The following is a 72,089-nucleotide window of genomic DNA, read 5'->3' as shown; positions in this document are numbered from 1 at the left end:
CACGGGGATTCATGGAGCTTGCACAGAGTCTGGATATTAAGCTCTATGTCCACCTTTATACTCACATTTGTTAGCAAAGGCCCTGACACCCGGCAAGGGCTAGAACCAGACAGTAAATAAGATGGGAGCTACAGCTTATTGAATACCTACTCTGTGCGGAGACTGGGAAGATACTGCAATTAATCTTCTCACTTAAAATACCCCTTCTATGTTGGTTTTATCATTCCCTTGTCAGAGACGAGGCTTATTAAATCAAGAAGCTAAGTTACTTCATCAAGGCCACACACCTAGAACACAGCAGACCTAGGATTAGGATGAAGTTATGCTGGTCTCCAAGTCTTAACACTTTGCATTTTAGGATCAAACACCGCCACCTAAAAATGCAGTGATTCCATTCTATCAAACTTAATAGAGCCACGCACCGTGCTCAGTTTGTTGTCATTTATGAAAAGCCACCTCGCAATCTAGTTTCTATGAAGGGAATCGATACCTGCACTTTAACTAGATTCACAGGGATAAAAACCCTTCATCTGATGAATCAATAATCAATTTTTAGTACTCTAGAAGGCTGAATGAAAAAATACAGTAAAACTATTGAGAATTAGCTTTTGTCAATCCAACGTGGTCTTGTTGCAAAGGGCAGGGTGACACTTGGTGTTGAAAAATGGACATATCAGCCTGGGGAATTGGGATGGGGGAGGGAGGCTGGCCAACTCTGCAAGGGTCATCTCCTGGCCCATTCTTCCCAAATAAATTCAAAGAAAGGGAGAGCAACACACCAAGAGCATGCTGGGGGAATTTCCACTGCTTCTTTTGGACCCAGCAAAACACAAGATCAATAAAGTTCTCCATCCATATTTAAGCCAAAAATTCAACACCAGGCAATTAATAGGCAGATTTTGACTGAGAAACCAGACCTTTAGAACTCTATTCTAGCCGACTGCATGGGATCTCTCCAGTCTACTTATTATCATTAAAATACTACTACTTTGATGGTTTAATTTTATGTGTCAACTTGCCTGAGTCATTAGGTGTCCAGATATTTGGTCAAACATTATTCTAGATGTTTCTGTGAGGTTGTTTAGGATTAGATTAACATTTAAATAAGTAGACTGAGTAAAGCATATTGTCACCTTAATGTAGGTGTCAATTTATATATATACACATATATATAAATATATATATAAAGCTTATATAGGTTTTTCCTGTTTTCAGACTCAAACTGAAACATTGGCTTTTCTTGAGTATCCTGGTTTTCAAGCTGATGCTACACCATTGGCTCTCCTGGGTCTCCAGCTTGCTGACTTACTGTGCAGATCTTGGGGCCTGTTGCTCTGGATAATTGTGTCAGCCAATTTCCTATAATAAATCTCTGTCTCTCTCTGTCTCTCCATACATATATATATATATAGTATATATATATATACACACTTGTATATGCATATACATACGTCATGTTGTTTCTGTTTCTCTGGAGAATCCTAACAAATACAGTTACCTTGCATTATTTTTATTATGTTTTCTGTGTCTTCATTATCATACTATTTCAAAGATTTACTGTATTTTCTTCAAAAACACTCATTAGTCCCACCCAAATAGCAAACAGAACCACCTTGAGCATCGCCACTCAAACTATGGTCTGTGCACTAGTAGCCATTACCTAGAAACTGGTGATAAATGCAGATTTTCAGGTCCTCTTCCAGACCTACTGGATGACAACGTGCATTGTAACAAGATAAAGGCAGTTTGTATAGACATTCACTTCTGAGAAACACTCCCGAAAGGCGCCCGAATTTAGCTCAGTTATGTACTCTGTGACGTGTCGGTTTAGCCATGGGACCTCATTTTCTTCATTTCTGAGGATTTGATCAATCAAATTCTCAGGACAGGGTGTGGCATGGCATAGAAAACCACTGCGATCTAGCTGCTAGTGATACAGAAGACGCAGTGTTAGTTGTATGAGAAGTGACAACAACAAAGAGCGAGATTAACAGCACACCGCAGAGTCCCTTAGTCTAACAAGGAAGGGTCCTACGTCTGGGTTCAAGCCCTACACTGGCTGGCTGAATGACTTTGTGTTAAGTCACTGTGGCTCTGAAACGCCACATTCCTCATCTCTAAATCCATGTTGCTGGACTAGTCCTCGTGTATTTCCTTTAGACTCTATTTAGGGAGCAGTGATACTCTCTTCATCACTGACTCATTGTATCCTTCCTAGGTTTAATTTTCCTGCTTTTGACAGCATTCCCTGGGCTAGCCTGTAAGCACTGGAAAATAATGAGGGACATTGCTTAGGCGTGATTGACATCGGTGGGAAGAAAAGCAGTCGTCCATGGGCTCCTTACCTTCCCATTCATTTCTAACCTGTGACGATGGACAAGTAAGGGATCCTCACTCATCGTAGCCAACGTGCTATAACATTGCACCATTTAAATACATTTTATCGGATACTTCATTGTCCAAATTCTATTATTGGAATACCCCTGAGGAATTGTCTTACTTGAAAAATGTTATTTCAATTAGTTGAATATCATTCTTTACAGGATTTAGGTCAAACGAGGGCCAGTGCTAGATCCAAACCAAACAATATGTGTCTGCAATAAATTCCTGTTCCTGAATTATTCATACATAATGGCATAGGTGACTCTTCAAGCATTCTGAATTAAGTAGAATTGATTTCCCACTTTTTTTATGCTCTGTTGTACAAGCCTTTTTTGTACTTTTACTTCTCCTTAACAAATAAAGTATTGATTCGTCTCCACCGAACATGTTTTATTTAAACTTTGGTCTTTGTCAGCAACTTCGTCCTTGGTACCTACAACTCTCTTCCCTCACTTCCCAATTGTCTTTTGATCTTGAAGGTGAAATCCTTCAACCTGGCTGCTTAGCATGAAACAACCGCAGAGGGGGTTAAGAACGCACCAAGAACAGTAACCCAATACCCTTTTGGCGTTCCTTGGGGGTTTTCACTCCATCGACACCCCCAAAGGTGGCCTATACATTTTTATTCCATATGAATGACTTCAAAATTGACACTGGATTTGAGTTGCATTGTCTCTGTGATTTTTATCCAAAAGTCATCACGACTCTTTCCACTAAATCCATGAACAAGCGCGTCTATCGGTAGATCGAGAGGGAACCTGGGCACAGAAGTGATCCTGGCATGAAGCACAGGGCCAGAGTCAAAGTTGAGTCTCAATAAGTATTTATTAAGTAAACGAGCGGATCAAACTTTTATCAAGATTTATTCTTACCTCTTCTTTTTTTAAAAAAATTTTTTTTAACGTTTATTTAGTTTTGAGACAGAGAGAGACAGAGCATGAACGGGGGAGGGGCAGAGAGAGAGGGAGACACAGAATCAGAAGCAGGCTCCAGGCTCTGAGCCATCAGCCCAGAGCCTGACGCGGGGCTCGAACTCACGCACCGCGAGATCGTGACCTGAGCCGAAGTTGGACGCTTAACCGACTGAGCTACCCAGGCGCCCCTATTCTTACCTCTTCTAAAAACAGTTGCCAGAAACAGAAAGCAGGGCATAGAACTTCGATTCCTAGCTCACTTGGTACCATCAAGTTTTCTAAAAGGATAATAACAAAATGAAGAATTGAAGGAATTAAGAAATAAATGAGTCACGTGACCAGATTTTGAAGCGCAGATCTGTCATTTAAGTTCTGGCTAAATTTCTCTACCTACATTAAGAGGAAATTCTTCTAGACCCTGTCTACTTTGCAGGGCTGGCACTGCTTATGATACAGATGTGGCCCAGCCGATTCGCTTGTGTGAACACAACTGTGCTTATTACCTACTCTGATTCCAATAGGTTCTGGAGCCTGGCCGTCTCTCCTCTCCTCCCCCATGTTCTGGGTGGTCTGCAGCACAGCCCCCAGCAGAGATGTCCACAAACTCTTGCCCGTATAGTCCCTTGCAAATCGCCCACAGTATGTGACCCTCACGGCACATCTCCTCTCCTTGTCGAATTGTCTGCCGCAGATGCCCTTTGAGACACACCCACAGTTACCTTGCACCTGTCGAAACTTCAGGCCATTCTTTGTTTTGCGAAGCCCGACCACCAAAATCAATGCTCTGTTCTTCTGTCCTGCTCCGAATATATTTAGCATGGAGCTATAACTTTTCCTGGTAAGCCAGATCCCTGGGTGTTGCACAAGCCTGTGGTTTTTTTTCCCCTGGCTCTTCCCTTCAGCAAAGGATTTGGTGCATATTTACGGAACCCATGCTCTGTGCTCTGTACTGTGATGAGTCTGAAGATGCAGAGAGGAACCGGGCACGGCTCCCACTCTGGAGCAGTTTTTAGTCTGGTGGGGAAGATGTATAAATGCAAACGATTTCCATGCAGACAACTGCTATTCCCATGAACGTCTCCCCCGCAAACAAGCCATTTCTCCAGGCATCTGCCTGCTATTAGCTTTAATGCCGAAAGCCAAGGTCCTCTTCTGCTGTGCGTTATGCTCTGAAAGAAATGTTACCGAGGACACATGGCCTTTGCCCGAATCCTTTTAAGGAAACAGCACACTCTTCTCTTCTCAGCTCCCTCCTTCTACGTGGATACCTTAGAGGCTAGACCGATTGTATGCCAAATGATAAGCTCTTTCACACGCCCTCCCTCTGGTCCCCAAGACCAGGCATCGAGAGGAGTCCAGTGGCCCTGATGCTTTCTCGTGGGATGTGTTCTCTCCCTGGTGGGCGCACAGTTTTCTTTCTTGGAAAAATCACTGACTCCTTTTCTTGTCAATGCCCTACTGAGGGATTCTTACAAAGATCCAGCTTTCCCTCTGAAGTTAATCTTGCCCCATCTATGCCCTTGTATATCTTACACTTGGATTACCCCTTTTGCCCATTAGGTTGAATACTTTGGACATGCTCTCTGCTTTTCAAAAATCAGTTTTTTCTCACCGAATAGCCTTTCTAGGGTGACATTCCTTGGTGTCCTCACTCAACCCCTCATGCCCACATACCACTTCTGCAAGACAGCGCTTTGGTTCCTGGTAGTCTCAGACCCTTTTTTACTACAGGGTTCACTACAGTTCTTGCTTCTTCCAAAGAAACGACAACAAAAACCAACACCAGCTGTAAAGGGATCTTCAAAACATGTGTTTTCATGATGCCTCCTAAAATCCAGGCAACATATCACCTACACGCAGATAATTCAAACCCCGTATCCAGTGCCATTCCAGAAGAAATGATGTTCAGGTCCACCGTGCTTGGACTTAAATTTTTTGTAGAATGCGTGTGCTAGTCAGGTTTTATGGACTTTCTGTGCATTCGTATTGTGATGCTGAGCATAGCCCTGAAAAAGCTGACCCCAGACTGCCGGAGACTGAGCTGTGGTCCGTGGGCAAATCAATTGCTCCCTCAAGAGGTGAGAGATGTGAATGGGAAAACCAATGAAATAAAGTAAAATAAAATAAAATAAAAATTGGCAGCCCTTCATGATTTACAGTCACTGTCTTTGGTGTAGTAAACCTAATCACATTGGTTACTATTTCACTGCATTCGCCGCCGGAGTCCATTAGAACAGTCTAATTTATACTGCAGTGTAATTCATCTGTTTTATTAAGGTTGTTCTTGTATTTATGTTAGAAGTAAAAGTGGCCTCTGGCTCAATGTTATACAGTCATTCTGAGAAAATGCCACAGGGCACAGCAGTTAATAAACCTGGGAACTAGATTAGAGCTCCCGTATTGTTGACATCTGACAAGTTTACTGTGAACATAGTTAGGCTGATGCAGAATCTTATAAAAATAGGCATTAGCGTCGCCATTACAGGCCCATTGCAAAATAATCGCAGATCCCATTTATGGAGGTAGTTAAAGGTTTTTGCATATACTTTACTGAAAATAATGTTGGCCTTTAATCTTTCCCCCATCTTCTTCCCAAGAAAGCCTACTCAGGGGTAGCTTGCAATGACGGTAAGAAAATTACCTTATCAAAGAATGATAAATTTGAGCCTGGGAGATGATTTGGTGAAGGCATGCCCTGATTCCACCAAGATTAGAATTTCCATAAAAATCAGCTTTAGGTACTGAGAAGGCTCTCTCTGTTGTGTGGAGGGCGGGATGGCCAGCTCTTGTCTGTAAATAACCAGCACTGACAGCTGACAAGGCACCGTCCATGTCACTCCCTTAGTGATGCTCACAGACATGATGCTCCTATAGTGAAGGATGCTAGTTACTCCCCAAGTGTCTGCTAGGAACTTTGCTTCCAAGAAGTCATTATTTGCACTGGTATATGGATAAAAAACATCCTCTTTTCTGGAAGGAAAAGAGAAGGAAGCGTGGTAGAGAATAACTTAATGCCAGCTATAATTCATAAGATATGGAAGAGGTGGAAGAAACAGGGGAGCAAGTAATGACTGCAAAAATAAACTGAAGACAGTTCTCAGCCTAATATTCTCTGCTTGGCAGAAAACACAGACTTTGGCTTAAAATTAACTTGAACTTGAATCCGAGTATTAAAACTCACACCCTATGAGAATAAATAGGGTTTTAAACAATACCTGCTAAGCAGTGGGTACTCGGTGAGAAATTTATCAATATTTTAGAGCCAAAGAGGACAATCCCGGGACCTAACATGATGCCTGCCATATTGGTGATAACCACCAGTATTGGCAGAATAAGTGAACAAATGTTCTCAGCTTTGTTTTATGAGGACATTCAAATGAACTTCAGGCGATGGCACCAAAGAACAGAAAGATGTCAGAAAAAATCTGGTGTATTCTGAAATGTGTAACGACTTAGGTTTCCTCCTAACGTAGGAACTAGGAGAGGATGACTCGGCTTTCAGCATTGATTCCACCCCCATCTGTTAAGTGACTTCACGTCACTCCCTCTGCCTACCTGGGTCTCTATCTATACATCTTCAAGGACAGAAAATGACAATATTCACATTATCCCTTCTAAAACTAAAATTCTAGGCCTTCGACATTTAGTGAAAAGTCCAGCATTTCAAGGTTCTCATGGTTTGAGAAGAATCAGGAAGAGAATGACATTTCCTCAATCTGCCAAATCTTTTTTAAAAACTCTTTATCATAATCCTTATCACTCGTGTCTTCTAAACCACCAACTCTTATAAGTTCTACCTCCTACACATTGCTCAAAGTCATTGTCTCCTGCCAACTCCTACAGCTGCTTCCTTAGATCAGTCCCACATCATTTCTTGCCAGAATTACTGCAAAGACTCCTTCAATTGATTCTCTGTCTCTAATTTTCCTTCCAACCCTTACTCTCCATTCCCTACTGTTTGGAGAACTGAACAGCTTGGGTTTTCCGTCATCTGTCTGTATTTTCATTCACTGACCAAATACTTTGTACCTGTCTAACCTTGAGACAAGTATTAATACTCTCTATGTCTCAGTTTAAACATATGTAAAATGAGACATCTATAGAATGAGAAAAACAATAAAAATACCCATTTCATTAGGTTATTGGGATTTTTAAAGGAGTTCATATATGAAAGAAGCTTAGAAAGGCCACGCTGAGTCCCATAGCCTTCTGTATTTGATGCTCTCTCTTTCTGGGCCTTCCTTTTCCCAGAGGTCTCCCTATCACTTTCTCTGGCTACATTAAGGTCTCTGTTCAGACAGCACCTCCCAAAAGGAATTCTTAAGTTTTGGGTTTTTTAATTTTTTTTCCCCGTGTGAAATGGCTTCCTTGTCACTCTCTGTCTTCTTTATCTAGTCTTACATTTCTTCCTGGCACTGACTGCTTAACTGAGATTATATTATGTGCTATCATTTCTCATTAATTATTTAGCTTCTGCCTTAGAATACACCTGCAGGGATCATGCTTGTTCATATCCATGTGCCCAGAACATAGAGAAACATCTGACACATAACAGGTACTCAAAATACACTGGACAAATCAATGAATGAATTGCTGAAGCACTCATTATGATTGTGATAAATGCCCTTAAAAAATAAAATAAGCCTCTAGCTTATAATAAAAGCAAAGGCCATGGAAACCTTCTCCTTTGTACTGGTGTCTACCTTCCCTCTACAAGCTGATTGTGTTGGCATCCTTCATAAATGCATTCAGAGAATCTTTACATCTTCCACAATGTGCTTCAAGTATTCCCCCATCTAGAATCTGAGATTCACAGGGGCTCTGCCTGAGTTACGATGTACTACATTTCCATATATACCCAGAAGAGTGTCTGAATTTATGAGAAATTTAACTTTGACCCCCTGGCCTTGTGTAACCTGCAGATTTAATAATTATTGGCTTTCAGTTTCTCCCAAGTTTGCATCTTCTCTATTCCTGGCATGCTTTGGCCTTAGAGCCACAACTACATTGTATATTTATTGAAGGTAGTGGCACAGTCTTCTCCTTATCATGAATCGTTCAAAAAAAAAAAAAAGGGAGCTAATCAAAGAGTCAAGGTTGACTTCAACATATTGTGTCTAAACAATTGTGAAGCAGGGTTTGCTTTTTGAAAATAAGAAAGTTTCATTTACAATAGTGTCTTTACCATCATTAAGAGTAAGTGATTAGCAAATAATAATGAAGAGATCATCTGCAATAGATGAGAATTACCGAATGCTTACCACATGCAACACTGAAATGTGATGTAGGGAAGGGGGCGCTGGTTTCGAAGTCTAGAGAACTGGGTTCTCTTCTGAGCTCTGTCACTATACAATTTATCTCACACTTGGACAACATATTTACTCTTTAAAAATTCTGTGTTCTTCGGGGGGCCTCTGTGGCTCAGTCAGTTAAGTGTCTGGCTCTTGATTTCAGCTCAGGTCATGATCTCATGGTTCACGAGTCTGAGCCGGCATCAGGCTCTGTGCTGACAGTGCAGAGCCTGCTGGAGATTCTCTCTCTCCTCTCTTTCTGCCCCTACACCACTTGCTCTCTCTCTCAAAATAAGTACACTTAAAAAAAAAAAAACTAAAAGAAGTTTCTATGTACTTATAGGAAAAACAAGGGACTGGACTAGATAAAATTTAAGATCCTTTCCCATTATAACCTTACATCATTAAATCATTAAAAATGATTAAATGGCAAAATCAACCAAAAGAATATTTTTTAGGTTTAACAAATCAAGATTTCCACATATTTAAGGAAAACACAGAGCTTACATCTCAGAGGGCATGAGGCCAACCCTGCTCCATGATGGTCTGCTTTTTTAAGGCAAATGCACCCTTTCTGGGATTCCCAGCTTGGCACACTGTATCTGAGTCTAATTAAATCCCTTTGTGTGAGCCTTAAATACACTTAATTAAAATAGGTAGACTCGGGATGATTAATTCCAAAAGTAAGTGGGTTAAAGTGCAGGCTTATTTCTTCTGCTAATTAGTTGAGGGATGATCTTCTTTGCCGAGAGGCCAAAAAAGACAGGAGATTCATTTTTTCCAACTCAACTCTGTTTTTAAACATCTTTTCAAAGCCTTTAGGCTTTGGAATTTGAGTTCTATAAAATGTGAATGTCTGGGATTATTTCTCCTTATTTTATACTTAGTTAAACCCAAAGCAGGGCTCACTAGAGATCCAAGGGTTATAGAGTAACCAATGGTGGGTGAATCCAGACACACGGTCAGCAAAACCAGCCACGTGGTAACTTTATTATCACTCCATCACTCTTGAGAGGCTGGCTTAACTTCATCTCTTGCGATAGGTTTTCAGAAACTGTGACTTACTCATTAAATATTTGATTCTTTGAAATACCCGCTTTGGCACGGAGAAGTCAGATTTCCCCAGTACCGCAGCACATCCAACCTTGTGTATTTAAAACTGCTCCCATTAAGTGTTAGCAGTGTGGCCGGGCTAAAATGGCTCAGGGAGGTACAGTCCCTTGATGCCTAGGGACAGGGACGAGAGACATTTTGTGCCAAATAACAGGGCCACTTTCCATGCAGCATTTTCTTACCAAATGAGCAAAGTCAAATGGCCTCACTTTCTTCCAATTTCCTAACTACTACCTTGGGGTGATTTTAATATATCTTCTATAGAAGTGTTTCTAGAACTGGAGTAGCAGGCAGGAATATATGAGGTCTAAAGTGATGTCGAATTTCGATGCACTGATAAGTTTTTAAAAATGCCCAATTCCTTCCTTCATTTCTCAGTTATTGAACACTAGGTGCCAATCACTGTTCCAGGTTCTGAGAAGACAAAGTATCCTAATGGATGCCTGACTTTCACGGATAGAGAAAGAGAGAATATACAAACAGGGTGATCACGGAAGAGAAAAAGCACAAACGACCAACAGCTCAGCAGGCACCCAGCCTGGCCACACATCAACGATGGTCATTCTAATCTCCCCAGTGAAACGTCACTGTTTCTTCCATGAGGAAAATCAAGGTGGAGTGTGGAGAGAGGGAACGTAAGCTTCCTCTCTTCCCAACAGAAGTATTGGGCCAGATTATCCCAGCTATGGAATCAACCATGTTATCAAAATTTAGCATTGCTAATAAGTGTGCAATCTGAGATTCCATAGAAAAGTCTGCCTTCCATCCACACTGCAAATCTTCTGCTGCCTATTTCCTAACTACATTGCCCCCTGCAGTGACGTATCTTCCAATATTTATTATTAATAACAATTTCAAATCTAGAAATGTTGATTTATAATTGATATCGCAAATACACTATCTGATACATGTCGCTTTAATGAGTTTCAATTTGGCATCCTCATGACTAATTTAGATTTCTGTACAGCAGTTGTTAACATAAGAGTAGACCTTCATGCACGTCCGTGTTGATTTGTGTGTTAGGTCTATAACTTAAGATGCTATGACTTGTCATTGAAAAATGATTATCCATAATTTTTGTAGTCTGGGTTCGATGAGAAAAAACAGACATAACTCTAGTTTTTTTTTGAGCAGCGAGACGTTTCGTACATAAATAAGAAGGGGTGGAGAGCCAAGTTCAGTGAAGCCTCCACTGGCCTCAAGACACCAGGAAATTAATTAATTGATTGCAGGACGCAATGGACTTAGTGCCTGGACACTGCATGGGTGACTCCCAGGGGCACATCTGGAGGCTGTTTAGGAAAGCACTGCCCACTGTCTGTCACTGTCCTCTTGTAGATGTGGCCAGAGAATAAGGATTTGCCTTCCTTTCTGCCATTCACGTCTCACTGAAGTACTTTTAGTTAGAAGAATCTAAGCCACACCTGTTTAGCAAAGAAGCCAGGAAAGTGTATTTTCTAAGATTTAGGTCTCCAAAAGAGAGATGTTGCATATAAATTATTCCGTTGTAATTGATCCTATATTTATTATAATTGAAAACTGTAAAAAATATATAAATACATATCTATATATAACATAAAACATAAAATATATGACATATATTAAGTATATGGATTATTAGATTATAATAGGATCCTATATATCACATATACATAAATGATATCAAAACATACAAATATTGCAAAGAAAAAAAACCCATAACACATCAATTCTTTTGTGTGGAGATCCAAAAAGAAAAAACACACTGAGCAAAATCTGTAACTAACCCGTGATAAAATTTCTAATGAAGTAGTAACATAAGCAGTTTCCTCAACTTGGTCAAGGGCATCTATGAAATCACACAGCTAGCACCATACTTAATGGTGAAAGCTTGAATGTCCCCCCCCCCCTAAGATCAGGAAAAAGAAAGGATGTTCAGTCTTATTAGTTTTATTCAGATTTGAGCTCTAGGTCTTGGCCAGTGCAGCAATACAGGACAAAAAGATAAAAGGCAGGAAGATAGGAGAGAAAGAAATGAAACTCGTTTCAATTTTAGATGGCATATTTGAGTACATGGAAATCTTAAGAGATCTAGCCTAGAATATTGCTACAAGGAACTAGTGGGTTTTAAAAGGTAGCAGGATACAAATCTGATTCTCCACTGTCAATGGACAACTGGAAAATAAAAATTGTTAAATATCATGTATAATGGCATAAAAATTACATAATAAGGACAATGGACCTACTATAATGTAGCTAACAAAAATAAGTTAAATACTTAAGGAATAAAATAACAAATGATTTTTGAGATCTCTAGCCTGAAATCTGTAAAACTTTGAGGAGACGGATTTGTAACACCTAAATAAGGAGATACACCATATTTATGGATCAGAAGCCACTGTGTTGTTAAAATGTCAATTTTCTCCAAATCTATCTATAAATTCCATACAATCCTTGATTGTAAAGTCCACGAGACAGAAGGGAATTAAAAGTATATCTACATGTGCTGGGTTAATAAATTTTTGAAAAAGTGGCCAAAGGAACTTATGGAGAAAGAAAAAAGAATTTCTTAAGAAACAGTGCTGAAAAAAAAAACATTATTCCCTATCCCATTTCATACACAAACATTAATTCAGATGGATCACAGATCTAAACATAAAAATGTATAAAATAGGGTTTCTCAACCTCTGTGTTTTGTAACTACATTTGGTTTTAAATTATATTAACTGTAATGATCTTCAACAATTAGATGGTCACTGTGTGAAACGGGGAAGAGAATGGGAAATGAGGTTATAAATATGGTTGGTGGTCTAGTCTGTGTGGGGGCGGGGTGGGTGGAGAATTATTAGTCATGTGAGATCAAGGCAGGGGAAGTTCCTGGGAAACCACTGTAAAAATTCTGAGAGAGAATGGTGGTGGCCGGGAGTAAGGGTGATGTCTCTAGGGAAGAGACTGAGGGACTCCGATTCAGTGCTGAAGATGTGGAAAGAGGGGTGTAGAGCGGGAGAGAAAAAAGTAAGATTGGGTTAAATAAAAGATAAAAATTAATTTCACCTAGTGCTTTTTACTTTTTTAAAGTGTGGCCACTAGAAAATTTGAAATTACATATGTGGCCTGCCTTGATTTTCTCTTAGCACTGATCTAGAATAGATTTGGGGTCTCGAAATCTTAATTTGTTTTGACTATATCTTAATCAACTACTCAGAGATGCATTTAGAAATCTATGCAAAAGCAGATTCATCATCATAGTATTCACAGGGGCAAATAATTATAAATAATATACATATTTAATGATTAGAAAAAGCTTTGTTTTATAGGCTTATCATTTTCTGAAAATAGGGCAATCATTAAAATTATAATATAACCAAAGACATGAGCAAATGATTAATGTTAAGGGAAGAATAAGGCAGGATTAAAAATATACAATTTGTTCGTGTGTGTGTGTGTATACATAAAACATGTTGAATATATATCTTGATTATGTATAGATACATGAAACAAGATAAAAATAATACGTTCACTTGTTAAACATATAACACATACATTGAATATATGCTGCATATATACATATATTTTTTTGAAAAAATGCATGATGGTAATCTATTTTTCCTTATGTTTATCTATACTTTTTTTTTATGTTCTATGAGTGCGTATTTTCATACTCAATAAACCAGAATATGTTTTTCAGAAATTAAGAAACATTTGTGGTTTAATTCCACTATCGCTTTGCCAAAAGGGGAACTGAGGGCTTTGGAACAACCCATTAAAGGTAAAAAGCTCACCAGTGGCCGAACTGAGGCTCACACCTGTGCCTTCTGACCTGGTTCTCTTCCCCAGTACTGCGGTATCATCCATGTGAACTGATTGGGTGCTGAATCAATCAAATTGACTGAACGCAGCTGGGAAAGTGAAGGCACCTAAGAGTATTCAAGAGATTAGTTAAGGGGTACAGGACATTGGTATCGGAATTAGAAATTTTATTGATTGGTTGTGAAAAGAAGTCTACATACATTAGAGCCTGCCAGTAAATGGGGTGATAGTGCCATAAAATGGAGAAGACAGAGGATTAGGGAGGCAATGACCGCAAATTCAACTACAGACACGACATGTTGGAGGGGCCGGTTAAACAGCCAGGTGGTAAGGTTCATCAGGCAGTCAAAAGCACAGGATGAAAATCTTGGAGTGATCCTGAAGCGTAACACAGAGATGTGAGAGTCGGTTTCAGAGGCCAGCTCTGCCATCGCATCTCTGAGGTGGGCAGATCTGAGGGCTGTAATCTGCTCACCTGAGCACAAGACAGTTTTGGAGTGCTGCGGCTAAAATAGCTTCAACATCTTACCAAGCCATTTGTGTTCTGGAAGGAACCAGCGTCTCACCATAATCAGCGCGCGATGAGCAATGATGAAGGCCCCTCAGAAGGAAGGTATCGAGCAGAGCAAATGATTCCCAAAACAACTAATAAAAATGGCGTTTATTTTTCTACATATAGCATTTGCCTGCTGTAACATAACCTGCAGCACTAAGGTCCTCCTGCTGCTCCATTATAGCTAGGTAATTCCTCCCAAGTGAATAGCAAAATAAAGTGTAATGTTTTTCCATATGCTCTAATTAATACATCGTTAGTAGTATGCCACTTATGCTGAAATTCTTGATGTATATAAATTTATATATATGTACATGGCTCCAGATTTCCCTCTAGAGCTAAGCCGTTATTAAGCAAGCATTCACACACATACACTTACATGTGCGATATGTATGAATATTTCATGCAGTTATTTGCATGCACTGATATATATGTATTAGAAATGTGTGTGCATAAATATAAATATACTATAAAATAAATATATATAATGGGTTTATGTAGTTTTAAAAATATTTTAAATATTAAATATTTAAATATTCACAAAATATTTTAAATATCAATATCAATATTTTAAATATCAATATTTTTACATTTATTTCCCCCCAAATAATAGTTATTTTGAATGTTTTTTAATGTTTATTTATTATTGACACACAGAGACAGAGCATGAGTGGGGGAGGGGCAGAGAGACAGAGGGAGACACAGAATCTGAAACAGGCTCCAGGCTCTGAGCTGTCAGCACAGAGCCCGACGCGGGGCTCAAACTCACAAATGGCGAGATCATGACCTGAGCCGAAGTCGGATGCTCAACCGACTGAGCCACGCAGGCGCCCCCAAATAATACTTATTTTGAAAGAGAGAGAGTGCCTCCATGAGCAGGGGAGGGGCAGAGGGAGAGAGAATCTTTTTTCTTTAAAGTTTATTTATTTATCTTGAGAGAGAGAGAGAGAGAGGTCATGATTTCATGGTTCATGAATTTGAGCCCTGCATCAGGCTCTGCACTGACATCATGGAGTCTGTTTGGGATTCTCTCCCCCTCTCTGTGCCCCTCCCCCACTTGTATATTCTCTCTCTCTCTCAAAAATAAATAAACTTGTAAAAAATTGATGGTGTCTTGAGCTTCAATTTGTTCTAACATTACACATGAATTTCCTAACACGTACTTTCTCCACTTAACCCTATATTCCTGCCACTTTGGATACTTTGAAACAGGGGCCCTGGGTGACTCAAAGCTTCCAACTTCGGCTCAGGTCATGATCTCATGGTTTGCGGGTTTGAGCCCTGCATCACGCTCTGTGTTGACAGCTCAGAGCCAGGAGCCTGCTTCGGATTCTGTGTTTCCCTCTCTTTCTCTGCCCTTCCCTCGCTCATGCTCTCTCTCTCTCTCGAAATAAATAAACATTAAAATTAGAAAAAAACAAAACAGTGGACACAACATGCAGGCTTTGAACAATAAGAAAGTAGCCCACTACCACGATTCTGAAGAAAATGGGAACACATTAGATGAACCTCATGTTTTCCTATCTTTTTGCCTGAGGGTACTTTCTGGACAGTAATGTAATTAGGTGAAGCCCAAGCCAGTAATGACAGTTTCACTGAGCTGATGAAGCAGAAACAGTAGTTTAAGGTTCCTGAAGCAACTTTCATATGCTGCACTGAGTACTGGAGGGAAGAGAGCTCGGGTAAGGACAGGGCTTTTCCACAGGTGCTTGGCCAAGAGTTGGCCCGTGTTTCCATCATGTGAACTTTGCAGGGTCTAATAGAGCGCAGATGCTGCAGGGTGGAGCTCTGAACAAAGATGCTGAAGGCCTTGCAGAGCCAGGAGATACCAGATTTCTGGCCTGGCAGTCGAGCAAATTCTCAGTGGGCACCTCAGTGACAGGGCTGAGATTCTCGAAAAGTCAGACTGCGGAGGTAAAGACTACGTTCTAAATTTTTTTAATGTTTTTATTTCTTTTTTAGAGAGAGAGATAGAGCGAGTGGGAGGGGGGCAGAGAGAGAGAGGGAGACACAGAATGTGAAGCAGGCTCCAGGCTCCGAGCTGCCAGCACAGAGCCCGACGCAGGGCTGCAACTCACAAGCTGTGAGATCGCGACCTGAGCCAAAGTCGGACACTCAACCAACTGAGACACCCAGACACTCGGGTAAAGACTACATTCTAGAGTAAAAGTCACAATCTAGGACTAAGGACCACACTGACATAAAGAATTGTACCCAACCATATTCAAGAACAAACACCAGTAATTCAATAGCATGCCAGAGCAAAACATAATGCTCTTTAAGGGGAGACAACATAATCTAGAGCCCCTACAATTAGTCAATCACAGTGTTCAATATAAACATGGAAAAGACCTAGAAATGCTTGGAATCAGAGATGCTGGTCAAGAGAAACCATGAGTCAGCATACACAAACACAAAGACGACACAGATACTAGACTTCATAAGGCAAGGACTTCATAATAACTATCATAAATATGTTGAAGGACTTAAATGAGAGAATAAACACAAGGAGGAAGTTGTGAACCCTCTCCCCCAAAATACTATGAAAAAGATCCTAAAAAGAAGTCTTACAACTGAACAGGAGTGTATTTAAAATGAAATTAAAAAAAATAGTAATAAATAAAATGAAATTTAAAACGCCGAGTGTAAGCATCAGATTGAAGGCAATAGGAGAAAAAGTCAGTAGATCTGAGGGCAGATCAACACAGATTTTCAAATAGGAAAAATGGACAAAGAGATGACCTGTGGGATAACCTGAAAGTCAACATGCCTATAATTGGAGTTCTAGAAAGAGAAGACAGAAATAATAGGAAAGGAGAAAGATAATAAATCAATTACCAAAACCACACAACATTTGACTTAAAAACTCAATCTACAGGGGCGCCTGGATGGTTCAGTTGGTTAAGCATCCAACTCTAGGTTTCAACTCAGATCATGATGTCATGGGTCGTGAGTTTGAGTCCCGCAACAGGTTCTACGCTGACAGCGTGGCAACTGCCTGGGATTCTTTCTCTGTCCCTCTCTCTTTGCCCCTCCCACACCTCTCCCTCTCTCTTTCAAAATAAGTAAACTTAAAAAAAAAACTCAACCTAAAGATCTAGGAATAATCTAAATTACATAGCAACATGGAAGCACTGAAAACATATTTAGGCATATCCAAATAAAACTGCTGAAAACAATTGAAAAGATAAAAATTTTAAAGCAGTCAGGAAAAGAAAAGATACATAATGTACAAGAAATTATAAAACAAAAAAAGAATTCACATTTTATAAGGAAAAAAAAACCCTCACAATGGAATGGCATCCTTACAGTAATTATCACACACACACACACACACACACACACACGCACTCATGCGCACACACACACGCACACACACAACCCACCTAGACTTCATCACATGTCCAGAAAAAATATAATTCAAAAGGTAAAAGAATAATAAAGACACTTGTAACTAAACAAAATCTGAGAGAATTTACCATCAACTGAACAATATTGCATAAAACGATAAAGGAAGTTCTTCATGTTGAATGGAAATGACACTGGGGAGGTATGAAATGGACTACAGATAGATATGTGTATGTATATATAACAGCCCGAGGTATCAGAGGAACTCTCTGAACTATATTTATGACTTTTCTGTAAATCTAAAACTAAATTAAAATGTTTATTATTTTCAAAGCATTCATATGGACAGAGTAGTTCACACCTCTATGCCACTAAGTTACTGGATGTATGATTTTGAGCAATCACAATTGTCCTGAGACTCAATTGTCCCATGCAAAAATAGGAAAAATGACAAGATGAACTTGAGAGGTGCCCGTGTGTGAAAGGAGATGATCCGGGCTGAGTAATGCCAGACACGTATCAAGGAAACTATCTATTGTTTTTTGCTATTCATTTTATTGTCATGATTTTACTCTTATTTTTCTTGCCATCATCATTAATCTCTTTCAAAGTTACTTGGATCACTTGGAAGCAGCCGCCCAGAGCGCAGTTGTGACAAAAGCCCCAAGGTGACTTTGGGACTAAGTATTGTGATTGATTCAAGGTTCCTGCTTCATGGTGGTTTGAGGAATGATGGGCGACAGTCCCCACATCAAGGGTATTTCATTTCTGACTTAGAAGAAGTTGGCTGGTCTAAGAGGTGAGGTTTCAAAGAAATTTAAGACACTGCAGGAGCGCATTATCTCTGGGGAAAGCTCCTGATGGACAATGCAGGATTACATTCCTAGTGGTCATAAGCTTCTTGGTGAATCCATGCTTTCGACATCAAATGTCTCTTTCTGTCACAAGATTTGCTTCCAGGGTGAGATGTATGGAGCCTATCCTTCTAGTGATCGTGAGCATTGACTTCAGGATCGACCCTTAATGTGGCTCACAAATGCCCCCCTGACCATCCAACTGGTTTTTTTCCCCACTGCTGCTCCCTGCTGCAGGCAACATGGCCCTACTTCCTGTCCTGACATTTTCCGATACCCTCCAGGGCCGCCTATGCTTCTGCACGCAGTCCCGCCCACAGCTCACAAATGCAGATGCTCAGTCTGCAACCCTGGGAATTTTACCTCTGACCCAAATATGCCTGTTTATTCATATATCTATTTCTTATTCTTTTTCCAAACTCCCACTAACACTTCAAGGCTCATTACAGAGTTTCCTTCTCTGTGAATCCAGGGTTACTCCCTTGGACAATGAGTCACTCATGTTTCCCCCCACAGACACACCTTTGGTGGAATGGAACTCCTTGAGGGCAGGACTATGTCTTAGGGATAAGGAGGGGCTTAGCACTAAATACAATGTCAGGTTTAATCTTCTTTTAAATGAGGCAGACCTTACAGTGAAATGCTCCAGTCTTCATAAATTTCGATGAGTTTTAACAAATGCATGTGCTGATGGAACTAACATCCTGCACGATGTGTAGAGCATTCACTTACCGCAGAAATTTCCCTCATGGCTCCTTTCAGTTAATCTGAAAGCCGATAAGCCACACACAGTTTCTATTTCTATCAGTATAGTGTGACTTTCTCTGTTCTTATACTTCACATATGTGGAATCATACAGTATAGATGTTCATGCCTGGCTTCTTTTCTACTTTCTTTTTTTAAAAATTCATCCTTGTCATTGCAAGTATTGGTATTTCATTTCATTTCTTCTTGCGGAATAGAATTCTAGCGTACGAATATGTCACAGTCTGTTCATCTCCTGTTAATGAGTCTGGGGGTTGATTCCAACTCGGGTGTGTTATGAATAAAGCTGCCACAAACCTATGTTTTCATGACTCCTAGAGTGTATGGCTTGGGCAAGAGAGTAGGTAAATGGTATATGTTTAATTATATGTTTAATTATGTATGTGTATATTTAATTATAATATATGTTGAATTATACATTTATATATAGCCATTTTCATCACAGAATGTCTAGGATACATACTAATTACATGACTCATCACTTTGGATGTGAACCTTGATCGCCTGCCTGAGGCAACTTCTCCGTTTTCTCCACTGTCAGATCACGCATCCACGTGCCCTTTTCATGCGGAATTTTTTGGAGGAAATTTCTTCTGTGCAGCTCACACTGAATAGCCCACGATTTTATACCTACACACCTCCAGTGGTCTGCTGTCACGACACGCCAGTGAGTTCGGGCTGTCCTGAGAATTGCCAACTCTTGCGTGTTTCATTTTGTTTATCTTCTGTTGCCTTGATTACCTTATGCCTCCTCAAAACGCATTTCCATTTTCTCAACTAATGCTTCTGCCATTTGACAGACTCGTTGGAAGCATACTGACGTAGTTAATTTACTGACACCTTCAGAAAGGGAATCTGGGATCCAGTAGTTACTGGGACTCCTCCTTCCTACACCACAGCGCAAACACAGCACACTCCGTTCTAATTATGTATTCACATAACACTTCCTTATGCTAAATATAAGCGATTTTATTGAAAACCACCGTGGCCAAACGGAAGGGACATGACAGTTAACTTGAAGGATCTTTCGATGCCTTAAAATGATGAGTTGAGCATCAAATATATATATATTGACTGCAGTGAATTAAATCACAACCAATTACAATAAAACCTTGATTCACGAGCATAATTTGTTCCGGAAACATGCTTGTAATCCAAAGCACTTGTACATCGAGGCGAATTGCAAGAACCATTGACTCAGTTACGATGATGTGACATTTTGCGTCACCTACTACTCATATTGCAAGGCATCACTCATTCATCACATTAAAATTTATTAGGAATGTTTGCTTGTCTTGCAGAACACCCTCAGAACAAGTTCCTTGCAATTCAAGTATTACTGTAATTGTTAACCTATTGATTAATAATGGTACCCCAAAAATATCAGGTCAACTTTGGAAGTTGCTAGGGCACAAACTGTATCTTGTGAATTTGTAAAGAGAAAGAATAATAATTTTTGCAACAGAAGAGAGAGGTGTAAAATAAGATCAGCAAAATAGTCATGATCATTGAAGCTAGGTGGCAGCACATGGGATTCAATAAATATCCTTTCTAATTTTGCATTTTTGAAGTTTGTGCCACGATGTGTTCAATGCCGTACCCTTAAAGAATAAAATGGCATGCGTAAAGTGCTGGATAAATATTTAAAGAACTAAGTGAAACTACCACTGATGGATGTAACCATGTCAAACTCAGCTAATTTAATTCTTTCTCTTCACATGAATACAGCTGATTAAAAATAAATCTGTAGTCTCTACTATGTGCTACTGGTAAACAACCAAGGTACCAAGTATTAAAAATGAGAACCTGAACAGGAAAAGTATGACACTGGCTTTAAAATCAGGTTCTGGAATTTGGCACAAAAGTCCTAGTGATGAGTCCTGATTCTATCTTCCAGGGGATGTGTCATCTCTACTAGTTTAAATAAAGCCCCTCAGGGGCGCCGGGGGGGCTCAGTCAGTTGAGCGCCGGACTTGGGCTCAGGTCATGATCTTGTGGTTCATGAGTTTGAGCCCCGCGTCGGGCTCTGTGCTGATAGCTTAGAGCCTGGAGCCTGCTTTGGGTTCTGTGTTTCCCTCTCTCTCTGCCCCTCCTGTCCCCTCTCTCAAAAATAAATAAACACTAAAAAAATTAAATAAAGCCTTTCAGAGACTCTCGATTCCATCTTAACAATGTGGGAAGTAAACATCTAGGTTATAGTAGGAACGGAAGGGGATACATATGAAAAATAATCTGCAGAGTAGAGTGTTGTACAGAAGCTGTTCCTTTAAAAAGGTTACAAATGGGCACTGAGGAATGCCTGCACTGGACCAAATAGAACAACAAATCATGCCAGAAAATGATACAGAGCATTTGATAAGTGCATTTCAGATAATACCAGCAATAAACCTTATGATCTGATTTGATATCCTTCTGGAAAGAGAACTGGAACTCTAATCCCAGACTGACTGCCAATCATCATTGAGCTTGTTAGAGGGACTAACATCTTTGGTCGTCCTCCCCTTTTTGCCTATAACCCAACTTCAACTATATAATAAATCCAACTTCTTTTGACTTAGTATCTATCAATTACAGTAAAATTATATGTGTTAAAAATAAATGACCCAACTGATGAGAACGCCACTGAAATTTTCCGGAATAGTGTTCAGGGACTTAAAGGCTCTCAAATATTCAATAAGCGATCACAAATGATACGTAATTTATTATGTATAAGAGGAAAACACGCTTGAACTGTTGACAGTGTTGAACAGGGATCTGTGGTAGTCAGTTGCCAATTGTCCCCGTGATTCTGACCTCCTGGTATTTGTGCCTTTGGGCACTTGTCCTCCTCATCACTGGTAGTGCTGACCTGTATAACCAAGATTCTACTGTGGAAATGCTACATGTGACTTCTGAGGCTAGGACCCAGAAGACATTCTGGTTTCCACCTTCTGTCTTTTGGATCACTTGCTCGGAAAAAACAGTTGCCACGTCGTGATAACACTCAAGCATTCCTGTGGAGTGGTCCCTATGGCAGGAGCCTGATGTCCCCACAAATAACCAGAGCTAATGTCAGTATTTCTGGGTAAGTTACTGAACCGCCTAACGAGTGGATCCGTCTGCTCCGGTAGAGCCTTCTGTTGACTATAGTCCCAGCCAACCAGCCGACAGCAGCCTCGTGAGACCCTGATACCAAACCACGTGGCTAAGCTGGTCCCGGATTTTGGACCCAGAGACACTGTGTGAGGTAATAAATGCATATTGTTTCAAGCCACTCATTTCAGGGTTGTTTGTTTTACAGCAAAAGAGAAGCAATGCAAAGTCTAAAATACAGTGCACAGTTTTATTCTGTGGTAAAGCGTGTATCACAGTGCAATGCAGCACATTTTTATTAATCAACTTGGTTGATGTCTAATTTATATATAACAACAGGCACAGAGTTTAAGTGCACACTTTGATGAGTTGTGACAAATGTATACACCTGTGAAACTGTCACCCATGATCGAGATGCAGAACATTTCCATCACTCAATGATGTCGCCTCTGCCCAACCCCGGTGAATTCTTGCCCCAACATGGGCGTCAGGCTGATCTGCCTTCTCTCAGGAGTGAAAGCATTTGAGTCTTCTAGATTTTCATATAAATGGAATCATACAATCTTTTGTATCCAGTGCCCATTTACTGCAAATATTTTTGAGATTCACCCACGTTGCCATGGGCATCATTAGCTCATTCCTTTTATTGACATGTAGTATTCTATTACACGGACATAACATCACTTTATTTTTTTAATCTTTATTGAGGTATAATTGGCATATAAAATTGCAACATAATGAAATTGTACAAGTGTATGTTGTGGTGATTTGGTATACATGCATGTCCCACCTTATTTATGCAACCTCGTGGTCTGGACATTTGTGTTGCTTCCGGGTTTTGGCTAGTATGGATGAGGCTGCTATCACCAACCACACCCAATTCTACGAATTGCAGGATAGTATGGTTAGTGGGCATTTAACTTTTAAAGAAAGGCAAACTATTATTCAAAGTCATATCATTTTGCACCCACTCCCGCAATGTATGGGTCGCTCCACAGTGTCACCAACACTTCATATTGTGTGTGTGGTTTTTTAAGTTTGTTCATTCTACCGAGTGCGTAGTGATATTTCATTGTGGCTTTAATTTGCATTTCCTGGATGACTAACGAAGATACATACCTTCTCGTGGGCTCGTGGCCATTTGCTTTGCTGACACATAAACTCTCTTCAAATATGTTATATTTGTAGTGGGTTGTTTGTCTTTCTATTATAAAATTGTGAGAGTTCTTCATACAGCGTGGGCATAAGTCCTGTTTTGAGTATTATGTATTGTAAATAGCCTCTCAGTCTGTGACTTGCCAATTCATTTTCCCAATGATGCCTCCTGATAGGACCAAGGATGTGAATTTTGATGTAGTCTAATTTACCCTTGGTTTTTTTTATGTTGATTGCATCCTGTACCCCATCTAAAAATTCTTGCCTACTCCGACTGTGCAAAGATATTGTCCTAAATTTTTGTTCAAAAATTTTATAAGTTTATCCTTTATGCATAGATGACAGAAACTAATGAGTCCTAATAGCTAGGAAAAAAAAAAGTAGCTCGTGTATTAGCTGGATAGCCTGGGGGAAGTCATTTAATATTCTGAGAACAAGATACTTCATCTCTATAACTGAGATTATAATGTTATCCAGACCTGCTTTGAAGGGTTTTTGAGAAACTCAACACGATACCGGACCCACAAGTTTTGGTAACTCATACAGACTATATATGTGGATGATACTACATAAAGCAATATCAATACCCAGAAAATGTTATTGACTAATTACAAAATAAATACCATTTCTCCCTCATGGCATTTCTGTTTTCTCTTCTCTGTTTACTTATATGCATCGCATTCTTTAATGTTTGGGTCTTCACTAACCAAGCAAGGAGTATGACATAAAAAGCTTTTGGACCACAAGCATACTGTTCTAAGTACTACACCATATAAGAAAGCAGGAATCAATTTTTGAGTAACTCTTGTACATAAGACCCGTTGTTGGTGACATACATTAATGCTTTCTTTTAGTATGCTCTAGAGACAAGTGCACAAAATTATGACTTTACTTCAAACTGATGCAATAATAGACCATTTTAAGTGATACTCAATGTTATTGTTACTTAAAAATAAAAGAAAATGATTTCGTCTCTGAGTAAGACTGGACTTTAGAACTTGAGCTTTGTGACAACATCTTTCTACTCCAGGATTTAAGGCAGTGATTCTTAAACCCTTTCAATTTTCCAATTCTTTGAAAACCTGGAGCTCCTGCAATTGCAAGCAATGTTTCCATTCTCAGGACAAATTTCCCCTATTTTATGGAACGTCTTAAAAATTTTTTAATGTTTATTTATTTATTTTGAGACAGAAAGAGAAAGAGAGAGAGAGAGAGAGAGAGAGAGAGAGTAGGGCAGGGGAAGAGAGAAAGGGAGAGAGAGAATCCCAAGCAGGCTTCACGTTATTAGTGCAGAGCCCAATGTGGAACTCGTTCCCACGAACCATGGGATCATGACCTGAGCCGAAATCAAGAGCCAGACACTTAACTGACCGAGTCACTCTGGCACCCTTCACCTTATTAAATTTTATCAGATCTCATCAAGAAAATGAAATTATTCTCCAAAATCTTACCACGGCTTTGTGTTTATCGTTCTACCTTTTTGATATTTATTTGTGTAAATAACAATTACCTTTCTAGATATTTGTTATGGGGTAAATTAATATTTAATAGGAAAGTTTAATATTTTCCAATCTGGTTTTCCACTATTTCAAGTAGTCTTTCAGATTCTTTAGGCTATCTAACGGATCTCAATGAAATAGTTTATAAATTCAGTAAACTAAGGATGTTGGTCCCTTTTAGATTCCAAAGGAATCTTTGGTCTATTCACTCATTGGGAATGGGAACAGAAAACTCTGGTTCAGATTAGTACTCAGACATCGAGTCTCTCATGACAACACCAAGTGCACGATTAATAGAAGAATGTCAAAGCTTCAGTCAAAATGCTCTTCGTCTATTTTGTCCTCACCCCTTAATAAACTGTATCTCTTCTATCAGCTCAGTAAAAGGAGGCTTCCTTTGCCAAGACTTCATGGAAATGTATCTCAAGGAACCATAACTCCAGTTTCTTGGCCAGCTCCCTCATTACTGCAACGAACTTAGCCCTCTATCTCCTCTTTTTATGTTCCACTCCATTAGGAAAGGAGATCATATTTTCTGAACTGATGAAATTAAACTTGCCCATATTTTCCCAGTCATCATAATTTTTACAAGAGCTCATCTAATCAATTTTTGGCAAGAGAACGACAATACTATACTAGATAGCACCATTAAGATGAAATGGTCATGCTGTTGAATTAGAGATACTTAAATTAGGTAGACTAAAATTTAGTTTGGCTTTTATTGTCCTCATTCTTCTAACCCTTAAATACATGTTTTGCAAGGCTGGTCATTTAACTCCCATCAATATTTCTCCCAGTGCAGAAAGGAAATATCATTTTCCAGGCTTTTGCAGAGATATTACGGAGAAACTGAATTTGTAAGCTTAATGTCAGATTGTCAAAGGAGGCAATGAAAACCCTCTGCCTGTTCTAGCATACAGAATGCCAAGCACAACAGTTAAGCAATGTATATCAGTGATATACATCTGATATTGGCATAACCCAAGACATGCCCAAGATAACTTCTGCAGTTGGGACCCCCAATTTCTTCTGGTAACCATGCATGGAGTACTTACTATGCGTATGTACCTACTAAGTGCTACAATGTTTCTATAGAGAAAGAGACTTAGTATCTATCTGCAAAGAGTTACAGCTCTGCAAGAAAGTCAGGGTTATATACAAATAAACCACAGGGTGATATGAAATTTCATAAAATCCAAAGAGCAATGACTGGAAATAGCATTCTTAGACATGCTCAAGTCAGAAGCACATTGTCTATAAGTGAGCCATCCATCTCACTTATAAAAGAATATGATTGAAGAAATAAACCCAGTAAACCTATAAAAATGATCACCTTTGTAGGAAATAGGACCCGGGTCTGCTGGCCCAATCTGGGTGTAGGATGCAGGGGAGGGCAAGATGTGGGTTTGTATATCATTTATCTGTGGGATGCACTTGCAGGGCCAAAGTGGGTGATCAAGAAGCCAGGCCAGGTATGGAATGAGTTACCCACCCAAAGGAGGTAGGAAGAGAGGGTTTGCCTTGCAGGGGGAAACAAGAATTTAGGAAATCAGCAAGTGAATGCAGATTTACCAAAACCATTACACGATGTTATTTTGGAGAATTGTGAAAATTGTTATGAGGGAAAATTACGCAGTATCATGCAAGCATGTTAAGTGGGGAAACCAGAATGATCCAGAAGGCACAGGAAGACTTCTTTGAAGATGTGATTTACAGCCAATGTCCCAGTGCCAGGATGGACATGAGAAGTCAGACATCCTGTGGCTCTAAGGATCATGGCCATATTGACTGAAGACTCTGCAGGGAGTGGTCAGAGATGAATGGAAAGGAGGCAGGAGTGAGATCGTGTGGGCCTGAGAAGCAGGGCTAACGTTTGTTATTATTCCACATTTGAGGGGAAGCTGTTAGAGGTTTGGTTTTTTTTCTTAAAAAAATTTTTTTTAATATTTATTTATTTATTGGAGACAGAGAGACACAGTGCAAGCAGGGGAGGGGCAGAGAGAGACAGAGAGACGCGGAATCCAAAGCAGGCTCCAGACTCCAAGCTGTCAGCACAGAGCCCAACACGGGGCTCGAACCCACGAAGCGCGGGATCATGACCTGGCTGAAGTCAGACGCTTAACTGACTAAGCCACCCAGGTGCCCCTAGAGGTTTTTGAAATGAGGATATGCATGATGCAATGTATGTTTTACTATTATTATTTTGGCCAAAGTCTATATAATGAACTGAAAAGGCTTATAAGTGGTTGGCAATAGACCACTTTGGGGGCTCAGGCAATGTAGAAGAAGGTGACAGAAGCTTGTGTTTGAGGGCTAGAAATGAATACAGGGAGAAATCAATTAATTAAAAAGCAATGTTGGGGGGCACCTGAGTGGCTCAGTCAGTTAAGCATCTGATATCAGTTCAGGTCATGATCTCAAGGTTCATAGGTTCGAATCCCACATCAGGCTCTGTGCTGACAGCTTAGAGCCTGGAGCCTGCTTCGGATTCTGTGTCTCCCTCTCTCTCTTCCCTTCCCCCACTTTCACTCTGTCTCTTTCTCTCAAAAACAAATACACATTTAAAAAAATTTTAAAAGCAATGTTGGAGTTAAATTGATTGGAAATGGAGTCTGAGGGAGAGAATCCTGTCCTGGTTTCTGACTGGTGTAAATCTTAATTGCAGCTAATTTGCCAAGTATGGAAGAATATAAAAAAAAAATAAAAAACAAAATGAAAATTAACATACATTCCACTAGATAATCACGGTGAACTTTTTTTCTAGTCATACATATGCATTGTTTTCTTCAATCAGGGTCTCATAGTAAGTATAATTTTATATCCTGGTTTTTGACTTATGTTGTGAGACTTTTCAAATATCATAAAGAATACTTATTGCAAAATCACAATTATAATGGCTTATATTATCTTATGGAAGTATCCTCATATAAAATACTAGTCACTTTTTATTAGGCATTTTGGTTATTTCTATATTGTTACCCTTATAAATAATGCTACAATGAATATTATTGCTTGCAAACCTAGTGAACATCCCCGTGTGTTTCTTCTGTATTAAATCACAGAGAAGAAATTATGGGACTAAAGGCATTTCCTTTATTAAGACACTCGCTGTGTTGCAAAGCTTTTCCCCAGAAATTTTGTTCCGATGGACAGTTGCACTAGCAGCCTATGAGAGCATATGTTTTGCAATCTGGGCACCAACAGAGACCTTTAGTTTTTAAATGCAGTAAAACCTTGGTTTGTGAGCATAATTCGTTCTGGAAACATGCTTGTAATCCAAAGCACTTGTATATCAAAGCAAATTTCCCCATAAGAAATAATGGAAATTCAGAGGACTTGTTCCAACAAGCCAAAAATATTCATATAAAAATGATTACAATGCTGTAATATAATACAAAATAATAAAGAAAATACAAAATATAAAGAAAAATAAACAGATTAACTGCACTTCCCTTTGGCAACCTTTGTGGCTGGTGTGAGGGAGACAAGAGAGAGGAGGGTGATTGTGTAGAATGGCTTTCACTATCACTAACCGAATCACTGCCGTCTATTGGCTCAATGGAATCTTTTTCTTTTCATGCAGCTTTAACAAGGAGCCTATCCAAAGACACTTGCTTTTGCCTCCTTTTGAGAATTTTGCGGAAATGTGACACTGCGTTATCGTTAAACAGATTCATCCCTCACACTGCTATAGCTTTATTCGGGTGGTGCTTTTCTACAAAATTTTGCTCTGTTTCCCACATTTGATACATCTCTCTAATCTCATTTGAGGTGAGGGATTCCACTGCTTTTTCTTTCCTCTGCAGACAAGATGCAGACATAGACTTATAACATCTTGCAATTTCGACTACTTGCTTACCTTATTCGTACTTCTCGATGATTTCCTTCTCCACATCTGCCATAATCATCTCCTTACCACCTTTCTATTTAACGTGTTTCTGCATGGGGGCCATTGTATCCACTCACATGGATGTTGATTATGGTACCTTGTTAATAAACTCTGGTCATATACTGTATTTAATGTAACTGGCAATAAGGCAGCAGAGGAAAGGGTCTATATCTGCAGGCACCTGACCTAGAATGAAGCAGAGCATTCCTAAGCTCACTCTTGGATGGAAACGCATAGGTGCCTTGAAGTGACAAAAAACACACTAGTGCCAGTTATGGGCACCTTCCAACATTCTGAAAAATCACTGATTTCTATCAAACACCACAGCCTGAGACCGAGCATCTGAGCATGGGAGACGATCACCCACAATCCCACAGAGAGAGAGAGAGAGGGAAGAACCATTAGTTCAGTTGTGATCATGTGATGTTTGGTGTCACGTAAGACTCATATTGTAGGCTATCGCTCGTTTATCAAGTTAAAATTTACCAGAAATGTGTGCTCATATTGAGGAACACTCACAGAACAAGTTACTCTCCATCCGAGGTTCTACTGTATTCTTCATGAACTCGCAGGTGGAAAGTGTCAACACATCAGGGTCCCAGATTCTAGAGAGGAAGATTCCAGATTCTAGGGAGAAGAGATTCTCAAGACAATCTTGGGTCAGACACCTGGCCCTGCTCCTATTATCAAAGCACAGAAGTTAGATTGTGAAAGTACAGACACAGCTATGACATTCACTCCCATGGGTGCAAAAAGCCTTCAAGAACAGAAAAGAAAATTGTGAACTGGGCCAAAACCCCTGAGGAGTGGATAGCGATGATGAATAGGAACATTCAAGGAAGGAGGGATTTAAGATTTTATAAATATCGAGTCAGGCTGCCAAAATACCCTTCCAAGTGGCCTCATTAAAAGATATTCTTCCATGAGCCTACACTCCTCTCTCCCCATAAGCTCCTCCTACCTCTCCTCAAATCTGGTAAGAACCAACTGAAAGACCTTCCAAATCCTCAAGCCAATCCTAAAACTGGGCTGATCTGCCTCTATTGCTCTCATATTGCTCCTTAACAATCTATCACCAACTTAACAGCTTGAGACAACATATGCTTAATTGTTCCTTTCCAGTTTGGGAGATCAGAAGCTTGAAACATGTCCTATAGAGCTAAAATCAGGTTGTTGGCTGGAGTACATTCCGTCTGGAAGCTCTGGGGAAGAATCTGTTCTTTGATGTGTCCAGCTTCTAGAAGTTTCCCACATTCCTTAGCTCCTGGCCACATCAGTCCAACGTCTGTTTCCATTGCCACAAAGTTTTCTCACTGATGCCTCTGCCTCCTCTTAGAGGACTCTTGTGATTACTTTGGACCTAATCCAGGATAATCCCACCATCTCAAGATTGCCAATTTAATCACATCTGCACAATCTCTTTGTACTGTAAGGTATGGTCATGTTCACAGGTTCAGGATTAGGATGTGGGTATCTTTGGGGAAGGGCATCATTCTGTCTTCCACACCGAACAGCCAGAACCCACAAAGGGGCATGGCCTGGGCATGAACTCCCTCACCCACAGTCCCTGCTGAACTAACCACCACAAACCAGGCTTCTGTGGGTACTGTGCTCTTGACCATTTAATCTCCTAATTGTACTGTTCTGTGATAGTCATTTGATTTGTTCACTTTGGTCATTAGCTCATCTTTCCAAAATTACCTTTGTACTTCCTCTCAAGGTAAATCCATAGCCTGTACCTTCCCCAGCTGATCCGATAGGAATTCCATGATCAGATTGGCCAGCATGACCAAGAGGTAAACATTAGAGCTCATCTCACGTTCCACAAGGGCCGGCCAGGGCTTTGCCATGTGCAGACAGCCCCCAATGTGCCCATGTGCCAGAGACACTAGTCTTCTTACAAATGCTACACCTGAAATTCTTCTACTTTGAGTCCACATTTTTACTCCAGTTTTCCCTTTGGAGAATTTGGATTATTGAAATCCTGAAGTGAACATGTCTTTGGCCATCTTCTTATGACATGTCCCTTGTGGTAATTGGTTTGAAGCTGGTTGAAAAACCCAGGGGAACCAGAACTTTATCAGAAACCTCACTTCGAGAATAAGCACTGCCTGGAAATCCCTACCTCTGTTTCCCATCCAAAATATCGGGTCTCTGAGATAGTTACTCTCACTTTAATCCAACTGAAGTGTAGCACATCCCTGGCTTTGGGCACTTTGAGAAACTCTAGTAGATTTATACTCTACTTTCACGTTCTCAAATAATACTGATTATTACAACCATCTTCTGTTGGATTAAGGCAAATGTTACTCCTTTCCTTTAAAGCTGATAAAATGGATTCAGAAAAATTAAGTCACCAGCTCGAAGTAGCAGGGCTAATAAGAACAGCAGGAAATTGGACAAGAATCTTCATGTACTCTCCCACCGTAAATCAAATGCTGGTTTCTTCAAATAGTTCTACCTGAACTCTTATATAAATACTTAGTCATTGTATGATTAGCAATATATATGGGGTGGGGGGCAGGTTTCAAGTCCACTTCTGAATATTCACTTCTGGATATTGAGACACTTTTTATGAAAACACATGCTTTCTGCTTTAGTTGCCATCACCTCTTTAAGAAGAGTGCACGTATTTCTTCTAAACACGAGTGTTGTTGGATTTGCATCGAATGCACATTTTTATAAAGTGCTGTGAAAAATCGAATAGTGCTGACATCCAGCCTAAAGTGAAGAATGTTTTGAAAACAATACCCATTTTTGATCGATGCTGACACACCCCATCTTTATTTTTCTCCACCTCACTTTGGGAATCTTCTCCTCTGTCAGCTATTTCGGTAGCTATTCTAGAAATTCAGATCTATGTGTCAATGGTATTGACCTGATGTTCTGGTTCCCAGAATCTGATGCTTACATAGAAATGTGAGAAGCCAAGCCCTAGAAGGCAGGCCATGGCTTCCCGGCATCCGTTTTGCCACACAGATGAACACCAGGAAATAGGCCAATGCTACTTTATGGCCTTGGCCAAGTACAATCCTCACAAGCAGACCTACCCAAGTGACACATTTATACAGCTCGGATGGGCAAATGACACATTTATATGGCTCGGATGGGAATGGCTTTAGGCTTACTGTCTCAATCACACGGTCAACGTGGGCCAGAAACATCAAAGCCAGACAACAGCACAGGGTTGTCTGAATTCAAGGGGAGGTTCTGTTCACCCTCCAGGCTGCACATCATGGCCAAATTTCTCAAATTCATTTTTCTGTCATTTCAACCTCTACCACGTTTCTTTAGCTTTTAGACTGAAGATGAGCTGGCGAGTTCTCTCCTGTTCCTTTCAAATGTAACTTGATGTTCATTTTATGTCAAGGTTAGCATGGTACATTTGCAAGAATACCAATTTTGCAATTAGGAAAAAAGGAGCTTCCGATCTGCCCTTGCCACGAACCAGAAGTCTGTTCCTCCACCAGTCGCTGCCTCTCTGAGCCTCAGTTTTTTTCCTGATGTGTCAAATAAGGAAAATAACTGCTCTCCCCAATTTTACAAGTATATCACACAAATCAAGATGATTTAAGTGACAATCATTTATTAGCCACAAGGGCTTTCATATGTAAAGGCTGGTGCATCAGAGGAAAGAACAGCTAATTAGGAAACAACCTGGCTTCTAGGGTTTGATCTGCAACTATTTGGGGTGAGCCCTTCACCAAGTCTCTGAGGGATTATTCTTCTCGTCCCTAAAAAGAGAAGGAAACACATAATAATCCCCTAAGGGGCTTTCAGCTCCAACACTCTAGTGTTCCAGTATTACGTTATTACTGTTTTGTTAACATGAGTTCCGCATTATCTATTAACATTTCTACTATTTTCCTCTCAATGACTGTTTTCCAATTATTTCACACCTTCACTGTGCATATGTTTTATCTATTTTCCCCCAGCATATTTGTCCATGAGGAATAACTCTTTAGAAGCATCTCGGAGCTTTTCTCCCCCCTCAAAATTCTATTCAATCCTCTATTATTTTTCTCGCTTTGTATTCACAACCCTTCCAAATTAAATACCATTGGCACATTTAATTTAGTAGGGCATCGACTTTACTCTTGGTGATAAGCTACACGAAAGGAGGTAGACTACATGAGATCTCAAAGTGAGAGTAAATAGCATGTTAATGAAATTCACAAATTATACTAAATTGGAAGATGTGGTGAGCGACAGAGTGAATAGAGACGTAATACAAATGGACTTTGAGGGGTGAGAAGCCCGGGCAGATAATAGAAAAAAATTGGATTTGGTTAAAACAAATTCACTAAGGAAAAAAAATGCCCTAAGAATACTTGCTGGAGGGAAAGACAGGGTGAGAGGGTGAGGCACGAAACAGTACTTTAATAACCTGTAAATTGAATGGATAATTCTAAGGAAGAATGTAAATGCATCACTATACTTTTCTCCTTGCATGCAGAAAAGTCAGCTACTGATGCACTGAACAGGCATCCACTGAGTGCCCACCTATGCTCAGCGCTGGAACAACTGTAGGTCTGGCAATAGGAGTTAAATAGGACTGCACCTTCCCTTTCCTAAATAGTGCCGGAGGGACTGTCTGGTGGACAGGTGCCCGGCAATTGTCATACTGGGGTTAAGGACAAAACCAGAGGCCCCTCTGACCTGCAAAGGAGTGAGTGCTTTCGAATTCACATCATTCTGGAAACATGAAGCTCGACAGGTGGACAGATTGTAGAAGAAGGTGGAAAGCACCTCAGTTGGAACAAATACCTAATGTAAAGAGTGAGGCACAAATCAGCCCAGTCCTCTCCCAAGCTCAGTCTCTGTCTCACTGCCCACCTTCACCAGAACTCTGATCTAATAACTGAGCTCCACTAACATAAACCACCATTTCCCACCAGCGGTATCCCTCTGTCCTCTGTGAAGGGCCAGTCTCGTTCTGAGAACCTTCCCATTCCCACACATCTGGACGGCTCTGTTTATTTAAGGTATGGCTTCAGAATCACTTCCACAGAGAAGGCCTATTGCTTCTACTGCATCTGTAAGTTGGACTGGGCTAACTCTCACTCCTTTCGCCTCCTATCTGATTCGCATCGTATCTGACCCTTATTTTTACTAAAACACCTCTCACACTATGGCAAAGAATGATTTCCTTTTCTGGATTTCATGCTAGTTTGTGAGAGTTTGCAGTGAAGAGCTTTTTTTCTTTTTTTTCCTGTGCTCCTCGAGGTAGGTAGCCTCATGCGTAATAACCCCTGTTAGCCCTCAATCAGTATTTGTGGAATAAGTTAGGGAAGAAATAGCCACGTTCCTCCTAGAAGTCAGAGGCAAATCGGAGGCACGCTGGCCGGAGAAGCGTGGTTACTGCTTGGACGTTGGGCAGAGCGTGTGTGTGTGAGGGTGTGTGCGAATCAAGTGAGACTAAAATCCAGATCTGCCATTCACTCACCATGTGACATTAGGCAACTCACTTCACGTAACCTCAGTAATGGAAAATAGAGAGTTTAGTTAAAGACTCAAGAGGAAATTGTAAAAGGACACTGAAAGCTATTTGGGAAACCGAAGAGGTTAATTTCGTTTATATTTCCTGTGATAATACTGTGTTTTGTTCACTCTTAGCATTTCTTTTTGAAAATGCTGCTATGTCGGGGCAGCTGGGTGGCTCAGTCTGTGAAGCATCCCACTTCAGCTCAGGTCACAATCTCGCTGTTGGGGATATAGAGCCCCGCACTGGGCTCTCTGCTGTCAGCACAGAACCCGCTTCAGATCCTCCGTCTCCCTCTCTCTCTCTCTGTCCCTCCCCCTCTCATGCTCTCTCAAAAATAAATTAAGAATTAAAATTAAAAAAAAGGAAGAAGAAAATGCTGCTCTGTCCTAGCTGCCGGAAGCAGGATTGAGAGAAGGGTCATCTGTAACCACTCAGAGGCACAGGTTCCCAATTTTCTGATCTGCTGGTCTCACGGATGAAGGCAGTAGAATCTGAGTGCTCCCCAAGAAAGGAGTTTGGTGGGGGGATCAAAACCCAGGGCACTCGGTCAGTTTTATGTGCCTGTAAGAAGAGTCAGTCTCCAGAACATAACCTGTGGAGTTGTCATTGGAATCTGTTCTCACTTAATTATCAGCAGAGTAAGAAAATAGCATCAAATGTTCCCGGTATAACATCAAGTAAATTCAATTTTGAAATTAAAAAAAAGGGGGGGGGTAGGGGAATGAAAGCATTTTGTAGGGCTATTCTAATGGATTCAGTATCTTCACTTAGGAAGTATGTGATTAAAATAATAAAAATAATATATTTTATGGCTCCTTTTATTATGACGGTTTTATTAGAAAAGGCATTAGCTGTTCATCTGTGAGTGATAGATGCCAAATAAACTGAATTAAGGTTATTATTAAGGCTTCATTAAGTCAAGCCATTTCAATCACTCATTTATGCTTTTAACTTAGCATGCTAATTAAACTAAAAGAGTGTTAATATTTGAAAACTCATCTGACTTTTGGGACCCAGCCCACGCCCTACCTCTTCCAAGAAGACTTCCTTGCCTACCTGGACCTTTCCAGACTGGGTAAGTACCTGGACTGTATACTCCCTGCCCCGACCCAGGGGGCTTAGCCTCTAGGGAGACATTACAGGTACTGTCTCATAATAAGTTCATAATGTTAGTGGATTTTTGCTTCTGTCCATGAGGGAGTAAGACAGTCCAGGATTATACTCCTATCAAACACAACCAGAAAACAGGACAAGACACCGTGAGGAACAAATACAGCCACATACTGGACAACCGCAGCAGAGGAATGCAATCCCTTAGAAAGGAAACAATCAAGGAGAACCCAACCATCACCCAAGTTTTCTACCCTACGAGGTAATGCAAGAACCTTGGCACATAAACTCCAGCCATCTTGCTGAGTTGAGGAGACAGACAAAAGTTTGAGGAGGCCAGGACAACTCAAATCTGTGCATTCAACAACAACCCCTTTAGATCTCTGGTGAACACCAGGTGTGTGCATATGTGGAGATACCCCATAAAGCTAAACAAGAATGATTTCCAAGAATAATCAATTATTGAGCATATGATAATACAATTTACATAGAACACAGGGATCTATAAGAGTAGACAATTCCTATTGTTTACACAGATTGGAAATGATTGGCATTCCCTCCAGCTGGACTACAAAGACCTTGTTGAATATATGCGACTTTCCACAGAGACCCCAGAATGACCTCATGAATGTGGCTTAAATCACTCTAGAACAAGGGTGGATCTTCACCTGTCTTGAAACAGCCTAAAAGCAGAACTCAACCGACCAAATGTGTCCACAAATAACTCAACTTCCTGGTAGTCAAAGTCCAACACTCTTTAATGCAATGCATCAAAATGCTTCACAACATAAATGGGCAATGTCTGCATCCAATTAAAAGTCACTAGACAGTAAATGAATTAGGAAAATGTAACCTGGACAGCAGAGATGATAGGATTTTCAGGAAGCAGCTATTATAAATATTCCCCATATGCTCATGTATAATGGAGAACATGAATATGATGAAGAAAAATGGTAGGCATTAAAAAAATACCCAACTGTAATCCTAAGGATGGAAAACAACATTTTTAATACCAGTGACTATTGTTATCACTTACTATTTGCCATTCTCTACAAATTCCTCCAAAAGGATGTTGAGAAGCTGGGCTCAGGGATCAGATGTTCAAGTTTCGGAATTGAATCCACCACATGGTGACTCTATGGCCTTGAGCAAGAAACTTAAGATCTCTGTTTTCAAATTTATTATATGTAGATAGAAATACAGTGCTGTCTACTTCATAGGTTTGTCACGAAGTTTAAATAAGAAAACCCACAAATGGTTTTAAAAAGTGATCCCACAGTTAGGTAAACACCAATTCCCAAATTGGACTGGAAGTGAGGTTTAGAGAGCATAATTCCCATTAAAGGGGCACAACAAGATCTTTGAGAGGCAGAGGACAGCCTTGCACCTGCTCTGCCTTGCCCCAGATCGCATGCGCATACAAGAGGGTTCATTTCCTCATGCCATTTGTCAGCCTCTTTCTGGGCTTGAGTTCTTGGCTTTTGAGTTGCCAGATCCTTCCAGATTTTTCTTTCTGCCCAGCTTCTTCGCTTTGGCAGTTTATTTTCAAAGATCAGATGCTTTCATCAAATATCCAAACGTGGTCTCCAGGATTTCTTTCTTTGTCCTCAGGGTTTTCATTTCATAGGACTTATAGAAGGCAATACTCTGTCCTACTCCAGACTTCACCCTGATCGGCTCAAACCTCAGCAACTCAGAGCAGGAGATGCTGGCAGGGGAAGGGGTCGTGATGATGATGGTCTTATCTCTTGGACTATCTACTGTACTGGAACAGAACTTGATCATATAATTGAAATAGAGTAAACCGTATTATCCGGTATTATCCCCAGAGTCATGGTGACAACCACAGGCTGGCTCATAGTTGTTATGTCCTGTGGAGGGGGTGGGGGACAATTAACCAACTTCCACAGCTAACTTCACTTGGTAGAGCGACTGCTGAATGGATCCATCCTCTTCCCTAAGAAAGGAAGAGCGGCTGTAATTGAGGGATGGAGTTACCTGCTATGAAACACGCTCCTGCAAATACTAAGTAAATCAAGTCCTCCGAGCGATCCCTGGGTCAAGTCTTCTTGATTTTACCTGGACATAACCCTATCGCTGTATAGTCCAGACATCAGGGAGTTTGCAGTCGGGCTTTGGGCTAGAAAAGTGAACTGCAGAAGATTCGTAAACTTGTATTTGGGAAAACTAACCTTTTTAATAGTCTTTTTAAAAAAATTGAATAAGCAAACACACACACATCCGTTACCTTTTACGTTCTAAAAGGTCTAATCCAATGGCATCCTCTGAGTTTCTAAACTCTATACTGGAATTAGGAAAAATGAACTATGGCTTTCTTTGCAGAAATGCCCTTAAAGTATATGTAGTCCTGCTATACGGTCTCCCTCCCCACCTTCATGTTACAACTTTCCTGAATAATGTTGTCTTTCTCCATACAGATGGTGGCAGGGTGGGGGGGGGGGGAGTTCCTTCTACCTAGCCATGAATCTCCCCAAGGCCATCACCTGTCCAAGGGCACGGACAAATCTTTTCTAATCCACAGAATCTATTAAGTGAAGCAAGACATGTATCTTTCATTATATTAATAATCTTGGAATCCATAAACAAAAATATAATTCCAAATAAGATTTGCAGCCCTGCATTGTATGTCATTTATTTTCATAAAAACCTCCGATGAGTTTCTCTTAAGTTGAGAACACATTTCGTGGCATTCCTATGACCTGCAGGCTACGTTCGTCTACATTGGAGCGTTACTATCCCCTTTTGCAGTCCTTCCAGACTGCTATTTTCTTGCTTGTTTCAAAGCATCCACATTTCTGCCTGAAATCCTCATTTCATGCTCTCCACAGGACAGACTCTGGCCCATCTTTGAGGCGAAGTTCAGCCTCAGACAGGCCTCTGACAACAGCATGCAGGGAAGGCCCTCCTCTGTGCACATTACTCTGCATCACTACATGTGCCGGAGAGCAATCATCACAATTCATACCGTTGTGTGTGTACATCTTTTCTTGTTAATTTCCTGCTTGTCACACTAGAGGAAGGCTCTGCAAGAGGAAACGTGTCAATAGTTCTTGCCTGTGCTCACACACCATTGTCCCAGGAAAGGGTATCGGTGATGTCTGTCACATGAAACACTGAAAAGGAAGCCCCAGGGAGGAGACATTGGCTTTGGAGGCCAGCAGAAATGGGCTCTGATACTCATTCCTTAGTTATTTTTAATGTATACTTATTTTTGAGAGAAAGAAAGAGCGTGAGCGGGGGAAGAGCAGAGAGAAAGTGGGAGACACAGAATCCGAAGCAGGCTCCAGGCTCTGAGCTGTCAGCACAGAGAGCGGCGTGGGGCTCAAACTCACAAACGGCAAGATCATGACCTGAGCCAAAGTCCGGTGCTTAATTGACTGAGCCACCCAGGTGCCCCTGATACTCATTCTTTTATGAGTGACTTCATTTTACTTATCTGTAAAATAGAGACACTTTATAGCTTGGGGGTTATAGTAGACACTCAATGAAGGGTAGCTATTATTGTTATTAATTGTTTCCCCCAGTTATTTTAAGGATGAAACTAATTAGAATCTGATTCACTTTTTACAATGAACTTAGGCAAAAATTCTGAAATATAATTAATTAGACTCTGAAACGTGATTACTTTGTCAGGCTTCACAAATAACAGAAACATCGGATAGTGAAGAATGGTGTGGTCTTTGGCAAATCCAATAAAATATCTCCTGATCTCAACCCATGAAAGGAAATTTAGACTGATATTGACCAATGTATTATTTTTTTTAAATATAATTTATTGTCAAGTTGGCTAACATACAGTGTATACAGTGTGCTCTTGGTTTTGGGGGTAGATTCCCATGAATCATTGCTTACATACAACACCCGGTGTTCATCCCAACAAGTGCCCTCCTCAATGCCCATCACCCATTTTCTCTTCTCTCCCATCCCCACATCAACCCTCAGTTTGTTCTCTGTATTTAAGAGTCTCTTATGGTTTGCCTCCCTCCCTCTCTGTAACTATTTTTTTCCCCTTCCCTTCCCTATGGTCTTCTGTTAAGTTTCTCATGTTCCACTTATGAGTGAAAACATATGATATCTGCCTTTTCTCTGACTGACTTATTTCACTTAGCCTAATACGCTCTGGTTCCATCCATGTTGTTTCAAATGGCAGGATTTCATTCTTTCTCATTGCCAAGTAGTATTCCATTGTATATATAAACCACATCTTCTTTATGGAGTCATCACTTGATGGACATTTGGGCTCTTTCCATAATTTGGCTATTGTTGAAAGCACTGCTAAAAACATTGGGGTCCATGTGTCCCTATGAATAACCACTCCTGTATCTTTTGGATAAATCCCTAGTAGTCCTATTGCTTGGTCGTAGGGTAGTTCTATTTTTAATTTTTGGAGGAACCTCCACACTGTTTTCCAGAGCGGCTGCACCAATTTGCATTCCCACCAACAGTGAAAGAGGGTTCCCATTTTTTCCACATCTTCACAAGCATCTGTTGTTTCCTGAGTTGTTAATTTTAGCCACTCTGACTGGTCTGAAATGGTATCTCACTGCGGTTTTGATTTGTATTTTCCTGATGACGAGTGATGTGAAGCATCTTTTCATGTGTCTGTTGACCATCTGGATGTCTTCTTTGGAAAAGTGTCTATTCATGTCTTCTGCCCATTTCTTCACTGGGTTATTTGTATTTTGGGTGTTGAGTTGGTAAGTTTCTTATAGATTTTGGACACTAACCCCTTATCCGCTATGTCTGACCAACGTATTATTTTGATGCTCAAATGAGATGATGGTCATGTGACTGCCTTCCACATGGAAAAGCACTCGTCAGAAGCAATATAGCGTTGTTTTTACATATAACAAGGTGGGGTGAGGGATGAGTATGATTCCTCCAAGCCCAGATCTCCTGTGAGAAGTGAGATAACCCCGACCAGCTTTTCTTCACTTGATTCAAAATTCCTTAGGAAAACTGGAAACAAGGTCCACACTTCTATCAGTCCCTGACTTTGAGAGCACCAGGCACATCTTAACTGCGAGACTGTGTGTTCCGTGGGAGAAATCTCTCCACTTTGGGAAATGACTGCATTGGATTTATTGGCTGAACAGCTCATCTAGACCGTGCACGGTAAAAACTCAACGCTGGAATGGATAAGATTACGGTTCAAATTAATGAACCGAGAAGGAAATAAGAAGGTTGCATATTAAGTGCTTTCCCGTGAAGGTTCTGAAGATCAGAGCTGAGTGCAGTGAGATTAATGAGCAGCTACTGCCAGCCTGCAGTCTTCAGCCTTGGTCACTGCCAATTTTCCTCTGACAACCATGCCCTAATCGGACCTTAGACCCCAAACACCCTCTCAGAGAAAAATAGGTTTGTAATGGGCAGGTTCCATGATACAGTTAGATTTAGAACACAGAAAAAATATAGAGAAACATAATAAATTTGTGAAGCCAGCATTACACATACATACATACATACATATGTGTGTGAGTTATAATTGTATACATATACTAATTACAATAAAAAGTTAAAAAAACAGCTACACGTATGTGATCAAATAAATAGATGCATAAATAAATATTAAGGTGGAGAGAGACAGATGGACCTGATGCCTGGGATGATTAAATTTCTAAGCGAGTGTATTACATTTAACTCTGGGTTTTTCATTGGCTCAGGGAAAGACAGAGATATGGTGAACCACTTAGTCCGTTGTTTTGTGCTTAGAGGACTCCTGCAAATGAAGCCAAAAATAATATTTTTATCTGTTTTTCTGACCTTCCAATTTTTGAAAAAGCCTCATAAAAGACATGTTCCTGCATACAGAGAGATTTATCCTGATTTTTAGATGCCTCTTTGCTTTTATGATGCACTCTGCATCCCACAATGTGGTGCCCACATCCATTACTCCACCTCTCCCACAAAGGTGACTTTTGCTGTTCTTGTCACCTAACCTTCCAGAATACTCCTGAAACATACAGGAGACTCCACAAATACACATTTCTAAAAATTGTATGTGTTTTAGAGAGAGAGAGAGAGGAAGAGAGAGAGAGACAGCGGGGGGGGTGGGGGAGGGACAGAGGGAGAGAAAGAAAGAATCTCAGGTCGACTCCATGCTTGGCACGGGGCTCAATCCCACAACCCTGAGACGTGACCTGAGCCGAAAGCAGGAGTTGGATGCTCAACTGACTGAGCCACCCAGGTGTCCTCCCCAAATATATTTTGAATGAAAGAGTCAGAGTTGCAGATTCTAAGAAGGTTCCTTACTCAGAACTACCTGCATGGAAAAACTGAAGTCTAAAATCTCACTGCAGGAGATAAGTTTCTTTGGATGATGGATGTGGTATTTTGCTTTGTAAAGAGATGAGTGTTCTTTTGGAACTTATTCTATTGTCCATTGACTAAGCGATTATCTTAGGAATTCCAATGACACGTCCAGATCCAAGGTTCTGCTCCTTTTATTATTTTCCATTCATGTAATTCAGAATCTGCTACAAGAAGCTTCTATGATTCAGGTTTTTGTTTTAATCTTCATAACATCTTTTTTCAAAATGTGCATCATGACACATCATTTTGATGGGTCAGGGCCAGAGCATTTTTTTTTCTTTTAATCAAATAAAATAGAAAATAAAAAATCAATGCACATCAAAGTCTAGAAGGACTGAAGTATTTTCTGAGAACCTTGGTTCTCTTAATAATAAATAATACAGATGCATATAAGTAATATTCTATGGTAGCTCTGGGCTGTGCCAGAAAAGTTTGAGAAACGCTGTCTTGAAATATTTCCACCTTATGTTGCATAGGCAAAATCCAGCCTGTTGCCTGTTCTTGCAAATAAAGTTTTATTGGAACATGGCCCACCTCACTACTTTACATAGAGTCTGTGGCAGCTTTCATGGAGAGTTGAGTAGCTGCAATCAGAGGCTGTACAGCCCGAAAAACCTATGAATACTTGGAACCAGCAATCTATCGTAGAAAATATTACCATCAGAGGCCCTCAAACCTATGGGTAAGAACACAGACTAAAATCAGACCTAAGTGACTACAGTTCTGAATCTTTGACTTAATGTATAACTTCAGAAGGATGATGAGCATTTCTGAGTGATCATTTCCTTCTCTCTAAATGGAGGAGATGAAATTAAAGAAATAATGGATGTAATGACTTCAGTTACTGGCCCAAAGTAGGTGTTGATACACGGGAAACATTACTCAGGGTGGCTTATTGAAGGAGCTTAGCTCCGTTGGTTCATTCACATATAAGATAATTACATGTTGGATGCTATCTTGGAGACACAATTCTTTTTGCTTGATGCCCACTGCTTTGCTCTTTCTCACTGCCTGTGGGCTTCTTCACCCTGCGCTCTGTGTCCGGTCCCCTGACTCAGCTGGATGTGCGCACAGCTTTGCCTCGTCACTGTGCCAGCTCAAACCCATGGTGTATTTTCACTTTTGCCTCCTCTATTCTTTATTCGAATCATCCGTATTTATTTTTTAAGACACGGTAGTTAATCAAATGTAGCACAAAGGCAATGCACTCCTGGAAAATGAATGAGTATTTTTAAATCTAACGTGCCTTCAATATTATACAGTTTTGAGATAAGAATGCTTCACAGCTCAAGAGTAAGTGTAATAATCAAAGGTCATCTTTAATTTTATGCTATCAGATCGCTGAAAATTACATCTGATGTAAAGTATATTTTAAAGTCCTAGAGAAAAGATATGATTGGCATCTCTTATCATTTCCCGTCACACCATGTGTCATAGGTCAAGGGTACGTAGAAGGAAGAACAGAGTAACCCTCACGCAAGATGGTTCCTACCCCCTTCTAAGGCAGAGTTGGAAGGGAACATGTAAGACTTTTCCAAACGTTTCATTCGTTGGATTATTTTATAGTATAAACTACCCTCCAACACTTATTCTTTTGATATTCATCTCACAGCAATCCAGTAAAGCAAAGCAAAAATAATGTTCTTTTTTGTAAAGGAGATGTCCTCCAAGCCAAAATCTGTTGTGAGTTGCTCTACTTGATACAGTGATTAGTGTTCCTGGATCCAGGTAGTAGATAGATGAGGCATGACTCATTCTGTAGACATTTTAGCTGGGGATCTCAGCTCTGTCTCTTTCTGGGGAACTATGGCTATGAATCCCAGAAGTCAAATATTAATTCCACTGTTTAAGGAGTCCAAACACGTCCTGGGAGAAAACGGAAGATGGACTTGTTTATCCAATCAACCAACAACAAAAAAACATTTATTATATACTGTTTGCCAGTGTCTCTGGCAGGCAATGAACATTATTAGAATAGGTGAGACATAGCATTCACATTTAAGAAAAGCACAGCTAAGAAGCACAGTATTAAAATATAGTGACATAAATGCCAAAATAAAGGTAATCCGAGAGCATGTCTGGAGCACACAGAATGTGTGCCTGTTTAAAATAAGCTGAGGGAAGGGCACCTGGGTGGCTCAGTCAGTTAAAGCGTCCGACTTCGGCTCAGGTCATGATCTCGCGGTTCGTGGGTTCGAGCCCCACGTGGGGCTCTGTGCTGACAGCTCGGAGCCTGGAGCCTGCCTCGGATTCTGTGTCTCCCTCTCTGTCTGCTCCTCCCTAGCTCATGCTCTCTCTCTGTCTCTCAAAAATAAATAAATGTGAAATTAATTAATTAATTAACTAATGAATTAAAATAAGCTTAAACCTTTACTTATCCACTTACTCTCCAATAATGTGACCTGCAACAGCATAAGCACCAAGGAGGACTTCCTAGAGAAGGTGGCCCATAAGTTGAAACCTGAGAGGTGAGTGAACCAAAGAACAGATGACAGTGCCTTCTATTCAGAGGGAGCAGCACTTAAAAAAGCTAAAAGTCATAGAACTGCAAAACACAAAGAGCGAACCTTAATGTAAACTATGGACGTCTGTTATTCATGGTGTATGAATACTTGTTCATCAGTTGTAACATAGCATTCTACTGCCAAATCTTAATAACAGGGGGAACTGTGAGGGTTGGGGCCATGTGAAGAAGAGTATAAGGGGCTCTCTGTATTCTGCTCAAGTTTTCTACAAACCTCAAACCACTCTAAAAGAAGTGTTAATTCTTTTCAAAGGCTAAAATTAGAGATAGCATGGGTTAGAGAACACAGACTAATAAGTCATGATTAGATGTGTAATGTTGGGGCACCTGATGGCTCAGTCGGTTGAGCGTTCAACTCTTGATTTTAGGTCATGATCCCAGGGTCCTGGGCTCAAGCCCTATGTCAGGCTCTGCACTGAGCATAGAGCCTGCTTGAGATTCTCTCTCTCTCTCTCTCTCTCTCTCTCTCTCTCTCTCTCTCTCCTTCCCTTTACCCCTCCACCCAGTCATATGCTCTTTCTCTCTCTTTAAAAAAAGCTTTTTTAAAAAAAATGTGTAATGTTGACAGAGAGGTTGGAGTAAAAGGAGCCTTGGAGATAAGCAGGAGCTGGATCATGGAAGACTTTCAGGACAATCAGACGATTTAGGCCTTCACCCTGGAGACACTAAATTATTTCAGCAGCAAAGTAATACCATCAAATATCATTGTGTGTGTGTGTGTGTGTGTGTGTGTGTGTGTGTGTGTGATGAGATCCTTCAAGGAACTCTTGGGAGAATAGATTGAAGATCTTCAAGGCTCAATAATGGAACATCACTTCAAAGGATTTGGATGCCCTTTGATGGACAAAAACAAGATTGATATCAAGCCCTGAGAACTTGGGTGCATTGGAGCATAAAGAGCAGAAGTGGGCACTTTGCCATCTGAAGGCTATACAGACATAGTGGGCAAACAGAGCTCCTCCCTGGTTTTGGAACAAGGAGACCCATATTCGCTACATGTGGTTGCAAACCACAGGCTTATGGTCTGAGTAATAACTTCCTCATGCTCTCTGTTTATAGTCAGGAAGAACTGGCCTCTTCCTGTTTCCTATTTGGGGAGTGAGGACACTGGGAGTATCAATTGCATGCAGTTTGGTGTCAGACCTTTTCTATTTTATTTATACATTCAATGGAAATATGTCCCTTTGCCTTACGCCAGGGGTGCCAGTTTAGAAATCTACCATTTGGTAAAAGCACAGCACGTAAACAAGTAGCTGTACTCCATGAATAGAGAAATGGACCAAACACAAACCTGGGAGATTTTGCCTTTTCTCACTGACAAAAGGAAGGATTCACGGAGGTGACACCTTAACCCAATATTGAGGGATCGGTTGAGATTGCCCTAACATGACGGAAAGGCATTCAAGCCAGACAGAATGACAGAGACAGGGACAGGGACACACTTGTAAAGCTAGCACCAGTAGACTTGTTCTGGAGTAACAGTGTGAAGATCAGGAAAGGTCCAAATCATCGTGGACCCTGAATGGGGAAAGTTAGGCTCCCATTTCAGGATCATGGGACCACCGCTGGAATAAAGATACCGGGTAGACCAGAAGGATGCTCAGGGAGGTAGCCACAGAAGCCACTGACGATAAAGAATGTCCATGAGGTGCCTAGAGTAAAAGCAGATATCTGGGGGTGTCAGCATGACAGTTAGGAAATCTAATCAAGACTGAGTGGTGATTTCCTAGAGTACAGCTTCTGAAGCTTAGAAGAAGAAGTAAGAGCCCAATCTCTGCATACAAGTCTGTTTACATATAATATATATGTATATATAATAATTAATTATATTTATATTATATATTTATAATTAATTATATAGAATATAGTAGTATATAATATATACTAATTATAACATTATATAGCAAAACCTGACTCTTAAAGACATTGAAGGGACACTTGTGAAAGTGTGTGACCCAAAATAGTACCTCAGTCTCTCATGTTACACATCTCCTTATCAAGAACCATGTCTCCTTTATGTTTAAGTCCTCACTTTCAAGAACACGCGGGCAGCATAGGGGGCAGGTGTCTCACTGAGACACAACTGACATATTACGCTGTGTAAGTTTAAGGTATACAGACTACGATATGGTACACACAGGTATTACAAAAGGACCACCAGGGTGGGTGTTGAGTGTACATCTGTTGAAGAAACGAACGGGTGAACCCAAGAGGAATCTTGCAAGGGTTGACTTTTGCACGAGAGGGCCTTGGTTTTCCCCAGTTTGAATGTCCTTCTCTTGACATTCCAAGAGTTTTGTTTTGTTTTCTTTCGGTTCCTCAGCTGTGCACTCAGTTCACACTGTCACTTCATTAGCACCATATCTGTTTGTGAGGAAATCTGGCAAAGTCGATTCCTCTAGGCAACTGGTTCGTACTTTTGTCCTTTGATTGCAATTAATGAGATTAATTGTTTATCTACTTGCCCATTATGCTTTGATGAGGCCCACGTGAGTACATTTTCCAGGAATATAAGTATTTAGTATTAGTGTGTTGTCTTATTGGGAGAGCAGTGTTATTATACGGCTTCATTAATGCCTGTACATGTGGTTCAATTAAGATTTACAAATTAGGTTTAATTAAGGTTTATAAGTAGTGAGGTGAACTCCTGGCTGTGTTCACACTGTGGATTCCTCTCCTTATTCTACTTTCTTTCTTTCTTTCTTTCTTTCTTTCTTTCCACAGTCTTCATTGTTATTAGAAAAATCAAGTGGGTACTGGAGCTGGACAATGAAGTGGACCCTGTGAAGTCTCCTCCGAGCATCTGATTGCACTTACTGTCCCTATTTCTTTCTATAAGCTAGATCCAAAAGTAGGTACCAGATAACCCATTACATCTGGATTACAACCCACTCACATTACCAAGGAAAGTGCAGGGGTAATGGAATTAGACTACTGGCACCTGCTGTGTGACTTTGGGATAGTTACTGACACACTGTGACCCTCATTCTTCTCACCTGAAAACACAGAGATAATCACACCTTCCTTGATATAAGAGACATTACATGAAATAATTCTGGTAAGGTATCTGACATGGGAGTTTAATAAATGATAGCTGTTAATATTCCACTAGCAATCCTGATGTATGGGATTTTTTTCCCCAAACCCCAGTACTCCCAAACCAGCTAGATGTTGTGCAATTCAACTCAATCCTGATGCTATCTACCCAGAGTTGGCATAAGGGCTCACAGGTCAAGGGCTCAGTCCCTCAAGACTGTCCCCACTTCAGATGCCAATCATAAGCCCAGCTTGTCAACTGCTATGACCAGCTGGATCAAAGTTCAAGGTTCCTACAACCCCCTCCTAATGTTTAATTAATTTGCTACAGTGGCTCATAGAACTCCGGAACCCATTTAGTCACTAGAATACCAGTTTATCACAAGGGATGTTACAGGACAGAATCAACAGCCAGATGTAGAAGACGAAAGCTCTTTGTTAAGGGCCTGGTGGAGTTTGGTCCCAAGAACAGTGGCATGGAGAAACTTTCTGGTTCACCAACCTGGAAGATTTTCAGATCCTGTCCTTGTGGGTTTTTATGGAGGCTTCATTACCTAGGCATGATTGATGAACTGATTGGCCATTGGTGATTGGGTCAACCTCCAGCCCCTCTCCTTTCCCCAGACATCAAGGGGTAGGACTGAAAGTTCCCACCCTCTAAAGACATGGTTGGTTCCCTTGACCACCAGCCCCCATCCTTAGGGGCTTTCCAAAAGCCACCTCATGAACATGACAGAAGACCCCAGTCTGTTCTCATCACAGGAAATGCCAAGGGTTCTAGGAGCCTCCTTCCAGGAAACGGGCCAAAGACCAAATACACATTTCTTATAAAACACAGTATCATAGCTATCTTAACAAAACACATACAACTAATATATAAATACAGGAAGGCAAATGGAACCGTGGCCGACATTTACCATTCACATGATGTGATGGTACTGCTTCAGGGTGTCAGCCAAGCCTCTCCTTTTCTTAACGTCTCTTTCTCTCACTTTCCCTACCATTCTGGTTCTCGGTTCTAGTCAAACCCAACAAGTACAAGTACATAACGAATAACTGAAAAGTGTCAGACACGAAGTAGAGAAGAATTCAACACAAACAAGACAAAAATCACAACTCCCCACTCAGGAGGAGGAGAAGTGCAGGTGTGGGAATGAAAGTGAGTGTGATCCATGATGGAATTAGACACACGTTTCAGGGACACTTCCACCCCTGTGCTTCAGATCTCAATTTACTTACTGTTTCTCTTTAATGCAAGCTCATCCCTTGCTCTTTGTTGGGAGAATTCAGGCTTCATGTTTGTGAGCCCAGACTAGATGTATAAGCTTCTCCTTCTCCTTCTTCTTTTTGAACTATCAATCATGCCTGTTCTTAGAACTACACTGCCCTACCTGGTCCATGTATTAACCCGAGGTGACCTCTCTAGTGTGGGACACCTGCTCTATTCTGTCCTGAGATGTGAAAACACAGCAAAGGGACAAAGTCATGGTGAAAGCGGACCTAAGAGAAATTCAGTCAGTGCTAGCTGTCCCACTTTGGTGATGGTGCTCCCGAAGTGGCACAGCAGCTCCAGACATTTCCAAGACGATACAGATATAGGGTCAGAGGATGAGGAAAGCTACAGTGGGGAGACCGATAGCCATTTGTCTCGGCACACTTAACTACACAGTATCATTTGAGATAATTGGATTGTTCTTTGAGGGACAAAAAATAATAATAACAATAATCCTATAATAGTCATATTTAATTAAACTTTGCTCTGTGCTGAACTGACTTACTGAATGTAGCCCTTCACAACCAGATAGTAAAGTGGTTTCTTTGACTCCTTTTTTTTTTTTATCAATACTGTCTGTTCAAGGAAATTGTATACATTCAATTTGACAAGTAAAGGCAAAAGTAGGGTCCCTAACCATGCCCATCTGATTCCTTGCTCTTCCTAATAATTTCTGCTTACAAAATAGTCTACACAATATAAGCTAGTGACTCCTAGAGCCTGGAAGGGATCTCAAATCTCTAGTTATTTAAATGACACTGGGGACACCTGGGTGGCTTAGTCAGTTAAGCGTCCAACTTCAGCTCAGGTCATGAGCTCAAGGTTCATGAGTTCGAGTCCCGCATTGGGCTCTGTGCTGACAGCTCAGAGCCTGGAGCCTGCTTCAGATTCTGTGTCTCCCTCTTTCTCTTCCCCTCCCCTGCTCACACTCTGTCTTTCTCTCTCTCTCTCAAAATAAATAAACTTTAGACAATTAAAAATAAATAAATAAATAAATAAATAAATGACACTAGCTATGTCTAGAGACATTAGCTATGTCTCTAGAAAGCCTCTGTCAGTGTGCAGACAGTTTTCGTAGGAGGGAATCACACAAAGGAATTACACACATTTTTGGTTTAAGTAACGTGGCTGACGTTGGGCTGTCTTTCAAATTATACCATCGTCTTATCTCTTCATGAAATAGTAGGAAAGGAAAGCAGTGAAGTTGCTTTATGTGTAGTTGCATTAAACAACACATAGAACAGCATTGAGAATGAGATGTTTTTGAGGGAAATGACCTTCACGTGGCTTTGTCTAACTCAAAAGTTAGGAGACTAGGGACCTAACCCAAGACCCAACTGGGTCCCTCTCTGAACCTTTGTTTCCCTCTCTTAAAAAAAAATGTGGAGGCATCCCTGTCTGTCCTGCCTTCCCCTAGGAACCATTAACAAAATCCAGAGAGATGGTGGCTATAACATTATAAAGGATGGGGAAACGTTTGGTAAATTGTATATGGCTATATAAACATAAGGGGTTATTATGATGTTGATTATCATTGATGACAGCACCAACAAATGTGCTAATTATACTCATAAAACGAAGATGCAAATGCTTTACTCTGGACTTTCAAGAGAGGCTTATTCTTCTCCTAGAAAGAGAGATTATAAGCACAAAATATTCCTTTTTATTAGTACTGCAATAACTGTTCCATGTAATATTAATAACAATAATAAAATGTAAGCCACTTCTACAGTATTTTCAGGGAGAAAAGAACACTAGAGCTAAAAAGTGGAGTGCGCGGGAATGCGTCCCTTTTAATGGTATCTGTAAAAAAGCAACGGACGCTTCCACAAATCTATGTCTCGCTCCGACACCCTCTATTTTGCATTTACCCCGATTCATATTTGCATCCCTTTCTTGTTTGGCATCATTTGTGACCTCAGCTAATGTATTAATAAAAATGACCATGATGAGCCCTATAGCTGATTTCCTCTCTTCTCAATAGACACTTCTTTCCTAAATTGTCCCAGACCTGTCCACGGGTATTTATCAATACCTTTGGCCAGAATCCTTGGATAAATGTTGATTGCATATGACAAGGTTCACTTCAGGGGCTCCTCTTTAATTTGGGTTGCACACGCATGCTACCCAGAGAAGCTATGACAAGTCAGTTTTTCTACATCATTTGGCACAAGCTGTGCTTTTGTAGCTGGTTAAAGTTTGCCTAAGAAAACAGATCTGCCTTGGTTTCCTAGGACAACTTCTGAGGACCAGGCTGCACATTATACCTTTTGGTCGCCTTTGGAATGAGGGTCAAGTTCGGGCCATGTAATATTCTAGGTGCCATGAAAGATAGAGATAAATATCTTGGATATTGACCAGATAACTTCTACTTTAGCTGAGTGAGTGTATGGTCCCTTATTGTTGTAACAAATTCCTACAAAATGAGGGCTTTAAACAACACAAACTTATCTTCCACTTCTGGTGAGTAGAACCTGAAAGAGGTGTCCCTGGGCTAACCTCAAGATGTCCCCAGGGTTATGTTCCTTCTGCAGCCCGTAGGAAAGAATATTTTCTCTGTATCTTTTTCCATTTCTAGAAGCTTCCTGTATTCCCTGGCATGTGGCCCCTCTCTCCATCTTCAAAGCAGGAAGTGTAGCTACTTCAAGAATCTCTGTGACCCTGACTCTGTCTTTCCTGCCTTCTCTCCTTAGGACCCTTCATAAGGACCCTTGGGGTTACATTGGGTCCACACAGTAACCCAGGATAATCCCCCCATCCCAAGATCAGCTGATGAGCAATTAACTGCATCTGACTGTAATTTCCCCTTCTCATGTAACATGACATATTCATAAAACACTGAGATTCAGATGTGGATATGTTTGGGGCCGAGCATTTCGCCAACAGTGATATCACTTAAATCATAGAGCTAGTGTATATCACTTGAAATTATAGAATGCTATTCAATATTATGTGATTCATACCATTTACATCAATGGAAAATCATGGACAAAGCACAACCCAAAAAGGAATAAGAAGGGTCACCATGATCACAAAAGGATCAGAGCACAGAAGATGAAAAAAGAAGAAAAGACACACCGATTAACTTTTCCTTCTGTCATATAGCCTAGACCTGGTACTCACATTAGCAAGAGCCCTTCAGGAATTTCATTTGTTTCCATTGTGTATTGCTAATAACCTCCCCTCCAACCTTGCTCACTGTGTCCAGCCAGTGGAGGGTGGAAAGAGACTTTGGAGGATGCACCCTCATGTTAAAAGCCTTAGTCCCAAACCAGCACATATAATCTCTTCTCATATTCTGCTGAATAGATATTAGGAACCTATAGCTACACAAAACTGCGATGAAGGATATGGAACAAAGTTCGCCAGACTTGCCATGGTGTTATATGATGAAGAAAGACAGGATGGATTTTAGTAGAGGGCTCACAGTCTCCACCACAGATTAGAGAACTCGAACCCTATGGTTCCATTTCGTTAGCATTCTGACCCTCTTTCTGACTTCTGAGCTGATTTCCCCTATTATGTGTTATTATGTGAACAGCATAACAAAAGTTTGTTATTTCTATTTTTACTTGTATAAAGCCCATTGACATTGCATGGGGTCACACCTTGGCACACACACCAATCTTGTCACAACAGACACTTGCAGGAGAGAGTAAGGGGAACACAAAGAGAATAATATATGGAAAGGATCATGACATAAACCACAAGTAACAATGGAAAGAGAAAATGCACTGGGGTCTGACCAACCTCCACTTTGTCACTTTTTCAAAAAAAAGAAAATTTAAAGAGCTCCATTCTCTGTCATTTTCCACCTGTAAAGTAGGCATAATCCAGCCAGCCTGGAGGAATACATTGGATGGGTTGTGATAGGATGTCTAAAAATGTCTGGTCTACACTTAACACATAGTAAGTCCTAAATAAAGCATGCCTTAATACCATCAATATTTCTACTGTTTTGCTAAAATGGCACTCCATTCCTTATAACTGCCATTTGAAAGGAATTTGGAGATTAAATTTGAGAGATTAGCCAGATCTAGCTAAATATGTTTTTTTTTCCTTGAATTAAACCATAAATTTTATCTGTGACTTTATTGCTTATATTTCTGGATGGATTTTGTTGTTGTTGCTTGAGCTATGAGAAAAAAAATCAACACAGCATCAATAATTAAGCAGACAATATTCATTCTGCAACCATCTTCTTGGCAAAGTGAGAGATTTAGAAATAGCTCCTAACCCAATTCTTTAAGCAGTGGACATGAACACATAAATTTCTACATGTATATACCATAGTGTATAAATAAACTTCTTGCTAATTTGATCTCCAAGTGTAAATTATATCAGTATTATACTGTTTTATTAATTCATAGACATATAGAATCACATCTTTGAAAGAATCTTAGATGATACTGAATTTAATTTGCAGCTCATAGACTCCCAGACATGAAGGTCTGGGCAGGATTGAATCTGTATTTTTACAGGCTGTTATCTTATAACACACCTGTCCTGTGTGCTTCTAACGTGTTCCTCATGAATGAAAAGAAGTCTACTATTTCATGGGAAGTGGTTTTATTTATGGACAACTCTGGACTCATCAACCTAGTATCAATTGATCAATTAATTTAAAATTAATAGTTTTGTGTTTCAGGCTAGTTGTCGGTTGGTGTTCTACAGATATACAGACAGTAATAGTCTCCATATTTTGGGTTCCTTCTGTAAGCCATGTACCATATACCATCTCATTTAGCCATCCCAAGAAACCTATAATTTTACTTTATTATTAGCCCCATTTAATGTGATAAAAGCGATGTTTTAAAAGGTAAAGTAATTTACCTTTAGCCACACCACTACCTTTTTTGAGGGTGGGGACAGAGTCTTAATCCCCATGGTATGCTAACCCCTAAAATGAGTGGTGCTCACAGTTCCTGAGAACTGTAGAGTCAAGAGTAGAACATAAAAACAAATGAATTGACATGTAAATTAGGAATGGTCATAAACGGTGTATGGACACAGTATTACGGGAGCACAGGAGCACACGCTATCTTTATGTTTATTTGTTTTTCAAACTCAGTTTCTTAAAAAAAATAAGGATCAAATGTATTACTTAGGACCAGATAAAATGCCATAAATTGCTTGAAAACAAACCTACATCTCCCTGAACTTTGGATTTTCGGGTGAGCATAGCGATGATAGCCAAATGGACATTCACTCAGTTGGAGACCATACGAATGTAATCTTTTCACCAATTCCTTGTTACACGGTGTCAGGTCAGCTCAAGTACCTCCCCTTAGGATTCTTTCTCTGATCGCAGTTTCTTCAATGATTCCGCTCTCACATGCTGACCTAAATAAAATAATTACAGAAGGCCAACTGGTCAACCAGAAGCATGGCGATGCACACTGATCAAGGGAAGTTGCCTAGATAGTCTCTGAGACAGAACAGCCTGTGTTTAAGGAGGTAGCCTCTGCAGTGAACAAGATCTGGTGTCATCACTCATGACCTTTATGACCTTGAGCAAGGAACTTAGCCTCCTAGATCTTCATATTCTCTTTGGTGAAGTGAGCATTAAGATAGCTTCTTCAAAAATATGTATTATAAGGATTACATAAAATAATCTATCTAAAGTGTTTAACAAAGTGCCCAGAACACAGGATTATTTAATAAGAGTTGACTGTTTGTGATTTGTAATTTGTTTTATTTTTTTGAGAGAGCAAGAGAGACAGAGGTGAGCAGAGAGAGAGGGAGACACAGAATCAGAAGCAGGCGCCAGGCTCCGAGCTGTCAGTGCAGAGCCCCATGCGGGGTTCAAATTCACAAACCATGAGTTCACGACCTGAGCCAAAGTCAGCACTTAACCGACTGAGCCACCCAGGGGCTCCATGACTATTTGTGATCTTTGCTGTAACTATGATTACTGTTTTGGAAATGCAAAGTGAGGGGTGTACCCCCTTCCAGCCAAGCCCATCTTGCCTATAGGACTAGTAAGTGATGCTTCACAGGTGTAAGGTATTTATTTATAAATGTTTTCCCATTAATGATCTCATGTAATCCAGACACTAACATAGGAGGTAGGCCATATCATTCTCGGTTTGATGATGGAAACTGAGATTGAGGAAAATTAAAAGACATTCCTGGAATTCTCTAGTGATTTTCCACGGCATAATGTGATGTAAAATAGAAGCACTAAATTATATTAATGGTGTCTTCTTAAACTACAAAACTTTCTTTACTTTGTATGCTTAAACGTTTTTAAACAATAAATTTTGCTATCACCTATTTTATTGAGATTGATTTTACTAATTAATATTTCAAAGCCTTTGCTTCATTTAATAAGACAAAGTCAGCCCTGCTGCATTTCAATGTTAGCTATAATTAATGATGATATTATGAAAATTAATGCTTTTCCATTATCCATTATGACATCATCAGTGCTAATGATCTGTTTATTGCTTCTCTGCTGACGGCGGTTAAAAGAAGCCACATTTTAAAGAGGAGGGAGAAGCCTAAATCATGTTAAAAGCAGTAAAATCCTTTACATTTAGAGAATATTTTATTCTGAAGTCACCCAGCATGGTATAAGAAACAACCAGGATCCCAAAAACACAAGGCATATTCAGGCAACTGACATGAAATAATTGATTGATACAAACAATACTGGTTAAGTCCCCAAACCATTCTTCCAGCGTGATATCATTTCTGACATCTAAAAGACTCTTTTGTGGAATTTGAAGAGGGAAAATGGGAAAGATAAAAGTTACTACTTGGGGCGCCTGGGTGGCTCAGTCAGCTGAGCATCTGACTTTGGCTCAGGTCATGATCTCGTGGTCTGTGAGTTTGAGCCCCGCATTGGGCTCTGTGCTGATGGCTCAGAGCCTGGAGCCTGCTTCGGATTCTGTGTCTCCCTCTCTCTCTGCCCCTCCCCTACTCATGCCACATCTCTGTCTCTCAAAAATAAATAAACATTAAAAATCTTTAAAAAAAAGTTACTAGAGATGATTGGTTTTGCATATATTCACTATTTAATACCCATTAAACCCACAACAGATAAAATGCAACACCCTCACTGAAAATCCTTGAAACCAGAACTCCAGGCCTCAGTTATATAGCTAACAAAAGGTGGAATCTGAACTCTTAAATGTAAACATCGCTGGGATATTAATAATTCATGCCTTGCCAGAAACAACTAAATAGGAAACTTTCCTGAGAGGGTGGTTAGAAATATCACTCAATTTCACCTGTGGCGTAGAGAAGAGAATTGAAAGATTTTTATTTATAGTAGTATTGATTCAAAATATTTTCTATTAATAATTGATGGATAAGACAATGATGAGTTCGCGAACAAAGCAGATGGAATCAGGTTAGAACTGGAGAGTGTCTCATAAACCCTCTTTCTCTACAGAGAGAAAACTGGAAACATGAATATTTCAGGGACACGGTGAGTAAGTTGTGAGTCAGGACTAACACTTGGATGTCCTGACTCCTCAGATCAGCCCCCATCATCCCACCACCTCTCATGGGCACAAAGGTGAACGTTCAATGGGAGGTCAATAAAACAAAAAGAGTGGCTAAGCCAAGGGCTTTAACTTCTTTGCAAAAATAAATGAGAATGGTATTATTTTTTTTTCTACAGGAAGATTATGGCCTTTGTAGCTTCCACTTTGTGGGTTCTAGGGTTGATTTGTCTCATCTGGTTGACCTGTTGTGTGTCCCCTCCCAATTCACTGCTTTTAGTGAGTCACCCTCAAAGGTGAAATGCCAACCCAACATGGCCTGTCAGAGAAAAGATATCTGCTCTTTCATCACAGATATTGATTTCCTGGTCTCTCATCTTGTAGCATGCAGACAGAGTCTCTTTGTTGGAAAGTATAAACTATTAAAACACCCAAGCTTCCAGTCTTACTGTAAATAATGCCCACAAGAGGGCTAAAGCCTTTTGTTTAACTTGGGGGTATATTTTGCTGACCATTAGTACAATAATCTAAAATGTCTATTATCTCAAATTCTTAATGACAGAATTTTCAGTTTCCTAAAAGATCTCATGCATAACAAATATAATAGGACTAAATAAAGACATCTAGCTAAGAAATTCAGCTAGCTAAGCTGAATATAACCCAGGGGTCTGAGCCATGGATTGGATTTAAAGTGACACAGATCCAATTAAGCAGTGAATCATGGAGAAGAATTTGCCAATGGAAATGTTTAGAATAGTTCTCTGCTCTACCCAGACACCCAGGGTGTCCTGTGCTCCGTAGGGGCAGAACTTTGTCTTACTCATCATTATAGCATCAGACATGTAGTAAAATACTCATAAATACTTGCTAAATAAACCAGAAACTTCTATAGAGAGTAAAAATACAGATGTGGGCCACTCACCCAAGACCAACTCAAAGAGAATATCATTAGGAATGTATTTATTTTAATTAGTTCCATAGATAACATGACACTCAAGTATCTCAGAGCTAAGAGCCACGATTTTAGGGATATGCCACCTTGAACAGACCAACTTATTTTCCTTATTTCAGAAACCAGATGGCATACAATTTGGTTCATGAGCATCAGGATTCTAGGGGAAAGGACAAAGAAGATGACTGGTCAGCCTCCCTCCCTTTCCACAGTCCTTTTATTTGGTAAATAATACAGGAAAAGTTTAACCAGATGCCTTATTTTTTTTAAATCAACATGAAATCTATACATCTCATAAGTCAGTCTGCCCCAAGCCCTAATTAACAAAAATGACAATTCCATGTAACAGATATCTAGGATTTTATATTTCATCAATATTTTCATGAGATTGTTTTAAATTTTCGGCCTAACAATAATCCTTGAGGTAGGTATTGTTATTATCCTAAACTGTGAGGAAAAATAATCTCACGTTACTGCATCATTCAGTACTATTTAGTAACAAGTGACATAATGCCAACTACATCTCATGAAAGAAAAGAGAGCAATTCATTGGCCTCAAGACTCCATACTTTGGATAGACAGGGGCAGAGAAATAATGTGTCTCCTGGTTCCAGAACTAAAGGGCATTTTGTAATCTTCCTCCTCTTCCACCTCCTCCTGTCTTCCTCTGCCTATCCTGGGTCAATGAACAGGGGTGAGATGGGGTTTTCTCAATGACAGACTCTCCAGAATCCAATGAAATGAGAGTATAATATAGCAGCTCTCCAGTGGACAGAGGCAAAATACATACAGATCACTGCAGAGACAAATATAGGAAATATTCATTAAGTTAAAAAGCTTATGTACTGGGGTGCCTGGGTGGCTCAGTCGGTTGGGCATCCGACTTCAACTCAGGTCATAACCTCACTGTTCCTGAGTTTGAGCCCCACGTCGGGCTCTGTGCTGACAGCTCAGAGCCTGGAGCCTGCTTTGGATTCTGTGTTTCCCTCTATCTGTGCCCCTCCCCTGGTCTCTCTCTCTTTCTCTCTCTCTCTCTCTCAAAAATAAAAGATTAAAAAAAATTTTAAAAAAAGCTTATGTACTTAGGGTCTTCTGGGTTCTTTGGGGCCAGAATTATCTTGAAATTGTAGAGCACCCACACAGGCTTTGATACATGCTTTAGACATTTTTGTTTTGTTTGTTTTCTGGAAGTCTCACAACTATCCTCAAATTTGAAAGTATTGTTAGAACGGATCTATGGTCAATGATGAAAGTATCTAGACGGAACTTTGCTTCATGGTGTACTGGGGAGGAAGAAACTCTGCCAACGTGGCCATACTATTTGATATGGCTGTACAGATCATTATGCCTCCGAATACACTGGTGGTACTGTTATGTACTGGACCATCAGTGGAGCCTTCCATACAAAATTAAGATATTGTCTTTGCAGAAAATCTTAATCAACATTTTCCTGGTGTCTAAAGAGGTGACACTGTGATTGCAAAAAGCTCTAGTGTTATTTGTAAGACTATTTGGTTTGGAAGGAAACAAAATCCTCACCAACAGTCCATCAGATTTATTTAAAAGCCATGATGACAGGCCAACAAGTCATGTTTGGTTAGAAGGTTACGATCTACAAGGTTCTACAGATTCCAGGAATTATGGAACTACTCCATATGGATTACTAGGAGGATCTGTCCTCTTAAGATTTGGCTTCTGAGCAACTTTGGATTTCCATGTGATGGACCTCATGGCCACAGATTTTGTGATGATTAAAAAAAGCATCTATTTGTCTGATCTGATACTGTCTCCCCTTCATGTGATTTTATTGTTGCCACTGAAACCATGTACTTATGTACTTACAATAAATGATTCACTATACAAAAACAAAACAAAAAAAAGCTTATATCCATCTGATTACCAAACACTGCCATATTGCCATACTGAACACTTAACTACTCTACAGATGTCAACCATACTAACCAAATAACTTTAGCACAGAAAATAAGACCCAGACAAAGCTTACTAGACCCAGAATGGAAATTTCTGCTTGAATGGTTCAGGGATACAAGTGTGATAGGTCACTGTGGTTCAGGTTGGTGAGTGAGAGCCTGGGCTAGTTGGGGATGGAATCAGAAGGGGACAAGATTAAGCCAGGAGTAAACTAAGGATTGTAGGAGGAACTTGAATTCACCTGGGGCTTGTAGTGCCAGAAAGTAGTAGAGACAACTGCAGGGCAGTGTTTTAGTGTCTTCAGAAGGTCTGGAAAAGACCCACAGAGCAGGTGCCTCCTGAGCTCAGAATTGATGGAGAGGAGGAAGTGGTCATTGCATATATCTAGAAGAGGAGGGTGTCAGGCAGAGGGAACAGAATGTGGAAACCCTACACTAAAAGCATGCCTGGAAGCTTCCAGGAAACATAAAATGAAGCCAGTGTGACTGGGGCAGTGTGAGATGAAGAAGGCATTTAGAACGTGAGACAAGAGGCATCATGGGAGGTTGCAAAGGTCATATAGGGCATGGTGACAATGTACTGGATGGGAAACTTGTGCAGGGCTCCAACGGTGGAGTTATCTGATCGGACCTACACTTCATAATTTTTCTAATTTTTTAAAAAATCCAAATTAGTTAACATATAGTTGGTAATGATTTCAGGAGAATTTAGTGATTCATAACTTACATATGATACCTAGTGCTTATCCCAACAAGTGCTCTCCTTAATGCCCATCACCCATTTAGCCCATCCCCCCACCCACCTCCCCTCCAGCAGCCCTCAGTTTGTTCTCTGTATTTAAGTCTCTTATGGTTTGCCTCCCTCTCTGTTTTTATCTTATTTTTCCTTCCCTTCCCCTATGTTCATCATTCATTCAGAGAAAGATAAATATCATGATTGCATTCATATGTGTAATTTAAGAAACATGCCCTACACTTTTAAACAATCCGTCTGGGGGCCCCTGGGTGGCTCAGTGGGTTGAGCACCCAACTCTTGATTTCAGTTCAGGTCATGGTCCCAGGGTCATGGGACTGAGCCCCACATCAGGTATGCTAAGTATGGAGCCTGCTTAAGATTCTCTCTCTCTCTCTCTCTCTCTCTCTCTCTCTGCCCCTCTTCCCTGTTCACACACACTCTCTCTCAATAAATAAATAAGAATAAATAGATAGACAGATGGATAGATCCTTCTGGTTGTGCTTTAATTTCGTCCTAGATCCACTAAAAAGGTGGCAATGATTTTTTTTTTCATCTCGGACACTTCCCATTTCCTAAATGGCTATGTCTGCATTTTCAATGAAGCCTCATCCATCTCTAATTTTGTTACATGGCGATTACATGGGCTGTGTGAAGAAAATGAAGCAGAGAATTCCTGTCATGTAATTATATTTTAAAAGCCGAGTAATAGCAGCTCCTTTTATTAGCATTAACAATTAGCAGACCTCTTTCGCTCTGGCTGTGATAAAGAAATCCCTTGTAAGGATTCTGTAGAGCCAGTTTTACATGTCACACTCACATGAATAATGGAGCTAATGTCACGGGGAGCTGATGCAGGCATCCTTCATTAAAAAATACACAGGAGAGGAAAAAAAAATAATTTGGCAGATAATCATGAAAACACCACCCATGATTAGGTGCTTCGTATTCCCAATCATTTTCTCGATTGACTGAAAACTCATTCTTGAGAGTAGAGGTCATGTCTCATGTCTAGAATCATACAATGTTAAAGTTGAAAGGATCCTAGAAATGATCTCAGCATCCGGAAATTCAGAAGCTTCAGGGGCTAGGTAGATGATATAAAGTGAGGGATAATGCCACACGGGGGACAGGTGAGCCAGGAAAACACAAACCATGTCAAAAGCAAACAGGTAAGATGCTCCAGGAAGGAAGGCAGGCCTGCTATTGCCAGGGCCTCTGACTGCTCAGGATGCTGCCTCTTAAAAAGAACTTCTATAAATATTTACAAATAGTTTACCTTAACAATATTTGGTATTTGAATGCCCCCCCCCCCCCGACATACACACACAAGTACGTTGACACACACATATAGAGACAGGACTAAATAAAACACAGATATCTTCCAAACTAAATAGGGTGCCTAGGTGGCTCTGTCTGTTAAGCGTCTGACTTGGGCTAAGGTCATGATCTCACAGTTCATGGGTTTGAGCCCCACGTCGGGCTCTGTGCTGACAGCTTGGAGACTGGTGCCTGCTTCGGATTCTGTGTCTCCCTCTTTCTCTGCCTCTCGCCTGCTCATGCTCTCTGTCTCTCAAGAATAAATAAATAAATGTTAAAAAAGAAGTTAAAGAAAAAAAAAGACTAAATAAGACACATATATTTAGAGGACTGGGGGTCCCAGGCTCCCCCTTTGCACCTGACTGCAGTCCAACTGAGCTGAGTCCTAGAGAAAGGACATAACTGACTTCTCCAATAGCATTCCAACAAGTTAGTGACGAAGTGACTTATATTTTGGGGTCTCTCGTAACTCTCAACATAAGGCTTTATTCTACACTAGAAAAATCACCTCCAGATCACTGTTAAAGACATTTGGATGAATTATTCTAGCTTAAGTTTTTATTTTTCCTAGATTTAATGACTGAGTCCTCGAGAATGGAAGTGACTTTAGCAAGGATGCACAGGCACTGAGAAGCAGAGATAAATCTAGAAGGTGGTCTGGTATTCTTTCTGTTTTCTAATTGCGTGTGTTGTGCATGCCAGAAAATGACGACTGATTATCAACAGTCAAGGCCTTGGAATGTATTTTAGGTTCTTTTCACATTGCAGCTCCAGCCCTGAGAGCAATCATTATGCACCACATGCGCATGTGGGTGAAGTTGGGACCAGGTGTACCTGTGCCTGCGCAGAGGAAGCCCTGGAGATGCGTGGCCTTTCTTGCTCCTAGAGAGTTAGTGACTTCATATTAGCAGGTGACAGCTTATTATCCTGAGCCCTTACCTGTGGTCAAGTTCATTTTTAAAGCCAGTGCCAAACAACTCTATGCTGCAGCAAACCCGTCTCACACTTGAAGTTAACTATCCTAAGACATGTTCATGGACCGGTGAAAATGAAAACATAATACGAGCTTAAAATATGTTAAAGGAAGATGCAGGAGATAAGGGTAGATTTTTTTTTCTCCAAAGCAAATTGTGAAAAGTCTTCACAGTCAAGCTAGCAAGTAAGCAGCAAATGTCTCATGAGCTGCAGAATGGGATGGCCGGGTGGCCTTTAAGAGGATGCATCCAGAAGACACGTGAGTGATAAAACAGAGGAGGACTGTGCTGGGGACAAGGCCGTCACTAGCTGGTAACTGCAGAATGACAGCGATGACCAGAATTAGAGCTACGGCAATGAGATCGGGAAGGACAGGACTGTTTGCATTTGATTGTTTCCGTCCATCCCACTGCTTCTGGGATCGCTTTCCAACACGGCCACTCTGCATTCGGCACTTTTCAGAGCCCCTTGGATCACAATGCGATTCTGATTTCCTCTATCCATGTTTGTGACATGCACTTACCCTGCACGTGCTCCAATCCTGTCTTGTAATGTGTCCCTTGTTTTTTCTTGATTAATGCACATCCCTGGGACAAAGAGCTTGGCCTTCTCTAGGAGGCAGCCTGGGGAGCCCAGGGCAACCTTCTCAAAAGGCTGCTGATTCAACCTGACATCAAGCTACCACTGGAAAACAGGGACTGTATCTCAAACTTGCTTGAATAAGTTAGGTGCCCACCTCCCTAAATCAGAGTGATGCAACACTAGGAGACCATGATTTGCTTTGGAGACATTCCCACACTGGGTCAATCAACTTGGCAAATTTAATTTGTTCTCGAGCAAGACAACTTGCGGTCTTGACAAACAGAGCCTTGGGTCCACAGCCCTCTATCAGAGGCCCCCTGTCTCCATCCTTCATCCCTTCTAACAACCATCCCCTACCCACTCTGCACACTCCTATCACTGTGCTTGACAGAGTGGAAAAGACATGATCTTTAGAGACATACAGACCCGGGATGGATTTCCAGCTTAACCACCAACTACGTGGCTTTGGGCAGTAGTTTCAACCTTAATAAATGGAGAGAAAACAGTAGATGCATTGCATGCTCTTTCAGCGAATGACATGAGCCCAAGTTTGCAAGATGTCTAGCTCGTTGCAGTTAATTGAATTAAATGTTATGTTTAATCACATTTTCCTGGTTTTCCCTATACTTTCTCTCATCCCCCTTTTCTTGGGCGGGATCTCCATTCTCTCTGCGTCTGCATTTGGCTTAGATTCTGTCTCTTCCTGGCAGTCTTAGCCCACCAAGAATGTGTCCTCTGTTTCCTGTTCGCTTTCTCCTGCTAAAGCTCTTTATATTTGGTTAGTCCTGTTCTCTCCCCACACATCTCTCCGAGTGCCGCCCTCCTGCTCTCCTTATGTATTGTTGCCTGCTCTGCTATATGCCTCTCTTTTCACTTAGTGCCCTTCCTTCTCTATCTTTTGTCAGTTTCTCTCCCTCACTGCTAGTGTTTGGACCTGGACTGTCCATGCCTCTTTCCTTGGATGTCCTTGCATCCCTCAATATCTGATGTTTGCACCCTGCATCCTGTTCTGTCCTGCTCATTTGGTTCTTACCCCCTCTCACTGTTTGCCTCTCTTCCTCTGTCTTCTTCATCTGTCTCCCCTTCAAATGGAGCGCCAACCCCTTAGTACGTGCTATATTCTCAATTTACCAGGGTTGAGTTGTTTGGGAATGACACACGATGATTTCTGTGGTTTGTTGTGACCTTGACTTCCCCGTGGATGATCTATGAGCTGCTGTTCCATTTGCATGAGTTAAGTCTCTGTTGGTTTTTGAGGCCTGGGCTCCAGAACATTGCTCATCAGTGTGGGTTTCATATTTTACGCACTATGAATATCATGCCCAGAAGCTCACAATCTTTCACCACAATGTAGCAGGTGACACAAATAGAATTTGTGACAAAAAAGAAAACAAACCTAAAAACATGTCACTGTTGAATGAATAATAAAAGGTCAAAAATTTTGTGGGAGAAAGATGAAAAGTTGTAGGTTGGAAATATAAAACATTATAGTGTGCCTTCTAGACGGAGGTCACACATTTAATGCAATCTCAACCCCACTTTCTACAGGAAAAGACTGACAGTCAGAGACAAGTGTCTCGTCCAGAATGGCACTCGATGCTGGCAAGTGCATGAGTTGGGATTCAAATCCAGGTTTTCACCCTTCCATTTCTGACTGGATAGACTAACCGTGGCTGGCCATCACTCTCACTGCAACAACCAGACATAGATAAATTATTAAATCCACATGTTTACAATTATCGGATACTTGTGGAGACAGAACTATATGAACTATAATTTCAGAGCAAGAAGGAGCTCTCCTAGGTGAGCAAAGACCGCCTACTCTTTTCTTTCTTGGGGGCACGTGCAGACTCTGACTGTGGGCTTACAGAGCCAGGGGATTCTACATGGGAAAGGTCAGCTGGTGGGAGTCCTGAGGGCCACACTTGCTGCACTTGCTTCCGTGACCAGGGAGAGCTGATGCCCCCCCCCCGAAAGTTCTGCACCGCCAGCGGGCTGGAGGCTGGGCTGGGAACGAGGTGTGAGATCACAGATGACCTAGGAGAAGAATAAGCCTCCAGAAGGCGGGACCTCCCATAAGCACAGGCAGACCCTGCAGTGGAGAACTTTGTCAGAATTTGAAGGTGCATGGGGCAGAGGAATAAGAACACCACTTCTAAGCCACTGAACTGCAAAGTTATCAGGACTGAGGACAGAGGCAGACAAAGCTCTCAAACAAAAGCCCACAGTAATGGCACTTGAAGAAGGAGATGGTTTGAAAGACACACTTGAGACTACCAAACGCTGAGATTCAATCTTGACCCAGCTCGGTTCCTGTCCAGCCCCTGGCCTATCTGAGAGGAGGGCAAAGCGTGACTGTAGGCGAATAACATTAACTCTGCCCCCATATATTTCTTGTGTATATAATGCCAGGGAAAACTTACATTTATATTTGTGTGGAAGTAAAAAAAATATAACTGATGACCAGGGAAAAACAAAAAATAAGGCAGATCCACTTTTTGGCAACCGAGTGGCACAAACGGACTTTAAGACAACTATTTAAAGTGAGACAATAACAGAAAAAATAAGATTTTTAAAAGAAAATTCAAATAAATATCCTAGACCATAAAACTATGAAACCAACAATAAAAAGCTCATTAGATGAAAAGACAAAGAAAGATCAGCTGAAATGATCCAAACCGAAACACAAAAAGGAAAACAAAAATTTAAAAAGGAGAACATAGCAGAATTTAAGAGATGGATGGGACATAGTTCTCATGTTCATGTGGAACATGGGTAGAAGGAAACGCTGAAGAAATAATGTCCGGGGATGTTCAAACGTGATGAAAAATAACCCACAAATTCAAGAAGCTTAATAAACTCTGTGCTCAAAAACACAAAGAAAAACCCCATCAAGGCACATCCCAAACTGCTCAAATTAAAGATAATGAGCAAAATCATTAAATCGGCTGGAGGAAAAACACATTATCTTTATTAGAGTAGCAATAATGCTGATGTCTGACCTTGCAACAAACAGCGAGGAAAATGGAAGCCAGGAAAGAATGAAATGGTGTCTTCAAGCATGAAGAAACATCCAAGATTCCGAAACACAGACATTATATTTATTTGACTGCTTAAAGATTGTGAGCTGAAAAATTTCTTTTCCTTTCTTTTATTGAAGGATATCCAAAAGGGGCTTGGTCTTGTGACTTCTATAGCATAACGCCTGGGTTTGTGTTCACAGCAGGGAAAGGTCTCTAAGAAGATACAGACTCCTCTTCGCGTCTTCATTTGGCATTTCCCATGAGAAACAAATACAAGTGTGGTCCTGGGAGACTAAAGGGTCTTACTGGGTCACATTTAGAGTAACTGGGGCTTCAGTGATTGAAAAGGGGATGCACACAAGTGAGTCTTTTACTTCTTTCTCTTCCGAGATTATTTCCTTTCCTTCATCCAAGCTTAAAAATAGGTACTTCCCCAACCTACCTCTGGACAGCTAAGCACCTGTTGCTTCTTTGCTTCTTCTTTGTTTCATTCATATTGTCACAGGAGACCAAATTCTCAAAACATTGGTTTGGTTTTCCTAGGCTTAAGATATGTGTTCCTGGATCCCTTGCAAGATATTTTCAAAAACAAGGGAAGTAGAGGGAAGAAAAATTAGGGGGTGGCATTGCAATCACATGTAAATGGGCATAGAAGTTTATTATCGTTTTTTTCCTTGTAAAAAGACTCAGAGATATTAGAATGAAGGCATCAATGTCAATCTCAAAGAAATTGTCTGAGCAGAGCACAGAGCTGAGAGCAGGAGTGCTGGGCATCCAAGGCATATCTCTCAGCAGGAGTGCTGGGCATATCTCTCTATGTCTGTGACTGGGCAGAAGCCATTAAAAGGCTGGATGTGTTTCTTTCTTTTTGGCCTCTAGGGATTTTGTTTGATCGCTTGCTTGTTCATTTTGGGGAAATGTACAAGATGGAATTTATCACTTGAGGGTTTCTTATATTTTGTTATTTAGACCTCTTCATTTATCGTCATGTTAAAACTTCCTGACAGTGGAGAGCCATGGAGTGTTATTAGTCCAATACGGGACATAGTCTCAAGAAAGCAATATGGGTCTATGCAAAATGATGTAGAATTGTCATCATATTAATAATGTGGATCTTTGGCAGAGTTTAGTTTTCATGTGTGAAAAATTCTGGATCTAATCCCCAATGTGTGTGTGTGTGTGTGTGCGTGTGTTGGAGTGGGAGATTCCCCACACCACCAGGCAATTCTCTGACACCCGCTGGGTGTACTACAACTCAGCTCAATTCTGACACTGTCTACCTGGAGACTGCATCAGATTCCACAAGTTCACGGCTGAGACCTGTAAGACTGCCCCCACTTCAGATGCCAATCTCAAGCCCAGTTTGCTACCTGTGCTTCTGACCAACTGGCTACAGTTTGGGGGTTCCTAGGACTCCCTCTTTGGGTTGTATTAATTTGCTAGAATGACAAATGGAACTCAGGGAACCCATTTGGTCACTAGATTACTGATTACAAGGGATACTAAAAGATATGTGACTGACTCCAAGGGATCCAGCCCCCACCCTTAGGTGCCTTCCAAAAGTCACTTCATTAACATAACAGTAGACATCCTTACTGCCATCCACACTTAGGAAATTCCAAGGGTTTTAGGGGCTCTGTGCCAGTAACTGGGACAAAGACCAAATACATATTTCCTACTATGAATAACAATATCACAATGGTTACCCTCCAAATGATAAATCAGGATGAGAAGATGCAAATATTCATTAAGGCGGGGTGGTGGTGGTGGGGATCTAGTATCTGGCAGGGGGAGGAGACAGGGATGAGATTAGGGTGTCTGGTATATGGGGAGGTCAGCAAAGGTCAGGGAAGGTTGAGGGAGAACTTTGGGAGCAAGGGATTTGTTGACGGTGCTGTGCCACCTACTTAACATGAGCACAGCCACCAGCCTGACTTACAGAGATGTGGGCATAGAGAAGGCTAGACCAGACAAAATCACTTTAAAATAAGTAACTTCCAACCCAGTGTTCAATATCGAGTCTGAGTCAACTGGGGTCATATGAACTATAGGGATTTATTTGGCCTGAACTAGAAAAAGGGCAAACCTTTACTTCCGTTCCCTTCTCCCTACGCCCACCAGTTCCTGCCTGACTTATAATGGTGAAGAAGCCATATCTCCCAATGAGAAGGAGGCTCCAGCCTTCTTACCACATCGCTCTTTTGGAAAAGAGGAGGCAACACCACCATTATTTCACACAATCTGTCATAAAAATGCAAGTGATTTTAATATTTTCTTAATGTTTATGTATTTTAAGATGGGGGGCAGAGCGGGGGCAGGGGGTGGAGACAGAATCCCAAGTAGGCTCTGTGCTTTCTGTCCAGAGCCTGACGCGGAGCTCAATCTCACGAACACCAAGATCACGACCTGAGCCTAGATCAAGCGTTGGACGCTTAACCAACTGAGCCACCCAGGTGCCCCAAGATGCAAGCAACTTTAAGCTTCTTCTAGCTTTGTCAGAAGCTCCGTTGTCCAGAAGCCTGGCCTTGACCAACATCTGTGTTTCTCTCCCTCATTTGTGGAGGAAATCAGGCAGGAGCTTTGAGAACACTCAGAAACCAGCATGTGGCTGGGTGTCCTAACCCCAGGGCCATATCTGTCTCCCTCTCTCCTTTTATTTTAGTTCAGAGCACTTGGAAATTCGCATCTGATAGACAGATATCAGGACTTCCCTGGGTTTTCACATCTTCAAAGTGAAAGGTTTTATACACAGTCGGTTTTACAGCTACTTTCTAGCCCTGTGATTCTATAGGTGCATGGGGACCTAGTTTGGAAGGCTTTGCAGTCTCCCCAGAGGAGGGTTGTGCAGGATGGGTGACAGAAGTTATGCCACCAAATTACGACTTGATAAATCTCTGGACCAATGAAACAAAGTGACAGCCAGAACCAGACAGCACTGAGCAAATGGAATTTTAATTTTAATTTTTTTATTATTTCTCATCTCCAAAAGATAGATCTGCCACCTGCGTATAGGTATTGATTGTGAGGTCAGCCAGGATTATGATTCTCTAGACTGTGTTCTTGTTTTTCTGTCTTACAGAGACACAAAGGGAAAAAATATCCATCTCAATGAATAATATCAGCTGATAATGGCAAAATCTGAGTGATGTTGTCCCTTTATCCAAATTCAGGGCATGCATGACCCAAATCTCTGTTTATGATTTCCCAGGAGGGCAGTGCATTGATGCTACTGTGCACAATACAGCATTTCTCTAGACTATTTGGTCACTGGTTGTGCAACGGGCCTCGGATGGCCAGAGTACAATAAAGCTACTGGGAATGTAAGTTTTCATCCATTAAGACTCAGCCTTCCCTGCTGTATGAGCCTTTCAAACTAATCCTTGTAGTGTATTAATGTAAGACCTGGTGTTGGTCTGCCTGTCTCGGACCGCATGGGCTCATGGTGAAATTTTAGGTGTGCATATGCCCCAGAGCAGCAGTTTCCTCCTATACACCCCAGATCTGTCCTTGATTACATGATTTCGTCTCTCCTTTGAGTCACAGAAGGAACTCTAATTCTTCACTGGATCAAAAGTTCCGTCCTGCATCCCAGTCTGCATGACTGGGACTCCTTCAGTGCTTCCTAGGATCCCTGCTTTGGCGGTCGGTTATCCCAGGACCTATAATCCTAGTGGGCTGGTTGGGTCCTGCGTTAACTTCAACTGACCTGCCCATGTAGAACGCAGAGGATATTATAAGCCTTGTAACCATTTTGACCCAGCCACTTCTGCTGCCAGAGCCCTCACTCAGCAGGTCACACCCATTAGAGGTATGACAACCTCAAACAACCAGTTACGTAAGTACTTTATGTATGGTATTTCATTTCATCAACCTAACAACTTAAGAAGAGAGAAGTAAGGACACTATCATCATCATCATCACCATCATTTTTAGGTAAGGAATTCAGAAAGTTAAAAAGAATATATTCTCATGGCTATAACATTTGAGTGACAAAGGTATCTTCCACTCAGACTTGTCTGAATCCCAAATCCATGCTTTTAGCCAATATGGTTTATCTGTGATAGCCTCTGCTTCCGAAGCTCTGCCACCTTTTGCTTGGATGGGCTATCGCTTCCTCCGATGAGGTCTGTGAATCAGACTTCATCATCGACCAAAGAGAAGCAAGATTGTCTGCCTGCGCCAGACCCACAGACTTGGTCGCTTTGCCCATAATTAGCCCCTTTTCATGTTCACAGCTGGTCTCATCTTGCCTACTGGAAAGAGTGGCACAAATCAACTAAATTTTGGGACATGCTGTTTTTAGTGAGCCGTTGCATCAGAAAGAGAGAGAGCGGGGGCACCTGGGTGGCTCAGTCAGTTAGGCATCTGACTTTGGCTCGGGTCATGATCTCACTGTTCGTGGGTTAGGGCCCTGTGTTGGGCTCCACACTGATGGCATGAAGCCTGCTTGGGGTGCTCTCTCTCTCTCTCTCTCTCTCAAACTAAATAAATGAACAAGACAAAAGAGAGAGAGAGAGCGGAAGACCTATTTTCCCTGTTTTTGCTGGAGAAATCACTAAGAAAAATACCCCCAGTCTCAGAGTTGAATTCTATCAGAAAAAAATTGGATTTCTAATAAAAAAGAAAGTCTGAGTTGCTTGATTAAAATCCACCTGACCGTCCTATTTTAGGTCAGAGTTTTGTAAACTTCATCAGCTTTTTGAATCAAACCATTCTTGTATCCTTTGTGTCCCCGCTTTTTTTTTTTTTTTAGAAGATCAAACTTCCGGCATGCCAACAAAGAAGGGGTAGAAATAGTAAGCCTGAGATTTGGATGGAGAGGAAAGAGAACCAGGCATCAATCAGATAGAGCCCCTGGCCAGCAAAGTATTTGTATCAGCAAATGAAAATTCTAATCAAGATCCAATAAATGTAACTCATAAATGTTTAATCTGCAAAAAAAAAAAAAAAGAAAACAAATTTGATTTGAATTGGGAAGGAATTCTTTTGCAAAGCACAGCAGTTTCTAGACATTCACAGAAAAATTCATAGTTAGCAAGTTTGAATTTTCATAAATCCCGCATGCAATTTATAAAGCCTCTTTAATATAATAATATTATCACCTCTTCACATCTTTATTCACCAAATCCTTGACAAGAAGATCGCCTCTCCAAGGCCAGCTACATCTTTCATTAGTGATATGCCTTCACACAAAGGACAAATTCTCTGGGCCTCTGCTATCCTCTTGGTTCAAAGCTTATGTTTGAATATACGGAAACCTTTTAATACACTGTTAAAGGGCAAGATAGCCAATATTTGGGGCTTTTTGGGCCATCTAATTTCTGTCACGACTATGCAACATTGCTACTGTAGCATCAAAGCAGTGTAGACAAAGTGTAAATAAATGAGCTTGGCTGTGTTCCCACAAAACTTTATGGATGCTGAAATCTGAATGTTTTTAGAGTTTTATAGTTAAATAATTTTAAAGCCAAGAACCATTCTTACCTTTGAGGGCCATGTGAACACAGGTGGTGGTTCATTTTTAACCAGTGAGCCACAGTGCGCTGACTTCTGTTGTAAAGGGTACATCTGTAACCACTTTCCTCTTAGAGGGATGTAAAGAAACATACAAAACTGCAAATGCAAAATAAAAATACTTTAAGAGGATATTGTCATACTACCAAGTAAAAATGGATAAATCCTCTCTAGTCTGTTTATGGCTCAGCCACTTTAGAAAATTCACAGACAAAAAAAATTATAAACAAACATACTGATAAGTACTGCTCCAGAAAATATATGGTATTTTGTCTAGCTGCAAGAACCATTGTACTTTCATCAGGAAGGCAGCTCCAGAAATAAAACTTAAAATCACCTTTTTAATTAACAATAGGATTTTCTTAACCTTAGAAGGCAAGGAATACTCATAGATCAGTATGGAACATGCATCAGGAAATAAGCACAATGTCTCCATTTAAGTCTTCATTGCTAATTCTCTTCAGATACAAAGTTTGTATAAACTGTACAATTGAAGAGTAGATCCAAATTAATTAATCTCTACCAAAGTGAAATATATTTTTCCAGTGTTTCTGCTATGAAAGGTGCTTAGCTGTAGTCAGTGAACTTTTCCTTTTAAATATTAGGAAGAACATGGGGTCCCTGGATGGATCAGTCGGTTAAGCACCCGACTCTTGATTTCAGCTCAGGTCATGATCCCAGGGTTGTGGGATCAAGTCCCGTGTTAGGCCCCACACTGAGCATGGAGCCTGCTTAAGATTCACTCTCTCTCCCTCTGCCCCTCTCCCGTTTGCATTCTCTCTAAAATAAAATTAAAAAAAATAAATATTATGAAGAACAAACTCTAAACTTGGCTATCAGACAAAAAAAATATCTCAGATGATTCAAATTTTACTTATACTTATTTAGTGCCTAGTCTTAGCCAGCTAATATACATAACATATAGTATTCTAAGTATAATTTTTATTGAATAAACAAAACATCCTTTGTGGTGGATTCTAAAATTTCAATTTGATAGCTGAAGAAACCTATAAAATTTCATCAACTAGTCCCCACCTCAATATTCCACAGCTGTCCCCACAACACGGAGTTAACTTACACAATGCTAGTTATCAAAGAGGTGTTCAATGGGAAAGGAAGTGGAGGGGTCACAATGTGTGGGTATCTACTGTGTGCAAGGTATTCTGGGAGGTGCAAAGCGTATCCACTAATCGATCATTCACTCATGGACCATGTCCCAAGTG

General features: G+C 40.6%; 1 pseudogene; it reads left to right on the top strand.

The window, feature by feature from the left end:
* The first annotated feature begins 14,070 nt into the window (after positions 1-14,070).
* On the top strand, positions 14,071-58,640 carry LOC106984399 (mitochondrial inner membrane protease subunit 1-like; annotated as a pseudogene).
* The last annotated feature ends 13,449 nt before the right edge of the window (positions 58,641-72,089 follow it).

Source organism: Acinonyx jubatus, chromosome F2 (genome assembly GCF_027475565.1).
Source record: "Acinonyx jubatus isolate Ajub_Pintada_27869175 chromosome F2, VMU_Ajub_asm_v1.0, whole genome shotgun sequence".
Classification (NCBI taxonomy): Eukaryota; Metazoa; Chordata; class Mammalia; order Carnivora; family Felidae; genus Acinonyx; species Acinonyx jubatus.
Note: the sequence above shows the minus strand (reverse complement) of the source record. Positions and strands in the feature narration are given on the sequence as shown.